Raw genomic sequence first — 63132 nt, 5'->3', positions numbered from 1 at the left:
TTACCTCAGTACGACTTTCAGAAGTACGATATATATATATATATATATATATATATATATATATATATATATACATATATAGTCATCAAGCTGGCAAACGATGAAGACAAAGAAAACAACAATGTTGAGCAGAACAACAACATCCTGGTAGATCACCTGTAGCTGCCACAAGCAGCCAAACAGCATATGAAAGCCCCAAGCTTAACTCACAGCAGTTTACCAACATCAAATGCATGAATTAAACATCATACGCAACTTACAATGCTTTTAGGCTTACTGATAGTGCCTGCAGTTTCAGCACTCCATGCACCGTTTGCATTGCATCTCTTAAATTCTGCACAAAAGTAGGCTATAATGACCTTTTAAACACACACCCACACACGCGCGATTCTAATCCACACTGTAAAGTTAAGATTTAAAGTCACAGTCATTTCAGTGAGAAACAGATACAAAGATCAATAAAATGCACAGAAATAAAAAGCCTCCAAGATTGGTTTTTTTTTTGTTTGTTTTTGTTTTGTTTTTCTTACTTACACATTGCTGATGTAACATTTTCCTTGAAATGTACCCTACAGGCGGATGCGTTTTGGATAAATCCCTTTACTTTTGGACGTCTTCCGCATAAGACAGTTCTAGCAGGCTGAAAAAAATACAAAACACGAGCAAGTCACTTACAGGTAACTTGTCCTTTGGCGTGCAGAAAGCTGCGGTGTGGAGATGATCCGCCCTGTCGCTGCTTGTAAGACGGACTGCACCTGAACCTGCACACACACACAAACACACACACGCAGCAGCTTGTCCGCCCGTAATGCTCTGCCCTGCACAAAGTGCCTTTCAATCATTATTTTCCGATGTTGAGTACATTTACAAACAAGCGCGTTACAGTCCTCTGAACACGTGGTGGTGCGTTTGCGTTCTGCGTTTCTTCAATGCGCGTGCAATGGGCAATTGATGTTGGGACAGAACCGTTTTTGTCCAGAGTCACCTGGGGATGGAACATATGTCTTTTTGCATATTATACTGGGGTGAGGGGGCTTTGGAGAGTCTAAACAAGACAGGAACACATTTTCAAATGTGGATGGAATGGGTTCGTCCACTCATGCCAAAATCACTCACAGCTTTCTGACACTTTTCCCCCCTCTGGATATTCCTAATTCATCAAGGTGTAAATGAACGTAGGTCAACTTAATATTCACCATACACATTAGGACACTAATTCACGTTACCTCCCCTGGATGGTCACCCAATGTCTTGCTTATTGGTTGACCAGAGGGCATCATGTTTTTATCGATCACAGATTTATCCAAGAGGGCACCTTTGCTGTGTATATTGGAATATGAGTGGACCCCCTGAGTCCAGTGTCAAGATGGTTAAAATGCTGCACACAGTGTGATCTTGTTAGCACATTAATTCACACACATTACCAGTTTATATACTGACATGAAAATGTGAGCATCTTGTACCTGGATCTAATTACAAAAGACAAGATCAGCGTGCAGAGACAACTTGGGCCCCATGAACTGTGATTTCAAAGTTGTCAAACTGCTTATTAAAATAGTAATCATGTTGCTAACTACAAGAAGTAAGGATAAGGCAAAGCGAGGACAAAATACAACATCATGACCCCAGGCTGCTAAACAAGTGAGTTCTGCATCAAACAAGAATGGAAACTAATTTCACTTTCACAACTTTAACAATTAAGTGTCTTCAGTTCCCAAACGTATACTGAGTATGTTTAAGAGCAAAGGTGATATAACACAGCAGTAAACATGCACCTGTCCCAACTTCTCCTTGAGGTGTTGCAGGAATCAAAATCATAAAGAGCATGTATTTACAAAAAACATTGAAGTTCATCAGCTTGAAAATTAAATATCTGTTTTTATCATGTTTTACAATGTCCCAACTTTATTTGAATTGGGGTTGTAGACTATATACTGTATAGCTAAAATGTTCCTTTAAATATTAGCTTCATGCGATATTATCAAGATGTTTTGGCAGTAAATAAGGAAGAACTGCTCCCTCAGATGAAACTATCGGTGCATTCTGTGAAGAGAATTTGCTGTGATAATAAAACTAATATGTTTCTTGCTAGCTTTGTTTGTTGTCCTCCTTTGGAAACGATTTCATTGACAGGCTGTCGGGACAATAATGAGACTGTGGAGGGCCTGAGCACAACCTATCTGTGGTTGTTTCTGCGTTTATATCTCCATCTCAGTTTGATTAGATTCTTTCATTCTGCCGTCCGTAACTGTGATGCCAATTCTTAGCGCCTGATCTCAGTTGAACCTTATTTATTATCTTTGAGAATTGGAAAAAAAGAAAGAGCCATGCATTTCACTCTTCATATGAATAACAACGTTTTTTCAGGAATCCAGGGGCATGTTGATGAAGATGTGTCAGACTCGCCCACCATGTTGTGACAAGGTTGTGTCTGATGGGGCTAAAAGTGGGAAAACAGATGCTGGATGGCCTGAGTGCAAAGTGGCAGGTCTGATAAGAGTGGTACTGTGGCTTATCAGCAGCAGAAAAGACATTTTCAGGGAATGGGAAAGCCATTTCCTAAACACCTCTCTAAAATCGTATGTGAATCTGTAACAGAAATACTATGTATTTCATTTTCCTTCACTCCAGAACTATCAAAAGCATCAATGTTCAGGACCACCTGACTCCTGGTAGCACAAATACACAGAATCATACAGTTAAATTGCATGTTTTGCAAGTCAGACATGACATGTAATAAGACTTTTTAACTGAAATGCTCTCAATGACACGAGATAGAGTGAAAGACAGGGCTTTAAATTCTTATTTGAAATCTGTGTCCCCATTTCATGTTATGTTATAAAAAATCCTGATGTAGTTTTAGGACGTTTTATATAGAAAACCTCATACACTAGGGGACTCCAACAGCTTTTGATAAGACTTTAATAAACTTAAGTAGCAGCAAAATCAGATGAAACATAAAATAACAGACTCGAGGAAATTGGGAAAATATTATAGTGAATACCAAGTGAATGAATAAAAATTGTAGTGCAGATCCAGGACAGATAGTCCAGGCAAGATTGAAACTTTCTCCAGATCCTACTCTGAGGCTTAATGATATTTTGATTTGATTCTGGGACCAATTAGGAGACCAGTGCCTGGAGGCATCAGGGGTCTACAGGGTTTATGTGACAGCAGAAGATCAGAGATGTGTTTTGGTCCTGAATTGTTTGATGATTTATAGAGGGCTAAAATAGTGTTTCAAATTCACAAAAACACAAAAACCCAAACAAACAAAAACAAAAAACAGACAAGCTCGGATTATAACATACATAAAAGTAGTGAGACTTAATCCTTTGCTCATGACGCCATTACGCCACTCTATATTTACAAAGCAAAGGGTTGCTTGTTGCTATATATTCGCTCAATGTCACATTATATTCCATCTTATATTCTTTTATATATTTCTCAAGAGCTGACCTTGTTATTTTCATAGGGCAGCTGTCTAATAAGAAATCATGACTTCATCAAGGTTTGGCTTTTGTTTAAAGTTCAACAACTTTAACAAATTTCCATATCTATAGACTCATATGAAAGGTTGAAAGTAATGAGGTGCCTATCACAAAGCATGTATATGTATAATTTCCATGTGACAATTAAATTATTGAAAGTAATCCCTCTCAATCATCACTTATTGTGTGTTGATGTATTTGTCTACAGAGACTGTCCGCTGCCTGAATTTTTTTGTTCTTGTTTTGCTGTGTTCAGGACATTGCTCAGCACAGCACAGAAGTGATGACACTACTTTACAAAAATGTAGCAACCAGGTGCCAAACCAAAATCTGCACGCACCCAAGACGAAGTTAGGAAAGATACAGCACAGTGTCGAAAACAACTGCAGTCGGCTTTCATTTTCACTTCTATTGCATTATTGTTTTCTTTAACTGTTTGTGTTTTGATATTGATGTCAGTGTGCATTTTTGTACATAAGACCTGTGAACTAATCTGCCTCAAATCCATGGCTTTGCATGAAGCCTCAAGAGTCTGTGGAAGCTCAAATCCCTCACAATATTACTGACTAGAAATAAACCTATTGAATTTTACATGTAGAGTAGCTCCTCTAAAGGAACACTCAGTCACACAGGGACACACATTTTCCCTTCATCTGTCAATAAAACTAGAAGCAAAAATACATCGCTCATAGATCACTAAAATTCGATGATGAATTTCTGCAAGGACTAAAAAATATATCTATCTATCTATTTATCTATTAATACCAGTGAGCATTTTACATTTCTGCATACATGAATATGTTACATTTGTACATTCTTATGTAGCAGGAAGGCTCATATTTAACTTTTTTTTTCTTTTTTTTCTTTTTTTAGCAATGCTGTGAAATGGGAAAGCAGTCCATAGCCTAGTTTACCCATCATTAAACCGTGCTCATTTTGATGCAAAAGGGGTATAACAAAATCACTGTTTTTGATGGTACTATCCTGATTGGGAAAGCTGCGAAGTCTCCATTAAAAACAACCGCTTTTCACAAAACCAGGACACCATCCTGGCTGGAAATGAAGTGATGTCTCTGTACACACAGCAATGTCTTTTTTGGCACTATCAACTGTTGAAATGCAGATATGTCTTGTTTGAAAATGCTTTTGTGGTATTATCCTTGCTGGAAATGCTGTGCTGTCTCTGTAGAAAACAACTTCTTATAAGTGGCACTATCCCAGGTAGAAACGCAGGGACGTGTTGCTTAAAAAAACATTTTTCGTGGCATAATCCCAACTAGAAAAGCAGCGATGTCTCTGAAAAAAAACAACTGCTTTTCATAGTACTATTCTTGGTAGAAAAACAGCAATGGGTTGCTAATAATCAGCCATGTTTGGTGCTTAAAAAGCCACTAGAAATACAGTGATCACTCACTAAAACACAACCGGTTATGTTGTGTGTTGGTCTCAAACGGTGGTTGGCAGCTTGGGGGTGTCTCATTTGGGTTTCACACCAACCACCATATAACCACTGTCTCCATCCCTCCAGCTCATATACTTTGCCACTTAAGAAACCTTGGTATGATTCATATGAATACTACAAATATAATTTATTCCTGATTTGCAAGAAAATACAATGCCAACATTTTCTCCTGCAGACTGCTGTGTATTTTTCATCCATTAGACTGGTGAAATTAGAGAGCAGTGTTGACTGATTCATGTTGATTACTATCTTTTTTCATGTCATGTTCACATCAACTTCTCAGACCCAAAATGCACTAACATGGTATTTACAGTTATGGCCTTCTTAAAAGTTCCTCTGGCTGATGTATTGCACTCATAGCAAACGTAATTATCACACCCACTCAACCCCTTTAAGCTGTCACCCTGCAGCAAATCATTTTTGTCTGTTGAGATGAAGTTCTTTAAACCACTCTACCTGCTTGAAATCCTCAGAGAACGTGTAAACCATTGTCAAACAAAGCATTACTTTATTCTTACTGTACAAGTGTCGAGAGCAGTTTTTCTGACACGTGTTCACCCTTGTAGTGCAGACATCATTCAAAGTAATGGAAGTGCCCTTGATTGGCTCTTAAGTGGTTGGGATTATAAAATGGCTAAGAAGTTACAATTTCTTCCTCTTTTCGTCAGTTAAGTGGCTCCTTCGTAACATAATTATTTATTCACAGACCTCCAGCAATCGTCATTTCCTTTATCAAAGCACCTTTAATAAAAAAGTTTGAATCTATTTGGCATTGTGTGCAGTGAGATGACAAAAGAAGTAATATCGAGAATTTTACACCGATTATGGAAAAGGGCTTGAATACAACCTGAAGATATTCATCCAGTGATAATTATGCAGCAAAGTTAAAGGGGTGAGAGTTAGAATGCAAATGAACAAAAATAAAAAAACACAACTTGCTCTTTGTGTTGAATTCTAGCAAAATCTTTCACGATTCCAACTGTGAGCAAAATGGTCCTCTGCATCAGATTTATAAAACAAAGCGGTACACATGGTTTATAAATCTCAATCAAACCGAAAATCTGTGCATGTACACAAACAATATTCCCACTCCCGCAGCCAATAATGGATGTAAACATGCAAAATGAAAAATTGGTCTGTTTATGAATACTACTCTGTTTGCCCCATCAGGATTTTGGTCTGCAGCGAAAATTACAGCAATGAAAAAGTCAATGTGTGGGAAATGGTGTATAAATGATTTTTGTGCATGCGCATTGTTCACACATCTAGCCTCTGAATCCCAGCTCAGACTGGATAGGCCATTTAAGGACAAACGGGTGTGCAAGTGTGTGTGTGTGTGTGTGTGTGTGTGTGTGTGTGTGTGTGTGTGTGTCCTGTTTCATTTGTATGGATGACACAAAGTCAGACCCATCCACAGTCTGTATGATTTACACAATCAATGCAGCCAAGGGAGCTAAACAAAACATGTCACTAGTCTGAGTGCAGAATGCTAAGCCAAACATGAAAAAGCCTTTATTTAATTGTTTTTGACAGGAGTATCTGGCTGTCCCATTTGTTAGGCATGCTGAATATTGATCAGGAAGCCTGCCATAGCCTTTTTTTTTTCAAAACTCACCAAAGGTTTCTTTTAATCTGTACATAAGAGAACTCTGGCATTTCAACAACATTATACTGAGAATCATCTAAAGTTTCATAAACCAAAATCAACCTTTCAACCAGTCCGTCATGGCAGAAGGGACAAGAGAGAAAGAAAATCTAACAGTCCAGCTGTCTCTGGATGAAGCGCCAGCTTCCTGAAGTTTGGGACAATTCCATTTTTGCTCTTTAAGTATCATCCATCACCTATTGTGTGTTGTAGGTGTGATAAAACACCAACCGACTGGGACAATGTGTTTAAAATATTGTAAACAGAAACTGTCCACTCCTGTCATGAAACAGGTAGGTATGTCAAACAAAAAAACAAGCTCTAATGTTGTTAAAAATCTCCCCAAAAAAAATGTCAGGCAACAAACTACAAAAGAATACATAAGAAATAAGAATCAACACTAAACTTAAAACCAACTAGAATGAAACAATGAACACAGGGATGAACTACGGGAATAAATCCAAATCAGAACACAAGACACCGAGCAGGGGATAATCAGAGACACGGACCAAGAAGAAAGGGAAGAACATGGCATATATACACAGAAAACTAATCTAAATAATAAGACACAGCTGGGATAGGTAAGCACCGGCAAAAGGAAGGAAGCATAGGTACTGGCTAACAACAAGGGTGTTTTAAGGAAAACTAGGGTGGAGCAAACAAGACCAATAGCGAGCAGGTGTGCAGGGAAGACCTAATGAGAATGATGTGTGTCAGGTGCAACAGAAAACAGGTGGGAAACAGACAACGGTGGGAAGAAAAGCACAACACTTACACATGAGAAAATAACCTACAAAATAAATCAGCTAACAGACTAAATATGAATGAATACATGAAACAAGTAAACAAGACTTTAATCAGAACCCAAGATCATGACAACCACCTTAATACTCGGTCCTTTTTAGCTATGCTGGTGGTGCTGATGAATTTTGAAAACTTTAGTGAACACTTAACGCCCGAAACACACTGCATGCGTGAGCAGCGTGACGGCAACCTTGCCAAACTACAGCATGTTGCACACTCACAGTGTTCACACTGGCTGGCTGGTTTTGTTGCTGAGACGCTTCTGCGGGGCTCCCTGCTGCTTTGAGTGCTGTATTTCCACATTTATAAGTATGTTCTGCTCATTTATGAAGTCGTGCAAGCTCCTGCATGTCAACAACACGGCCCTGCTACTGCTTTTCAATAAAATAGCTTACGTCAACAACTGATGGGATTCTATTGACAGAAATGTTGTCAGGGGACTTTTGTTTTGAAACAGAAGCAGAACAGATATATTTGTATTTCCTCATCTCTGTGACAGATAAAGACGTTGAAACTGTACTAAAAGGTGGTATAGAGTCAATATAATTATCAAAATACCATTTTCACAATCTATTTTTACTGACAACTGCGCACAGCATGTGAAAAAAATCCACAAACCACAGTTTCTCCAGATGTGCCGCCGCTGACAGGCAGCTGAGAGGCGCCTGACCTGTGCTGCTCACGCAGGCAGTGTGTTTCAGGCATAACTTTTCATGTATAATCAGATAAAGATCCTTCTGAATCTCTCAGTTCTGGTCTGGTGCAACAGGTAGCTTCTTTCTGACCTCAACAGGGTGAAAAAGCAGTTGGTTTGGATCTTTATCGATTCTCCTGGCCTCAGCTGCTTTGAATAAGTAAATCCACTGCATTCTGTTTTGCAAACTTTTTCTTTTTACATCCAGTGCGTACTGCAGCTGCTCTTGCAAAGTACACACTGTTGCATATTAGATGTATGCCTACTGGAAAAGGGCCTAAATGCAGTATTGTGGACTGCTTGCTTTCACTACACGACACACAGACTACAAGCCAAACCAGTGAGGGCAGATGCTGATCCAAAAGTGAGCAGATATTAGTTATTTTTGTTTTTAATTGGTTGCACACCACAGGGCTCTAATGTCCACTTATTTATTAAACCAAGGTGGTGATGGTTCACATGATTTCTTACACCACCTTGGTATTATAAATAAGTAGACACTGGAGCCCTGCAGTGTATGTGTAATCGATTTATGTACTGTATTATTATGTATTTATGTACATTTTATGTAAAGACCCAGAGGTATAAATACTTAATAAAATTCACAATTTAAATATTGATATGTGTATAAATCAGCAGAAGTTGTTCAACAATAATTTAGAAGAAAACAGTAAAACTAGACCTTTAATCTATAAGACAAACTAACAAAAAGTCATTGATGCTTTGGTGGAGGGCACATGGGTTATATTCTTTGTTTTTGAGTTTCAGAGAACATTTGCAGGAAATTTGAGGTAAGTAAGGTAATGTAATCTTTATTTTTCCCAGGGGGCAGTTATTTTTGCAGCCAACAGTCGAAAACAACTAAAATGCAGAAACAGCAGATTACACAGAACTGTTTAAAAGGAAAATAGCAGCAGGAACAAATGAGTTCTTGAACCTGTTTGTCCTACATCGTTTCACCACTTATGGAGGCGATTTTTGTTTTCTGGCTGATGTTCCCATACCAGCAGACAAATGAAAAGGTGAGCACAGGTTTAATAAAACAGGAGTGAACTCTCAGCTGAGAGATCTAAACTAATCTGAAAATTAAAATATGGTTGCATATCAAAAACATTGCCCACTGCGTCCAAGTAATTAGGCAGTGAGCTTTAGTTTTTCTGCCTGTAGTTTTCTAAGCAGTGACTACAGTGGAAACCTAAACAGGTCACAAGTACCACACCGTTGTGATCTGATCAGATCCTCAGGTCAGGCTCTGCTGGCTGTTCCGAAGTCCTGGCTCAAAACTAAAGGCGACTGACCTTTTGCAGTCAGGGCTTTTCAGTTTCTTTAATTCCTTGCCAGAAGATTTAAAGTCGCAAAATCAGTAAAATGTTTTAAATCCTCAGAACTAATCAAGAAACTGGATATACTGCCACACGGCTGTATGCCTCCGCACCCCGAATCAAGTTGCACTTAAAGTTTACATTCATGTCTGTAAAAACATGAATGCTTCACACAGAAGACCTATACAATTAGCACAGTTATGAAGGCTGTTCTTGAGCGTTCTTGAGTTATGGCCAAAAATATGTGGTCATTGTGACCTTGACCTTTGATCTTCCACCGCCAGATTAAAAAAAGTTCATTTTTGAATTCAAGTGAACGTTTTTGCCAAAACACCTTCAAGGCCATCTTCAGATATTGCATTTGCAACAATGAGATGGATGCAAGGTCACGGTGACATTGACCTTTGAAAACCAAACACCAATCAGCTCATTGCTACGTCTATTAGAAGAATTGTGTCAACTCCCTCAAGATGTTCTTGAGATATTGTGTTCACAAGATTGAAACAGACAAGGTCACAGTGACCTTGAACTTTGACCTATGACCACCAAAATTTAATCACTTAATCATGAAGTCCAAGTGGATATTTGTGCCACATTTGAAGAAATTCCCAAATGGCGCTCTTGAGATATTGCATTAAGATATTGCATTCACTAGAATGGGACGTATGGACAATCCGAAGACATAATGTCTCTGGCCACTGCTATCACTAAGAAAAGCTTTTTCTTAATCCCAGCACAGATTTTTACTCGTAACACTATTTGACTGTACATTTTTTAAATAGTATTGTTGGGTATTTTATTCCCTGTTATTTGTTCAGATTTTATTTGCCTTAATCCTGGTTCCGTACCATGCAAAGTGCTACATAAATACATTTTAAAATAATAAGAACAATGATAAAAACTGTAACTTTTCTTTATATTACAACAAACATTTCCTCCTGTGGGTTGGAAAAAAAGATGCTTATTTGTTTTTCTTTGCTTCTGGCCCTGGAGCACATACTAATAAAACTCAGTGAATAACGTCACAAAGGCATTAGTGAATATGATGCATGGCATGCTAAAACTTTCATTTTTTTGTTGCCTTCCTATTCTGCTTAAATCTATTGAATATGATGCAACATTTTGATAGGATGTAATATAACACAAATAGTAAAAGTAAATTCTATTTTGAGTCAAACAAAAAGATTTGTTTAAAAAAATGGAAAAATATGTTCCAATACAACAAGTATAGAAGTGATGGAGGAAAATCATAACTTGTACATCTTGTCAATGTTATTTTGGGCATGAAGTCATGTCAGTATTTCTGGTATACAACTGGTGTTAGGCTGACATAATAAATCAAATAGCAGATGGAGATTACTTAGAAGTTATGTATGAGTATTTCATCATTAATCACATGATGTCAGCACAGCAGGATGACGGATCTTTGCCCTTGTTAAGATGATTGAATTTTATTTTTATACACCATATCATTTATGCAAAAAGGGCAAATGTACAGAAAAAGCAGAGGGAAGCAGCCGAGTATATTTGCATAAAAAAGGTACCATTCTTGTTTGCGTTTGTGTCAAACCTTTATGTCCTTCCCTATGGCAACTGCTTTTTCAATAATAATGTCATAATAAATATGTGAATATCTATCTTACAGTGAAACATTTACAGAGTGATTTTCAGTACCAACATACAGGTAAAGTTTAACTTATTTACAGAGTTTACACCTTCTTTTTTTGTCAATGCGTCAGATATCCACCACACAGCCCGGAGCGTTGGCTCTGATAGCATCAGATATGACCTTTGCTCCTGATTCTCCAATTCCATTCCCCTGCAAACTGTGAAACAAGTGTCAGTTTTTAATGAACACAGTAAATGTCCTCCACAACCACACATACAGAAAAATCTCTCTATACAAAAAAAACCCATATTGCTGAGATGTGACAATATAACTCACTTGATGTATGTCAGATGGTGGTTTCCCTTCAAGGCCGTTGCAATGAATATGGCTCCATCCATACCCAGAGAGTTCTCCTGCAGACTGAGGGTGCACAGTACAATATTTCTTTAATCAAATGTCTAGACATGTAAGTATGAAGCTATAAAGGAAGTCCACTACATATAATCTCCTATGAGCAGCCTTTTGGCTAACTGGATGAAGAGTTTACATTTTTAACTAAAAGTCAAGTTAGTGTAGGAATTGATAATGTCTGTGTACAACTAAGTAGATGGGTAGACTACAGAGGGGGGAGTGGGTGTATCCTCCTATATAATCCAATGGCTTTTTGGCTGATAGGCGGTTATCCTGTTAAGAGCCAGAAAAAGAGGCAGGTACACCCTGTATACCTGTGTATGCTTTGGGAAAGAAGCTAAATAATTTGTTGAACTCATGTTTTCAGCCGTATGATTACAGTCCTTTGGCCAAATACACTATATACAAGAAGCTGAGTCTTAATCAAGAGACATCCATTTGAATTGGGAAACTTAATCTTAAATAACAAAAAAATATGTGACCAAATGAACCATTTCATTAAATGTCAAGTGAATGATACAAATTCAGTGCACTGAGTCAGACTGAATTTCAGAAAAATCAGTTTTTTAAAAATGTGAGCGTCAGTCTCGCTCTGTCTCTCACCATGTAAACTGTTTGTCTATTGTGTAGTCAGGACTTACTTCAAAGACTTGAGGCTTCTATTGCTTTTCAGTGCGTTAGCCAGAGCCTTCGCTCCCTCCATCCCCACAGTGTTCCCACGCAGACTGAAACAGTGGAGACGCACAATCACTTTGTACAAATCACAATAGCTGTTGTACATAAATGAAAAAAAATGACAGTGTGTGTTGTAACATGAGCAGCCTCACCAATAAAAGAGAAATACAGCAGGTTTCAAAGATTGACACAAAGAAATACTGAGGAGGAATTCTATTGATCAATATTTTGCTTTATGCAACTACTCTTTTGTGCTGTTTAAACCTTTGAAATCCGAGCAAATTGGTTGGATTTCTTTCAAAAAGATGGAGAGAAGGTTATGAGCAACTAGGCAGGACATGGCCCAAAAATTAGCCTAAAAGGTACAAGAAAACTATGTGTAAATGAGCACAAAAAAGGAAAAAACAAACAAACAACAAATGACTATTAGAATACATGAAAATAAATTATTATTATTTTTATTATTTTTTTTATAATTTTCTTCTAAAAAAAAAAAAAACAACTAATTTTCAGGTCCTTTTCTTGGCACCTTTTACTAATTTCTTGCTATTTGGGGGAAAATTGCTCAGTGCATTTTGCTCCATGTTTTTGAAAGAAATCAAACCAATTTGTTCAAGTTTCAAAGGGTTATATAGCTCATGACAGGTGTCTAAACAGCACAACAGAACCGATTTTGATCCAGGTTTCAAGGGGTTAAACAGATTCTTTTTAACATGTCTTTTCTGTCCATATTTTCAGTCTGTTCGTGTTTTTGTTAAACTGTTTTTTTTTATGCCTGAAAATACATTTTAATTTCAAATATGCAAGACCTTTTCATAAAGACTGAAAGAAAGCCCTTTGTAAGAAAAAACAAGTCTCGAGCAGAGTCTGAATTTTTGTGATTAAAAATGTAGTACACTTTTTAGAAAATCAAAGTATAATAAGAAAACCACATGTGAATGTCTATTTCGAGAAATCCTAAACATTAAATACATAAGTCGACGGTCTTTGTTAAACTTCTTCAAAAATCATGTAACAACTCTATATGAGCATTAAACAGTTAAACAGCGCTGCCCACAGTGGTCGAGTACACCTAAAGATGACAAAGAAAAGCAAAATCTCTGACACATGACGAATCCATATTGACTCAAAGTATGTATTGTCAAATTGTCTAGTTTGAATTGTGATACTGAGAGGCATAAAATCACAGCACATCAAGTCACTACATGGAAAATCAAACAAAGAACAGAATGCAAAGGATCAAAAACACAACTTCTGGTTTAATTACGCAAATATTCACTGAGAATCAATTGATCCTAACCAGATTAATGCCAGACTAACCAGAAAAGAGCCTTGTTGTAGAGCAACTGAATAATCTCCGTTTGTGACTTGCATTTGTTCACAAAACAAATTTGACGCTGATGAGCAAATGTTGCAGCGTTAACAGAAGGAAAGCCAATACTGCCTCGCTGAAGTGATGTCGGTCTCAAGGAAACACTTGTGGAACTTTGCCACTTCAGACAAGTTTAACTGTGTGTTTGCACTGACAGACCTTTGAAGAGACAAAAATATCACATATACAAAGTAGATAAACACAAGTGATTAGATCGGTAAAGCTGACAAGTAAGAGGACAAAAGTATTTCAGACAGAGGAAAAAGAAGACAAGCAGCTTTAAGATGAGTCACAGTGTCTCTCGCCAACGAGCCCTGCTTAGCCCCATTCAAGCCAAATGACGGCCTGTTATATCTAAGATTCAATAACAGACAAAGGGAAAAACAGAGATACTCCTGACTGAACTCTGCTGTCTGCTTGTTGCAGTATGTGGCTGATTGTCTTATAGAAACAAACGGTTTGAAATAATTAAGAGCTTGCACTCACTCTAAAGTTTGCAGGGTTTGTTTGCCATTAGAGCCTCTGCCATTGCAATGGCGCCACTTGTGCTCGCGGAGACTCCCTGGAGACTAAAGAGACAGCATGCAAAACAGTGAACACATGGAAATATAAGAGAAAGACAACCAGATGTCAAACATGAAGAAAGATTAATGTCAGTCACAACCTTTATGTGAATGAATATATATATATATATATATATATATATATATATATATATATATATATATATATATATATATATATATATATATATATATATATATTATATATATATATATATATATATGTATACATGTATGAGTTTAAAAACTGTCTTTGGTCATTAATTTTAACCCTAAAGGAGCTCAATACGATATTAAGAGCATTAATTCAGCAGCAAACAACTATGCTACTGTATGTAAAATATGGTGAAGTCAAACTACCTCTGTGTGTGTTGTAAATGGAGTGTCTTTGTGATTTCCAAAATTCAATGGAAAAATAAGATGGTCTTTTTGTTGAGGGAACCAGGCAACGCTAACTTTCGCCTGGCAAAACATCATCTATGATGCACTCAATAGAAACGTAGCACCCACCCTCTGGTTCCCCTTGGTTAACACTGTAATCTCCGTCAGCACTGTTGCTGCTGTTAGCCGTGTTCATACTGTCTGTACCGTTAGCTGCTAGCAACTGGCTCAGCAACCTCCATGTTGAGAACCATGTGCAGACAACCTCTAAATCATAGATATGCTCTGAATATCGTATAAAAATCCTTCAACACTTTGAGCCTGAGCAAGTTGGGGCAGTTTCTTTAAAAACAAGTAGAAAAGGCAACCAGCAACATGGTAAGACATGTTGATAAGAAATTAACAGATTTAGAGAATTTAAAGGAAAGAATATTTATAAAAAATACAATAATTACATATTTATTAAAACTATGTTACAAAGTCAATATATTTTAAAGCATTATTTCAAAGTAATTCCCTTGTTTTTTCTTCCTTTTTTACCCACATATTTTCAGGTAATTTTTCTACTTTCTTCTACATTTTTTTCACAAATTGTCATGTAATTTCTTGTACTTTTTTTTTTTTTTTTTTTTTTATTAATTTCTTAGCTAGTTTTGGGGTCCTTTCTTCTTCTCTTGCTCATTGCCTTCTTTCGAAATTTTAGAAAGTAAATTTTGCTCAGGTTTCAAAGGGTTAATACTAAAATACTGATTAGTCATTGTACATAACCATAATGTATGCAGGGACGTGTTGGTCTTCAGAGCTTCGGCAAGGAAAATGACGCCTTCATTCCCAATAGCATTCTCCTGAAGACTGCAGCAAAAGACACAGAGACAACTGTAAACATTACAACCCTGTGACTTTAATTCCACATTACTGTTTACCTGCTGATAGGACCACAGCAGTCGATCAAATGCTGCCACTAATCTACTCCCAGTGATACCAAATACAGGGGAGATAAATTTGATCAATGAAATGACAGTCATTTGGGAAAGAGGTGAATGGCAATGATGAGGCTGTAATGCAAGAGGTCTGAACTATTGGACTTACTCCAAGAGCTGCATTGTGGCGTTGAGAGGAGAGCATGAGCCAGAGCTTTAGTGGCGGAGGACTTGATGAAGTTCCACTGGAGACTGTAGAAGGACAAAGAGAGGCACATTAAAAAAAAAAAAAAAATCAAAAATGCAAATGCAGAGGTGACAAAAACTGCAGTTCCTCGAATGGCCACTTGAGGCTGGCTCTAAAAGCGAGTGAGTACCTATAGACCTCCATGTTACAATTCCAAACTATTACAGCAGAAATAAACATGTTTACAGCCTGGTTGATTCTATTAGGATTTAAAGTCACATATAATTTAGGGTGTGGCTCCTTTGAGTGACAGCCTGTCTGTGAGGTGTTGCTGCCGTCTTTGAGTTAGATTGGCCCCTCGATCCCCCACAGCTCCAACCTCTCTTCCAAATATATGGTCACCTCTGGCTCTAAAAACCCAATATGGAGAAATGCCGAACATGAGGCTTTATAACAGGAGTCCACAAACCAATAGGTGATATTACCGTGGCTACGACCATTATTTTAGATAGTCTATGCCTTAAACCTTCATTAATAAACTGTCTGACCACTTGGGGGCAGCACAACAAGTTATAAACAACAAAACACTGACATATTAACATCCTAAACATTTGGTAACATGTTCGCAACTAAATTCTTCACTATATTCACCATGTAATCGCTAACTTTGGCTTTCTGCTGCTTGGTGCTGGGCGGGAACATAGACTGTTTAAAAGGAATGTGCCAAGCTACAGCAGTGCGTTTGAAATTTTGACCGTCACAATCTTGGGTTATTGGAGCCAGAAATGACCATATTTGGAGACAAAGGAGATGTCTTGAAGACAGCCTGTCGCTCTGGGCAACCACGCCCTTAATTCTATAACTTTTGAGTTATATGAAAATTCAGCCCCTGAACACTCACCAAATGTTGAACTTTAGAGACCCAAACATTGCATAACTGCACTGAAAAGTTTTGAGAGGTTTGAATACAGGCCGATGCTAGTGGGAAATTCTATTCTTGCACCATTATTGTGGTGCTCAGGAACATGTTCAAAGCATGTGAGGCAGGTGATGCAGGTGATTTACTTAATTGCCTCACTTACTGCAGAGAGGTGAGACCTTGATTAGACTTGATTGCACCAGCTATAGCTTGAACCCCTTCATCATGCAACAGGTTGGCTGTGAGACTGAGAAAGACAAAGACAACACACACACACACACACACACACACACACACGCACACAGAAACACATACACATTAGTTATCTATATATTTAAATCAATCAATGCCTTCAAGTTAAGTTGTAATTATTATCAGACTTCTTCAAAGTGGGCGGGGGGGGGGGGTTTCGATGTCTCTGTGGGGTTCAACAGTGCACAATACAATTACCAAGGTGACTCACTCAAGGTCCTGTAGGGAGTTGTTCTCGTGGAGAGCATGTGCCATGTTCTTTGCTCCCTCCACTCCGATGGAGTTCTCCCTCAAACTGACAGAAAGACAAATACAAAAGGGAAAGAACCACTCATCAACATACTGGAATTTGGAGTGAATTCACATCTGGGCCTGTGTGCCTGATGTGGAAACCTCCTATCTCAGTCAGCAAGCAAATAATGTCTTTCCAAATTGTTTAACTACTATTTTAAAGAGTTGGCTTTTATCATAGATCAGTCTAATGAGGTCTTATACGGTTGACTAATGTCAAGAAAACGTGAGATGGCACTTTTCATAAACGGATCAGAGGTGTCTTAGTTAATACTCACTTGAGGGAGACAAGGCCGCGGTTCAGCCTGAGTGCTTTGGTCAAGGCTGTCATCCCCCTGTTGCTGATTGAGTTACTCTGAAGTCTGCCGAGAGAAAGGTTAAACGCAGCTGTATTAAATTGTGAACCAAAGTGTGACAAACTACAGCATTATTAAAACACATTAGCAGTAGCCTTTTGAATAAAAGTTGATGTGAATTATAAGTACAATGCACTCCTGTGCAGAAGGTACTGACTGAAGAGAGAGCAGCGTGTGGTTGACTGTCAAAGCCTCCGCCAGAGGGATTGTCCCTTTGTCCCCAAGCTGGTTGCTACAAAGACTGAAGGCAAGAATAAAAGTAATACAGTAATAAATGAATATCATAAACCTTGACACTCTGTAATACAAAAGGGTATTTTTTGTGCTAACTGAACTTAAGCAGCAAATGAATCTATTATTGAGCCACTGCACACATAAACAAGTGTGAAGTGTTAACCCTTTGAAACCAGTGCAAATTCAAATTTCAAAACATGGGGTTAAGGCAACAAGCAACTTAACTAGGCATGGTCCAGAAATTAGCAAGAAATTAGTAAAATTAGTTTTCTCCTGAAAACAAGAAAAATCACAACAAAAAAAACAAACAAACGACAAAACAAAAAACAAAAGAGAAAAAGACCTAAGACTGCTTTATATATGTGTGTGTGTGTGTGTGTGTGTGTGTTTATGTTATGTATTTTATTATTTTTTTGTAACGTAATTATACATAGAAGATTTATATAATTATAAATATGGTTTTCTGGACCTTTTTCCTGATTTTGCCAATCCTCCTTTCTTTTTTTAAAACTAATTTTTAGATTTTTAAAATTAATTTTACTAATTTCTTGCAAAGGGTCAGATAGCTCGTGAAACATGTCTTGGACAGCACACAAAAATAAGTCATGATGATTCCGGTTTCAAAGGGTTAAGCCACTGGGTTAAATGTAAACCATGTTTTCTTAATTAAATGTATGCTGTTATCAAGATCAGTGCTGTGAATGGAAACATCCTTTTACATCAGCTTTGTGAGGGTGCGGTTCATCTTCAGTGCCTCTGCAATCTTTTTGGCTCCTCCCGCTCCGATGGTATTCTTCCGTAAGCTGAATCATTATAAAAGACAAAATATACTCGAAGTTATAAGCATGAAGCCAGGCATCACACTAGAACAAGCACATCCAAGAAACACAAATGAGAGGCCAACAACACTCACTTCAGAGACACCAGTTTGCGGTTGCAGTGCAGCACTTCTGCAAGAGCCTGAGCACCTTCCTCCTCAATTGTGTTGTTCTGGAAGCTGATCAATGGTGGAAATTGAGCAATTACACCAACTCAAAGTACACTGACTTCTTTTAGGACATAAATAAGTGTATGAACCAAAACAAAGCAACTATACTCACTTGACTGATACCAGGACTTGGTTCATTTTCAGAGCTTCTGCCAGAAACTTTGCACCTTTCGAGCCAATGTTGTTGTTGCGGAGACTAAATTTATGATATACAGAATCATATTAGAAACACAATGTGTTAATGTATAGCGAAATGTGAATACTTTATGGATTGCAGCAATTTAGGGAAACAGAGATTAGCAGAGATTCAGACTTTTATTTTTTAAACTGGAGTACACGAGACAGGATTGATTTGTAAAGAAGTGCTCAATTTGCAGGAGAAGAGCCCAAGTTTCCTCTTATGGATTCAAAAGCTTATGGCAGTTTTCAGTCATAGGTCAAAAGACAAAAAACAAATCTCACTTGAGAGAAGTTAGCGTCCGGTTCACCAAAAGGGCTCGACTCAGGGCTTTTGCACCTTTGTTGCTGATAGCGTTTTCTGCCAAACTGAGAGGGTATAAAAATGAAAAAGGTCACAGTCATTTGGTACAAATACTAATGAAAATCACTGCACTAATCTTACAAGCACATGATAACCATTGAGTGTCTCTTTCACCCTTGAAATCAACAACACAAGCACTAATTAAAAAATATGAGCAATCAGCAAAACAGCAAGTGAGCAGGTTCAAGTTCACTTGCTTTGGTTGAGAACTACTGCGAAGTGTTCTTCGTATGATGCTTGCTGAAAAGTATCTCACCTTATTTTCTGGATATGGCAGTCTTTAGCACTCAGGAGGCTTCCCAGCAGCTCCATGACATCATCTTTGAAGTTATTGTTCTCTAATCTGTGAAACAGATAAGCTATAAGTTTCACATTTAAATCTTACTCCTGTATTTTTGGGTCCTGAAACACCACGCCGACTATTGGCTGTCGGTGAACATCTGTCTCCCTAGTTTTTGTGGTGTGTCGTGAAATGTTGGTACTAATCGGCTATTATTCAGTCAGTTCAGGATTTCCAATTGTTTTCGGACTTGGCGGAGCCCATTATTAATTATAATCACTCCGACTGGCAGTTCAGCTCAGGGCACAAGAAGAGAAACTGAGGTGAGGAAAGCAAACAAAGGTCTAAAGTCATAAGGACGTGGGATCAACTTTTTATATTAGGGTGAGATTATTTTTTTAGTCATTGATCTCTTAACAAAAACGGTTTGTTGCTGTTTGCTCTTTTAAGATCAGGTTGTGTTGTTAATGTGCCAACTAGCTATCTAACATCTTGAATTCGTCCCGTTGGCCTTCCAGTTCCTTTTTTTAGTGACAAATACAAACTACTGCCACCCACTGCTATGGAGAGACGTTTCCTCTCACTCAGACTGTTGGTTGTTGGCTGTCGTCTTTGCAGTGTGTTCAAGTGGAAGGTTCTGGCTGAGAACCAGGCGACATGAGGCGATGCAACAGTCAGCCTGAGGGCAGCAGACGGGGGTTGATATTTTAAAGTGCAAACTCACTCACCTTTGTGGTTTGGCTTTTAATTGAAGTTTACTTGTTTATTTATTGATTATTTCTTCATACATTTTAGTCTGATTTACTGTTTTAATCAATGGTATATTATTTTATTTATTATTAACATTTTCATCTACTATTATTTGCTCTGTTATCCTTTTATTTACCTTTTATCTACTATTTAGAGTATTTTATTTATTTTACTTATTATTAATATTATATTCATGTATTTTTTACCTTTTATCTTTATATTTAGCAATTCCTTAGTTCCTGGTTTTAATGAGCACTATTATTTTAGTGCTTTAATTAATTACAAAGTTTTGCTTTTTTTTTTTTACCCATATGCCTGTGTTCTGGTTTTGTTGTATAAAGCTCTTTGTGTTAGTTTTGAAATGAATGTTGATTTAGTGTTTTGGGCCTTTTAGTTTACTGAGAGATGTTGCTTTGTGGAACTGACCTGAGATAGCCGCAGTACAGCAGCTGTGGGAGCAAGCACTTCACCGTGGAGTAGTTCAGAGAGCCTGTCAGGTTGGTTTGCTCACTGCACTCTGGAGACACGTGCAGCAGGTATCCCAGCACCACACAGTGAGCCCGTGTTAACTTCCCTGCTAGGCTACCGAGCTGTAAATCTTCCTCTACACTCCGCAGCAGCTCTGTGTGTTGCAGCTCCTGCATACAGTAAGCCAGGTTAACTGCACGCAAGGACACCACTGCACCCCCACTGACCAAGAGGCCTTGTAGAAACCCTGCTGCCCACACTTTCTGGTTGCCATCATCTTTCCCGAGAGCCAGAAGCCCAGCGAGAGGTTTTTGCGCCATTGGGCACAGCAGGCCTGTCAGGAAGCGGACAAACACATCCAAGTGACCGTCGTCAGCCTGTTGTGAGTGCTGAAAGGCACTTCTAAAGTGGTTCTGGAAGCCGATCTTGGGCCAAGACATAGTGCTCTCGGAGAATAAGTCAAAGATGGCCCGCTTGGAGGAGATGTGGTAGAAAGTAGCCGCAAGAAACTCCTGTAGGGTCAGATGAGTGAAGCGGTATATTGTGTTTATGGCCGACTCCTCCCGAACAAGAACTCCATTACCAAGACTGCACTGAGTTAACAGGAGATCTATCCCATAGGCCCTGAGGTCCTGCTCGCTGAAGGTGAACTTGTGTTTGAGGAGGCCATAAAACGCCAGTCGTCCAAGGTTTCCCAGCAGTTTACGATTGCTCCCATGGAGCTGCTCCATCTTCACAGGTTCCCTGCCTCTTGGCTCACCTACTTCTGCCTTCATGGAGCAAAAGTGAGCATAAAGCTCAGTGCAAGTCTTTGGGAGGCTCTCTTGTGCTTCACTCTGCATGATGTACATCAGAGTGTCAGCTACTATCCAGCAAATGCACGGTATGTAGCACATCACCATTAAGATCTTATGCGACTCCAAGTGCGCCCATATTTTAGCGGCAAAATCCCTCTCAGAGAAGTGGTGGTTCAGGAAGAGTTGGATGTCCTTTGGGCTGAATCCTGGGATCTCAGTCACCCTGTCAACCAGTCCTCCAGGGATAAGTGACGCCACTCCCGGTCTGGAGGTCACCCACACTGCTACGTCAGGGAGCAGATTTCCTCTGATGATGTTAGTAACCAGATCATCGATGGACACTTCTTTCTTTGGGTCGCTGCAAGGAGCTGCATCTGAGAAATTTAAAGAGCAGCGGAACTCGTCCAAACCATCAAGTATGAGCAGTGTGCGGCAGGAGCTGCTCAGCACCAGACTGGGGTCTGATACATGAGGAAAAGCCATTTTCACCAGCCTCTCAGCAGAGACTTTCTCCAGTGAGTTCAGTTCACCGAAAGTTAAAGGCAAGATGAAGCTCACATCTGTGCAGATGGCACCTTGGCTCCACTGTCTGATGAAGTGTCGGACCCAGGTTGTCTTGCCGATACCTGCCACCCCGACTGTGAGGGAGACCCTCGGAGGCAAACTGACTCGGGTCAGGGGCTCCAAGAGTTTGGTGAGCCCTAGTTGTCTGAGATGATTTCTTTTCCCTCCTCGAGTCGCCCCCACCTGCATTAAGTCATGTTCTTTTTGCTGGAGGTCGGAAAGTCCATCGACCAGGAGCAAGGTTCTTGAGGAGATGTTCAGTTTGGGGCAGCTGACTGAATCTCTGTCTCTGTGCTGCTCATATCGCCGTAACAGCATCTCTTTGTGCTCCTTCACCATGGAACCTGCAGAAAATTAATTTGTCTCTTGTTAATGTTATTTTTTGACAAAAAAAATGGAAAAAATGACCACATTACTCCAGTTCAAAAATCCTGATACTCCCTAGCTGTCACTCAAAGAACAGATTTTAAAATCTATGAATCACTCTGTGGTTCAGCACTCAAATATATCTGACATGCTTGTGACATATGAACCTTCTAGGACCCTCAGGACATCTGGGGTTGGCCTACTGACCGTTCATTTAGTGATTAATTTGGCCTTTATATCTTATCTCTTTGTAGCCTTTATTGTGTTTTTATATTGTATTGCTCCGTAAAAGCACTTTGGCTTGCCATGTTGTATGTAAATGTAAATGTAAATGTGCTACACAGCTATATATAAAGCTGCCTTGCCTTTGTAGTTTGAATAAGTAATAGAATAGCATTTATAGTGTTGTATCCTAAGAGCAGTGCAAAGTGCTTTCCAGTGATTTACATTTACACAACCACATTTATACACTGAATAGCTCTTTAGGAAGCAGTGTGGTCATTGACACGTTCACATGCTCTTAAGAAGAAATCAAACCACGGCCCTCACTCTTCCAAAATGATCTTCACCCTTCAAAATAAAGACCAACACAGACAGCAAATCCCATTGAATTAAAGTCCCTTACCGTGGTTAATGATGAGCTGAGCCACCTGAGAGTCTGAGCTCTCAATGAAGCCCCGGAGAGCATCGGACCCCTGATTGTCTTTGTCAGTGACGATAGTAGTGAGCACGTTAACCTGGTCCTGCAGCCGGCCTGCCTCCTTAATCTTGGTCTCCTCAGCTGAACTCAACACTTCCACCTTTCTCAGGTGGGTTAACATCCCCTCCAGGAAGGAGGTTGTGACGAAGCGTTGCATTTGGCCTTGATGCTTTTGGATCCAGCCGAGATCTGAACCAGAACACAGAGAAGATGAGTGAGATTATCAAGTGATAATTAACAAAGACAACATCTTAAGATACAACAAGCAGGTTTCCCTCTCTTCATTTTTTTTGTTTTTTGTTTTTATTCATTTACCTTTTGTCAGGTACTGAAAACTACACTGATAATTCATCATTAAGGGACAGACATTGGTTATTTTTATTTTAAAAAAAAGAAGAAGTAAAAAGTATTTAAAGTATTATGACATAGCCTAGCTTTGCATATCCATGAACAATCAAAAGGGATTTTCCAGTTCCTGCATTTTGTTTTTATTTCTTAAGTGGAAATAGTTTTTTTGTTTAAACCTCTGAAACCTGGACTGACATCACTTTTCTTTTGCTGCTTTCAGATGCATTTCACAAATATTCAAACCTCTGATCCCTGTGCAAATTGGTGCTATTTCTTTCAAAAACATGGGAAAAAAAAGACAATGAGTGACTAGGAAAGAAATATTTCACAAATTGCAAGAAATTAGTAGGTTTAGAAAATAAATGTTAAGCTAGGAAAAAATGTCTAGGAAAAAATAAAACAAATCTGAAATCTGATAGAAATCAAGCCAGTTTGCTCAGGCTTATCTTATCATAATGAAGTTAATTTAGATTGCACAGAAGAAGGGGGATACAATGACACCATCAGCGCTGCTCTCCCATTAGCCTCAATTTATAGCACCAGGGAAGTGCATCAACAATGGCACAACCCAAACAGAGAGAGGATAGTGCATTTGTTTTCTCCAATAGCCATCAGTTGCTGTCCTCAGGTACCAAACCATATCTGTGTAAGTTCTTTGCGGTCACTTTTCCCAGTTGCAGAAATGAATGGTGTTTTAACAACAGAATGCAGTGTGTCCTGTGTTATTGGTGGTTTCAAGGCTCTGAGGAAAACGTAAAGCAATCTGGCTTCTTTCGTTAAAGCTGCACCTACAATAATACCACTTTGAATCCCTGGCGGTAATCAAGTCTCACAATACCTGTGATACTTAACAGTGTGTTCCTCTTTTTTATTTCTCTTTTCGATTCTTACTCTTTACGACAAATATCATATACATGGTCAGGTTCTTCTGATTAATTTGATGGCTTGTTCCCTAAAACCATCTCTGATGTAAATCATCAACGACACACCCAAACAAAATCATTGTGGTAAATACCCAAATATCTCAACAACTATTGGATGGATTACAAAATCATTTTGTCAAACATTTGTGATCCCCAGACAATGAATCCTTAAGGGCTTTGCAAACTGTACAGCATAGGGCACTCTTTATGCTAATCCTCTATTTGGATAAGGAATATATCCCCTAAAATCTCTTTAATGGGGGAATTTAAATGAAAGAAACCTTCGGAAGAGCAACAGATGAGGATGTCATGTGTACAAATCCCCATGGCTGTTCCTCCAACTCTTCCTCCAACACAACCAGCAAGTTAAAATTTCTATATATTCTTTAAAACATCTCAACATCTACTCAGCGCATTGGCACAGAATGTCACCATGAAGTTTACATTCTTGGTTTTTAGTGAAATATCTCAACAACAGTCAAATGGTCATGAAGGCTGTCGGGTGCCTCTTGGCAAAAATGATACAACTGTTTTCTTTGGATTAAACAACTCAAAGAATATTGGTGTCTGTAATCAATAATTACTGATCCACAATGCTGCCTGTGCTCATATCACCTCAAAGAAAACCCAGAAACTCATCTGTGTTAATATCCATTTATAGAATAATTACGTTATGTAGATAACAATCACATTAGTGAGCACTTTTGCTGTTGCACATAATAAGTTGAATTTGCACTGCCTTATTCCACATTTCAGCGAGGTTTAATTATTTTATTGAGTTAGGTTCTTGTTTCAAAAAGAACCTTAAAGGTTTTGACATTTGCCAGTTTCTAATTCTTGAGAAAGATCAAAGTCATTTCCTGCAATGAAAGGTGGCGTGCGATACCTTGCATTGTGAGCTGGCACTATCTAAATAACTGATAATAACTTGACTTGACTTCCTGAGCAGCATCAGGGTTTCCCGTAGGAAATGGATGTGGTTAGCGGTATTTCATTGTTTATTATTAATCAATTTGTAGGAGTGGACCTCAGAAGGAAACTTTGAGTATGAACATGAACCTAGTTCCTCTAAAAATAAGTTTAAAACTCCCATGTCGACATGAAAAGAATAAATCTGCAAAAGTGTAAATTAAACTTGTCAGACAACATTTAATAATAAAACATATTTCAACCATATTTGTCTTTAAAAAAAGTCAGTCTCTAATTTCATTTGATAATTTAACAATCTGAACTACTCCTGACGTTTTTGCAAGCGCCTTTATTCCACCTCTCTGCAAGTCTTTCCAAAAGTGTTCACCGATTGCCTTCAAATTCCCACCAGGCTCAGTGTCATCAGACTCGCCACAAAATCCTCCTCCTCTTGATGATCGGATAAAGTCGCTTCATTTCAATAAGAACGATAAAATGAAACCAGGGTCTTTCTCTCTCTTATCATGAAATAGGAAACTGATCTTTGGTTGGTTGTCATAGATTTTAGAAGACTTAAAATGTTAACCACAAAGGTTATGAAATTGTCCTTCCAACAGATTAAATTAATCACACCTCCTGCCGCCCTACAGATAAGATTCTAATCGCACCTCTGTGGCTTAATATTCATGATAAGAGGACGGCAGAATGTGAATATGAAGGCATAATATGTGGCTGACATCCACATGATGATAAAAGAACTGTGTCAATCAGAACTGAAGATAGATCTCAGTATAGTAGAAGTGAAGATCATTTTCTTGCCCTGTTGTATATGAAAGTGCAGCCCTCGTCTTTTACTGAATGTTAATTCCCTTTAATGATGCTGTTATTATTGCTGATATATTTCCACTGACTACTGCTGAATGACCTCATCTAACTATTAGGACCAAACATTGCCCTTTTTACCATTATTATCCTCCCATCCTCCCCCTAGAGTTTGGACTACTTGCTGTTAAAGTTGTTTTTTAGTTGAGATTGGTTTTTGCACTAGTATCTGTGTATATTCTTACATGTCACAGCAAAGCAGCTTCTAGCATTAACTACACCAAAGCCAACTGTACATAAGAGTACAAAAGCCCATTTCCCCCAGTGTGATGTAAAAAGATCCTGAAAGTCACAATGATACATTTTCTTGAAATAATGACTTAGTATCTTTATAAAAAAAATACTTTGTATCTTAAAATAATGACTGCGTTTGTCAAAGTATTGATCTAGTATCTAAAAATAATGACTTTGCATTGCAAGAATGATGACCTAGTATTTCAAATAGTATATTATTAAAATACAACAAAATAATGACGTAGTATCTGAAATTCTAATTATTTAAATTGCTTAATATCACAAAACAGGGACTTAGAAAAACAGCATTGCAAAAACAATGACTTAATATTGTAAAATGTTATATGGTAAAAATAAACTTTTTTTTAAAATAATGACCTAACATTCTGAAATAACGAGTTAGTATTGCAAAAACAATGACTGAGCATCTCAAAATAATGGTTTATTAATGCAAAATGACTTAATATGGCAAAAATATCGAGAATAAAATAATATCTTAATATAATTACTTAGTATCACAAAAATCCTAATTTAGTATCTCAAATAATGACTTAGTATGGCAAAAATAATGATACATCTGAAAATAACTACTTAACAATGCTAAATAATGACTTGGTATTGTAAAATAACATTAAGATTTCTCTTAATAATAAACATTTTAAGAATTTGCATAGGCCGGACTTGTCTCGTTTTGATATGCCTTACAGGCTCTTTTTTTTCATTACACTGACTGAAAGGAGCTTTCATACAAAAGACGTGATAACTCTTACCCTCTGTTTCTGCCTGTGAAGAGACAGAGCAGGATGTAGACTGGAGATCCACGTAGCAGTCGTCCTGCCATGTGATGCGCTTGCTCCGGTCGAGGATAGAATCGTAATGTGCCTTCCTCTCCATGATAAACTTGAATAATTTCTGCCCTCAGAAGTTCCTGTGTGTTTACACAATACAAAACAGCATTACTTTAACAATCTGCAATTAACTCAGCATGACTGGCTGTAATGACAGGAGGTGGAGAAAACAACAGGCCTCTGTCCTCCAAACGCTTTCTCCGCAGTCTAATTAATGAAATGTGAACTTATATTGTGTATTAAGTCCTGCAATGCTGATTCTGTATGTCTGCTAAAGAGCAAAAAATGTACATCTTTATCAAAACAAGATGCATAAAGCAATTTGCTCTCCAGCTTTTACTGCGAATGCGATTAAGCTGTCAGCATATGCTCTGAGAATCAATAAACACTTACAGGAAGCAACAGATGGTCTTTACCTTTGCTAAATGCAGCCTTTTCACGTGTGTGACATGAGGTCAGAGAGCCACTTGATAGTGCTTTACTTAAAACTGAGACTAGATATGTTAAGAAAAACAGAAATCTGCCTAAATAAAAGCAGAATTGATGCTATTAATATGGATTTACAACTGCTGGAAACTTTGCAATGTCACCAAACCCCATGAAAAAAAGAAAATAAAGTGAGTTTAACAGGTGTAATAAGAGAGTGAAGGGGGAGATTTTTAGCCTTGATTAAATTACATAAGTGAACTTTTATTTTGCACACACATCATACTTTCACTTTCAAAAAGAAAATAAGCCAAAAATAAAAAAGTAAGAAGCAAACAAACAAACAAAAAAAAGAAAAAAAGAAAATGACCTCAAGAAAGTGCTAAAAATGTTTTTTCCTTTGTCTATATCATTTTAAATATATAATTAAGAGAAATATAAACATAGTTTTCTGGACATTTCTTTTTTATGTCGACAATTTCTAATAATCCACCCAAGCTAATTTTTAGATCATTTCCTTGTCACCTTTTACTGTCTTTCTTTTTTTGTAGTTTGTTGCATCTTCTTATGTGAACTGTGCTACATAAAAAATATATATTATTAGTCAGATGTAATATTGCAAACTGCAGAAAAGAGTTTAATTTTTGTTTGAGGTTTTCACTGAAACATAACGGGAAATGACAATTGTCTTCCTGTGTGGTTTGATGCTGTCTCGTCACTTCTCACAAAGGAAGCTGATTCAAAAACTCAGATGTGCTTAACGCAGCATGCCAGCTTCCGCAATACAGTCTTAATAGCCAAAGCCACTCGATAACATACTGTTACAGTAGAGAAGTGTTAGCAGAGTGACCCTGAGTACCCAGAAACATATACGCATACAAAAATATCTGCCAAAAAAGTCTGCAAAGTTATGCAATAATTATCATCAAGTAAAAACACAAGTAGCAGTGTCATTTACATGATGCAACAACACCAGAAACACACTGCAAAAAGACATATCACTTGCACCTTAAATAAAACATCTTAATTATTAGGTAGCATGCAAGATGCATTTTAACGTGTATCTATCATGATTTTTAGCATTTTCACTTGCCTGGGCACTCAGGGCCATGATGGAAAGTAAATATTTATGGCTGGAGTCAGTTTTACAGAGCTCTTGTAACTGTGAAGGTTAAAAATAGGAAGAACATTGTGCAGTGTGTGAAGTTCAGTCAACTTACCTTGGACTTGAGGGTGTTTGTGGGTGTCAAAGGATGCGAAAAGATGCCCACACAGATGTTTTACGCAGTGGTGCCATAATTCTCATGAAAGCACGTGTAGGCCAAGTGTGAACGAGAAGAATCTCAAAATAGTGAAAGCTAGTTATGGATTAGCGAGCAAATTAAATGAGTCTCAAACACACAGCAGCCGAAGTCATCATAGTCAGTGCTGTCGCTGCATGCTGCAGCTACTTCCTGAATATCTAATCTGCTTTCCTGTGTTGTGGTAAGCAGGTTGAACAGTGAAAAGGAAGAAAAAATGCGTGCTTTGAACTTTGCACGCAAGGCCAGAAAATTTCACCGCACTTCAGTGTGCTCTATTTGGACAGCTACTCAAATGTGCACAACCACCAATGAGGGCTGAGATGAGATGTAATTACTTGTATTGAGGCTGCCAGAGCAAAGAACATAGAGCTCCAGGTTGCAAATGCACAATGTAAGTACTACTGTACTGCAGACATGTGATAAATGAAACATATTTTCAGTAATCTTAAAAATGTAATAATACTGGGTATTGTAGAGAGAAAAGTGTGCAAGTAGTGCAAACTTAGTGTACCAGCTTCATATAAAAAACCCCACATACAGTACAAGGACAGAGGCACTGTATGCATCTATTTCCTGCAAGCAGTGGAAGGTAACTGTGTGTAAAGTATAATTAGATATTCGGGATCTAACTGTAGGAGGAAAATGGAGTATAAAAAAAATGTGAAACTGCACAAATAGCCCATCTGCTTAAGTACTTTATTTCAAACCTGCTACACGTGCATGACATTGAAAGGAAAACAGAGGAAAATAAAGTGGAAGGCAAAATCCTGGAGAGAAAGCTTTTTGAAGTGTGAGCTGGGGATGCAGAAGATGCAAAGTTTTCTTTCCGTAGTTTTGTGTGACGTGCTCAGTGTGTAAGAATATACACAGACTTACATTGTCCAGTAAAAAGATTTGTAACGTTCTGGTTTCTCTTGCAGTTTTGTTAGATATAAACATTGATGTACCTGATCTACTTCTTTTCCACGTCTTATGATTGTTGTCATTGTTCTATATACAGTATATATAAATACAGTATATATAGGGATGAACATGATTCTCATGTTAAACGTGCTTGGAGGTGAAGTGTTTGGGGTTGCAATCTTGAGGTGCAATTGCCTTCTGCTATCTATTTAAAACTTTCTGTCCCATTTTACACTAAACCTTAAAAAATAGCATTTCACAATGAAAGACATTCTATGAAAATTACAGCATAATTTCAAAGGGAGGAAATTTATTTACTCACTAAGGTCCTGATCAGACAGAGTGCCACATGAGACAGTGCCCCTCGCTTTTTGCAACATGCAAAATGCAAGCTACACCCATAGGCTGTTTAAATAATGGATGCATCTACCGGGATGTCACTCATTGTTTTGTTTTTTTTTCAAGAGTTAAAAGTGACCATGTTTGAATGAGGGGTTGAAGCTGTGGAGGAGCAAGAGGTGGATCTGATTTTTAGACTGAGGCGATGCCTTGGTGACAGCCTGTCACTCAAGCTGTCAAGCTTTAAAATATGCATAACTTAAAATAAAAAGACTGCCTATTTGGTTGAGGCCACCCCCGTTTTCACGGAGCGCTTTTTGCACCTTGTTGCATCTTTTTTAATTGTTGCTAGGCAACCAAAAAATCATCTGTCCTGACTACAATTTTGAGTGAAGCAAGCACCGAAAAAAACTCAGAAAAAATGGGTGGACAGAGGTCTATTGGGATATAGACACAAAGAAACTGAAATCTGTTTGCATACATGAGACCCTCAGAAAGAGCAGAAATCACAGCTGGTCCGGGAGGTTCACCTCGATGAAAGTCAGTTGGAGGCTTATTTTAGGATGAGTCTGAGGCCATCTGAAAATCTACAGTAGAGTAGAGTAACACTGTATGCTACCACTTGCTGTCATCGCCATCACAAAAGACTCGCCCCTCAATTCATCTGACTAAACAATAGGAAAAAATCCCACTGACTTTGGGCTCTTTTTCTGGTCTGAGTTGAGAGTTTTTGAACTCAAGATGTTCAGGGTGCTTCTGCAAAGACATGAGGCGCATAGAGGAAAAAACCCCCAAAACAAAACAAAAACAACATGTGCTCAGCTGCGAGCAAAATGCTTCACTCTCATTGATGCAAACCACTACAAAAAGTCACCCAAAGCTGCTAAAGTGCACTCTGTCTGATAGGCTCTTAAAAGCAAAAAAAAGGCCTTAATATACATGATTTTACTGGTTTTCATTAATTTTTATAAAGTTAGCTGAACTTCAAAATGCAGATGAAGGCTGCAGTGTACCTTGACAGAGGTGTATTATTACATGTCAATGCTGAGAAATTAGATCTGAGGAAGATGGTAGTGAGGAGGAAAACCTCATCTCAAAGGCAATTAAAGCAAACAAACAAATTCTGTGCACCACAGCAGATGAGTAAGGCAAAAGTACAAGGCAAGCGGCACATCAACTATATTAAAAATGGAGCATATCCAGTCTTATACATTTATTTCATGGCACTTCACATTGGCAATTTTATGATGACTTCCAAATTATGCTTTGCAGATGTTTGAATCTCAATAAAAACAAGTGAATCAAGCTAATATAAAGGTCCAGTGTGCAGGATTTAGGGGGATATATTGACAAAAAACAAAATAAAATGTAATAAGTATGTCTTCTTTAACTATATAGGAAGCAGGTCCCCCTCAAAGTCCTCCATGTTCAGCCCAGAACTAACAAACCTAACACCAACTCTAGATGGGGCCAACTGTGATTTTGTGTTGGTCACCGAATTTAGCAGCCCATCTGCAACAAGCCAAACAGCTTTGGAGAAACACTTATTTTAAACATTAAATTGCTTTATTCATGTTTTTACTGGTTGAGATCAACAGGTTCATTTGTTCTGGAGAGGAAGATACCTCTGCGGATAATTCGGCTTGTTGTATGAACCTCCTAAGCAAGGAACAATGAAGGAATCCTAACTGGAAGTTCACACTACGCACATGGGAGTTTGTGCTGGTTGCAGTTTGCAAACCTTGCCGCTAGATGTTACTGAATCCTACACACTATTCCTTTAACCAATCAAAATATTATTTCACTTTTTGCTCTTAACCCATCAACAGTAGTTTCTTTCTTTCTACAATAAGTTATTACTTCAGATTGGGGATACCTGCCACCTCCCTCAAAGAATAACTAACAAAATATCCATAGTATTTACACTTATAGCTGCAGCAGAGATGGCTGTGCTTTCCCTCTAATAAAGGCGATAACAGCTGATCAAATTACACTTAAATAAAAAGGCACAGTAGAGGTTTCTGAGCCACTAAAAAAACATAACTGAAAGAAAACATACTTCCGATTTTCTTCTGCAGTCTCTTATTTCTAAGAACAAGTACTCTTCATTCAAGGAATTACTCTCACATCCCTTCTAATCTCTGATTGAGAAAATGTAAACAGTTTGCTTGAAGTAAGCATACAAAAGTGGTTACAAACACTCATCACAAGTTAGCTCAAGACATTCACATTTAAAAGACAATCAAGCCCTTTGAGACACTATAGTTTTACAGCATTTAGCAGGAAAACAGAGCAGGAAGTCAACCGTTTGGAAGACTAAATGTGAGCCTAATGAATATTATCTTGGTTACAAGTCTGCTGTTAAAACAGAGAACGTGATGGGGGTCATGATATTGATAGAGCTTCCTGCGTAGCATGGTTGTTTACTTTTTTTTTTTAAATTTAAAAGGCTTTTTCCACAGTAACATAAACAAGTCAACAAAAATGACCATTTAGGACTCAAGTATTAAAAACAAAATCCTCCCTTTTCCTTAAAAAGTAGTAACCAGCACAGGCAAAAGTTGTGCACTGACCTTTAGTAAAATATGTTATTATCTTGTGTTTAAAATTTCATGGGCTGCCTGATTTAAGTGTCACTGGTGCCATAAAATATCACGTCACTGGATGCAACCACGCTGTTAAAAGTAAACTTTGAGTCATTTCATCAGTGATCTTCAAAAGACACACAGAAAGACACTTGTGGTGGCATTCATTTCAACAACTGCGCAATCGGATACGTACAGGTCAAATAAACCTCTCATTACCTCCCTGCCGCTCCCTCTCTCTCTGCTGAAGTCCTCCCACGCGCATGCGCACTTCAAGATACCTGGATTATAGATCTGACAGTCCCTCTGCGTGTTCACTCAGCTCCATGGTGTAGTAGTCCAGAGGGCGCCTAAGAATAGAGACCACAACACACACATTAATCAAGTCTTGAAGTGTGTGTCAAGTCTCGAGTGTTTTAAGAGCAACTAAGTGTAAATATGCTGACATTTCAAGTCAATCAAAATTCTCCAGGAGAAATGTATGGCTTGTATCCACTCTGAACTAGTACAATTACTTAAGTCTTATTGAGCGCGCGAGCGCGAGCGCGCACGCACACACACACACACACACACACACACACACACACCCACACACACACACACACACACACAGGTGAACAAAATAGTAGAAATCAGCATTAAGGGGTGAGTTTTCAGACCATGAAAAAATAGAAGCAGGACATTTGTATCTCAACCATAGACTTGGTCCCTTTGACAGCTGTACGTTAGTGTAAAATGTAATAAGATAAGAAAGAAGGTCTTGCTCTTTCATTCTGAGCTACAGCCTGACACCAAAACCTGACATTTACGGCTGATATTTCACACTTTTGGAAAGTTTGCTATCACTTTATCCATAAAAATATGGATTAAAAGAAAAAGCAAATGTTTCACTGGATTTTTTAAAGTTAAACTGATAGTGATGCAACAGTTTTTCCCTTAAAAAAAAATCAACGTTCGCCATGCAGGCAGTTGCTTAACTCTGCATACAACCTGGAAACAGGGAAACAGGCAGCCTGGAACAAATGCACAGTGAACAATTCTGATACCTGTCTGCCTGCCTCTAAAGCTCCATAATTAACAGGTTTTCAATGGAAACTATACCAATTTTCAAGACAGTCAAAAAAATATAAGTTAAAATGAACAACTCCATCCTAAATCCCAAAACTAGAGTGCTAAAACTCAAATTTGTGATGTCACAGGGAATAAAGTCTGGAGCTGTGCCATAGACCCTGGGGAATGTCCTGAGTATATGGGCACTTTTCTGTTTCAAAACTGAAAACACCCCAACAGAAGACAGCTCATTCAGGTATAAAAAATAAAACAAACATTCTGTGGGTTCACAACATCAGTCTGCCATTCAATGTTTATGGAGGAGCTCCAGACTTAATTTCATCACAAGTTTAGGACTTTCTTCTCTGGTTTTTGCTTAAAGTAAGAGGAGCTCATGTTTGAAAAGATAGACTGAACTTTCCTAGGCTATGGAAATAACATATTTGAATTCTTCTTCTTAGGTGTTGTTCCCCTTTAAGGTGCAATAGGTGCTAAAAATGATTCACTGAGAAAGGCAAAACAGACACTGTTTTAATAGATGACTGAGGAAATTCTTAGTATTCCCACAAATGCTGAGAAATGTATACTCCTCCACTATGGTGGAGAACATCACAGCTTGGTGTGAAAACAGCACCAAAAAGGGCCACAAGGCCCTGCAACGAGTGGTTTGTTTGGCTGAACATGCTGCAGGCGCTGCTCCATCCCTATCCTATCCCTCTATAAACTAACTAGAGCCAGCCGACAGTCTGTAGTTTCATATTTACCATTTCGACATGAGAGAGGTATCAATCTTCTCAACTTACTCTCAGAGGTCAAACAAATGTAATAAATGCATACTGCATTTACTGTTATATTTATATGTATATAATGTATATTCTAATGTTATTATGCCACTTTTTCACACTCTATGGTTGTAGTCCATGTTCTTGCAAGCTGCTATTTTTTTTAGAACTTTTCTCCACTAAGAATGTATCCATGTGCAACCCTAAAAGAAAAAGGCACAACTTGAGAGTGACTTCTTTTTTAATTAAATGTACTCAGTGGTGTAATGGCCATTTGACATTCAGGGACAAATACTGGTGGACAAGCCTGTAATTGCGAGTGTGTTTCTGGGACTGGGCTCACCGGCCAATCACAGTTAAACTAGTGCTTACCTCATATGCTCCGACCTAGTCTACTTTGTTGCTGCTGCTGTGACTGTAGAATGACTCATTTACCTATCAGAATTTCATTGATGTGGTCCGATAACACTTTGAAGGTCTAGACAAGCTGCACAAGTTACTTAAAATCAGGTCAGGCCATTTTTTTAGGCTGACTGATCAAAAAGCAATAAATACACAACCAAAACAAAGAGTAACTAACCCCCCAAACCACATTTTCCAAATGTAAAGCAGCATATATCTGTATTTGTTAGTGTTGTTGATTGATTCAGGTCCAACTCTTTGACAATTGAGTGTTAAGTACTGCAATTCTACATATTGAGCATAAATATGCATAGTGACTGCCCTCTAAAGGTTGAAGCCTGAGTGATCCTGTTTGCTGTCTCTCTGATGGAAGATGATTAACATTTACAAATCTTGTTTGTCCAGTTGAAAGCACTTAAAATAACACAGCAGCCTACTGGAGTAAAACACATTAGTTAATGCTATATGTAGGCAATGTCTTATTTTCTTTTAAGACATAATCCCTGTATTAAAGGGCATTGATAAGACAATAGAAAAACTAACAGAACGACGCAAAATTTGATTAACATTTGCATAACTTTTTGCCTAATTAGTTAGCCACAGTAGTAGCGGTTAGTCTACCTAACTGTTGTATATACTGCACATATGTATTTAACCCTCGCTGATCCTCAGCAATATGCTATTCACAACACTCAATCAATGTGTAATGACAGCAGCATTGACAAGTTGAAACATTAACAAAAAGTTAATCTTGCTTTATGATTTTTAAGCAAACTAACTATAAAATACAGAAATGAAATGCTGCTATTATGCTGTAAATAGATTGTTAGGAATATCTAAGATGCACATCCAAAAGACCAGAGAGAAAAAAGGAGGATGAAATAATAACATGAGAACTCACCTCCTCCTGTAGAAATATGTAAACAGTGCAGCTCCTAGTCCCAGCAGCAGGAGCACTGCTACTATCAGCCCTATCTGTAACCCCAGGGCAGACGCTAGGAGAGTCAAATAAAAAATAAAACTGTAACATTTTCTGAAAAAGTAACATGGCAATTCAAACCTCCTTATCAACTTTTTTCAAACAATACATTTTGTTTCATTCAGTTTTTGCCTATGAAATGCTAAATAACCCACAGAGCAACAGTGAGTACAATAGAAATTCAGCTTTTCTCATTTTAAAGCTTGAAAAATGTGTACCTGCAGAATGGCTTCCTCATCACAGTTTTACTTTGTAGTGTTAGCTCTACTATCTTCCTACCCGTCCCTTGTGTTTGTGCACACCAGCCTTTTGAGACCTAACTAAGCACGTATTTCTTTTTAATGAAATATGTTTTAACATCACAGGATAAGTGGCGCCTGCCAGGTCTATTACTGAAAACTATGTTTGTTATTTAAAGTCACAGGTGCACTTCTTGATCAGCTACTTTTTAAGCAATACAACAAAGGAACAACTACTGTATCTGTTCCCGTTACAGTCAAACAAACTGTTTTAATGACCTAGTCTTTCAGTAACTGACCCTTTCATACACTGCTGGTGTCACTGTCGTCAGTCAGTGTACGTAAATTAACAGTAGATAATTGCCTGGAGTGGTTACATTGCAGCCTGATTCTTAGCTGCCGGCTGCAGCCCTCCTGCTCAATACTGGATCAGTTTCAAAAAATGCATGGTTCCACTTGTCACATGCGAAAAACATAGGAAGATATGAACCAATTTGAAAAATGCAGAATTACTGTGCGTTCATTTGGTGTCGTGATTACCCTGCTCACGACATAAGTCCATTTGCACCCCCCCTCATGTTGTATTTACGACCTTGTAAGTGAAAATTTTCTTAAAGCTCTGAGGTCACGACTTGTATTGTGTTTGCTGATGTTTTCAGAAATGGTGCAGGCCACAACATGTCTAAGCAAAATGTTGGTATTCAGCCTCATCTTTTTTCACTAAATTCTGCCTTTGCATTACATGACACGTTTGCTAGCTTGTTAAATTGTTAGCCTCAGTGGCATCTAGACTCCGACAGTAGCGTCCACGTTGCTGTTGACTAGCAGCAATGCTCTCACGACTCAACCACTTGAACACCAAGCATGTTGTGTGCACAGCATCCCATGTGGTAACTACGAGCTCACAAGTTCCATTTGAACACAACATAAGCATAAATCTCCTGTTCGTGTACGCTTTGCTTTGCTTGGAAGCTGGTGTCGGTGCTAACCTGTGCTTGTGTAACGGTCTGTGGTTGGAGCAGAGCAGACGTCTCCCTGAGCAGGTGAAGGATCCATGTGAGATGTCTGAATGATGAGGGCCTTCTGATGATCTGACAGCGCTTGGATGCTCCCCCACACTCGCAGCCACCCAGACCCACAGGAAAAGTTGGCTCCTTGTGCAGAGACAAACAAATGTTTTATTTCATTTAATTTCCTCTTTTTTAAACAATGTTTAATTATTATCTGAAGCACATGTTGTCCCTGTGACCATTAAAGATCCATCTTGAATCAGGGAACTGGAGTGCTGACACTCGAGTTCTGGGATTTCAGTTAGATGAGGTTAGGTTTGTTCAAGGTCACAATACTTTTCTTTCTCTTTTTCTTCTAAATATATCTCATTGTATGGTTCATCAATTAACATGTAACAACAAAAGTCTCTGTACAAAGTATAATGTAAAATTCTATGCAGATTTACATATACTGTAACACTTCAATTAATAGCCTGGGCTATTATTTGCTTAAATTTGCGTTTAATCCTTTTACACAAAAAAAATTGCTCAACAAAGATGGAGATACAGTCAAATTATTTATTTAACCTCTTGAGACCTGGACAAATTGGCGCTATTTTATTCAAAAACAATTAAGAAAAATGGACCTGGAATTTAGCAAGAAATCTGTCAAAAAAAATCAGTGAAATAATTTTAAATACATAATTATAAACAGAGTTCTCTTGACATTTCTCTTTAGCTTTTAAAAAAATAAACTTCTACATCTACTGATATGTTTTTTGTGTCTTTCTTGTTTACTATGCTGGTAATATTGTCTTCTTTGATGCTCACGGTGCCAGAAAATTAACTGAATGACTGAATTGTAGAGAATCTTACCAGGGTAACATTGTGTGTAGTATTTCCATATAAACTGTATTTTTATGAGTGATCTAAGCAGCTAACTAACGTTATCTACAGCAGGTAGCCAGCAACCCAGTTTTAGACATCCAAAGAACTTCTATAAAAATGAACTGTGTGGTAACCAGACCGAGCCTCAAATTAAGATCGGCATTTATTTGTCAAAATGTGCTGCCACACCTGGCTAGTAAAAGGGACTGAGTGTCTAATCGGGCCTAGGCTTTTATTTGAAGTTTTACTGTGTCTTTGTATAACTCATTTTGTTATTCTGACACACATATGTTTAGGTTTCTCAAAAATCCCAAAATAAACAATATATATACATTTTAAAAATCCCAAATGTTTCACTTCAGGACTTGCTCTAGCTTGGTAGATACATGAATACTTAAAAACAGGAAAAGGAGATGGGAGTCTAAATCTGAAGAGTGTAATTCATGCTCTTTAACATTTCTCCTTGCAGAGCTAAAACCACACATAACCTGTAAACACACACACTGGGCATTTCAATACCTGTCTTTGAAGTGAACTGCTCTGCTGCCGATGAAAGCGGCTATCTGCTTCTCATTGCTCATGTCATTGAAGTCAATGTCAGTGCCTCTCCACATTCTGTTAGAGCAGTGCCTCTTAAGTGCTGCTTATTTCTTTGAGCTACTATATCATTATATTGGTGAAGCACTGCACCCTGAGAGCTTAAAATTGGACAGAAGCATCTTCCTGCAGTATAAAAACAGCTCTTATCCCTGCTTAAAAACTCTATGGTACCAGCACCATTAACCGCTGTGTTGTGCTTTTGTCAAGTTTTCGCCGAGTCACTTAGTGCAAACGTGCCTGTAATCTTGTCTTTTTCACTGAAAAAGCTGTAATGACTGTTTCAATTGATGCCTTACCTTGCAGATACAAGGCAGAGATGCCACAGTGACATCTCTGCTCCAGGTATTGAGCCACCTCAGCGACCCTCCTCCCCTGGATTAGACCACTGCAATCTGAAGTTAAAAGAGAAGAGGATGGTGGCTCTAATGAAGGTATATTTATTGTGTTATGACTGTAAGACAGAAAAATACTGTAGTATTTTGACAATTAAGATTTTTTTGATGGACGTATGACCAAAAAGTTCAGTTGTGTACATTCAGGTTTTATCTTCATTGTTGAAATTTTTTCCCCCAAAGACACATTTTTGATATTTTTGCTTTTATTAGACAGCTGCAAATCAATCTACAGACATGACATTGGTACAAAAAGAGAGAGTCATGACTGAACAAGGGAAGCTGAAGCCACGTGGTACGCATCTAAAAAACAAGGCAACATGATTAATCTAATTGCTGTGTTTTTTAATTTGTCTTTGCAACATTTGTATGCACTCATAGTAGTACTAAAATCACTTTATGTAAAAACTAGAATTACTATCTCGTAGGTGTATGCCTCCGCAAACCTGTCAGGTTGCACTTATATCAATGTCTATGAAACATGGATGCTTCACACAGGTCGGCACAATCAGCACAATTTCAAGGTAAACACATTTGATTGAAGTGTTACCAATTCAGCATCCGAGAAAATTTCTCCAATTCTGTTACTGATATAACGTTGAATAATCGCCACAAAAGTGTTTTTACAGAACATTATGATGTCACTCTGAAGATAATTTAATAATTTCATCCTACTAGACATTTAAGTGAAAGTTTGTCATGAATAGCACATATATTATTGAGTTATGACCAAAAACATAATTTGTGAGGTCATGGTGACCTTGACCTTTGACCACCAAATTCTAATTAGTTCATCCAAGTGGACAATTGTGCCAAAGTTGAGGAAATTCCCTGAGACCTTCTTATGATATCACATTTACAAGAATGAGACTGATTCAAGGTTACAGTGACCTTGACCTTTGACCACCAAATTCTAATCAGTTTATCCTTGATTCAAAGTAGACGTTTGTGCCAACTGCGAAGAAAATCCCTCAGGGCTTTCTTGAGATATTGTGTTCAAGAGAATGGCACAGACGAGGTCACAGTAACCTTGACCTTTGACCACCAAAATCTAATCAGTTCTTTGTTAAGTCTTTACGCACATTTGTGCCAAATTTGAGTGAATTACCTCGCAACGTTCTTAAATTTGTCAAGAGAATAGTAAAGACAGACAACAGAAAACATAAAGCCTCCGGCCACTGCTATCAGCGGCACTGAGGCATAAAAATAAATCTAAAACTTGCCTTGATGAGCTTTACAATCTGTGTGTCACAACACCCTCTATCTCTACATTCACGTTCACATTTTAGTTTTGTTTAATTGTGCACCTTACCTCCCGTCTGCTCCTGCCAGTCACTGGAGAGGGGTCCAAGGCAGAGGTCAATGTGACTTGAGAAGGCGGAGCTTGGACATAGGTTGGCACTGTGAGGTGTGGGCGAGGAGCTTGTCCAGGAGGAGGGGCTCCTCACCTCGCAACACGAGCAACGGCTGAGCGAAACAGGGCCATCTTCCACTGACCTGTGCATGCAATACATAAGTCAAAACTGCATGTCTGACTAAGATAACATAACAGGCATAGGTTAACATGCATAGCAGGTAGTTTAAGGCTAAAATGTCTGTGTTACATGTGCATCGTTATGTGCACTTTGAAAGTTCCTCTCTCGACACTGACTCCTACAAACTCATCTCTATTCATCAAAGTAGATATTTAAAAGTCTTACATTTTAAAAAATTGATTAACGCCTTACAATAGCTTAAAGGTAACTCTACACTTTGCCTCATTTACCATGCACTGATCTGTGATCATGCAAATTATTCACACCACTCAGCACCTCGCCTGTAACTCTGCTTATCAAACACACAAATCTCTGTTTGTTAACAGTAATAGATAACATAAGAAGACACCATCAATCAATTCACGTGTTTCTGATTTTCATTGGAGCGGCATGTTAAACCTTTGCTCCGCCAATCAGCCTGACGCAGTGGAGGCTCATAAACACCATAAGTGCCTGACCAACCAGAACTTTGGCGTGGCTTGATATGTTCAGACCACCATCGTGCCTCAGATCGTATTCTAGAGCTGCTGTCTTGCAAATTTGTGCATCTGTTTCCTTTAGATTTAAATTTTACTACACGCATAAAGAGATGACCAAAATAGCTTATTTTCATTTAAGAAATATTGCTAAGGTACAGTTGTTCCTGTCCTATCAAAATGCTGAAAAACGTACCCATACTTTTTTCTTTAAACTGATTGGATTATTGCAATGCTCTTTTAATTGGCCTTCCGAAACAGGCAATTAAGACACTTCATGTTATCCAGAATTGTGCAGCAGGACAGAGAGGCAGAGAGAGCATACTACCCGGTTTCAGCTACACTCCACTGGCTCCCATTACCTTTTAGAATAGATTCTATGGTTCTTTTACTTATTTTTAAAGCTCTTAATGTCTCTGAGGGCTATCACTTTACCGTGAATAAAATGTTTCTCAGTTAATGTCAGAATCTTGTCAGATATAATCCTAGAATATCAAGTGGTTCATAGGCAGACTGTTTTGTCTTTTCATCTTAATCTGGCCTTGTTAGCAGTGTAGCAGTCGTTTCCATGGTTATCTTGTCTGGTTAAAAGAGAACATGCTGTGATTAAATTTTTTTTTAAAACTGCGCAAGAGCCAAGGTCCTTTGATGAGGACCTTTGTGTCGGTGTCCTCGATCCAATTAAGATAATTAGATGAAAGTCTGTACATGATATGCTGTTGGGGTTATTCTGTATTTACCTGGTAGCTGGTATCACTTGCCTCCCTCTGGTGGTGGACAGAGATGAGAGCAGCTGCTGGTTTTCACTGAACACAAGTACATCTCTGAGACTGGAATTAGTCAGAGCCGTGCCAGCTCTACAGACACTGAACAGGTCATAGCACAGGACTACTGCTCCTCGTACCGGCACTGTGGAGCCCTCCGGGAAAGTCTGATCTATGCAGGACAGAGAGGAGGTGAGGGAGTACAGTGAGAGATGGTGGGAATAGGTAGAAAACAAGAAAAAGAAAATGATAGAGAGTTAAGGAGAGACTGTTATTAAGAATGAGATATTATTTATTTTGTTTCACTTCCAAAAATTGTCAGGTTCAGTTTCAGGTTCCTTTATTTGTCCATGGAGGTAGATTTAAAACTACACCACTTACTGATGAAAGACTAAACACAATAAACCATGACAAAAAGTGCTTGGATGCTTTGCTATCAATAAAAGATTGGGATATTTCTAAGATTCATTTAAGTCATTATGATACCATTTAAGGCCTTCTTTTTAGATGAAAGAATTCAATGCCTTTTAAGATTTTTTAAGGGGCTGGAGGAACCCTGGATGTCAATCACTTAAAAATAAGGTGTCCTGCCTAACCTGCTCCAGTGACATTTCCAATGATGTAAAATCCGTCCTGGTCAATGGATCCGGTCAAAGGAAGAGCAATGATGGTTCCACTGCGTTCCTGGTCAAACACAGAGAGCACCAGGCCCCGAAGGTCTGTCATGGGAGGGCCGTGCAGCTCCACAAAGCCCCTCTGCTGGCTGTGATTGGTCCAGTGGCCACTTGCCACCTCACTGATGACCACACCCTCAGGGGCTGGAGGGGGGCGAGGGCAGCTGTTCTCCCTCAGAGGCGTAGGTGGAGCCACCTGTATTGATGAATTTTAGACAATAATGATTTAATTGTCTTTAAAAACTGATGTGATGTATTCATTGAGGATCCATGCGCAATAATTCAAACATCAGTGCAGTAACACAAAACACATTTTGTCAGCTTCTGCTCAAAAACTAGGCTTATATTTAAAGTAATAGTTCAGCATTTTAGGGAAATGCACAACAATTTCGTGGAGTTTCCGGTTGCTTTGGGAAGTTACTGCATTCAGCTAAAAAAACAGTCCGACCTTTAACCCCCTCAAAACCATAATGTGTCATTTTTACACTTTTACTTTCACAAAAGTAGTGAGAAGTGTGTAAAGGCCAAAACACACGCTCCCAAACGCCACATGTAAGAACTTATATTATTCTCAATGTACAACCCCACACAGGCCGCTTAAATGCATTTATCCCCATACTGGCTCCCTGCATATACTGTATATTCTGGCTCCCGTAGCAGCTCTTCATCTTCTATGCTCCTGTGATAGCTGATTCTTGAAGTCGCTGTCTCTCATGTGTGTCAAAGAATTTATAAGGAAAGACTAGTTGCTGGAGTCGAGAAATATCTGTAGCTCTATCAGCATTCACAATGGCTGCATTTTAGCAGCTCCCAAAAAGTAGCTGACTAGTTGATTGATTGCGGGAGATATCATATTTTGTTCGACAATAATGAATGCTCATCAAAAAGGTCTAAAATACAACTGGTATTGGGTTAACTAATGCAGGAGAGATACACCTGGTAAAAGTCCTCTTATCTGACGCCCCAGCAAGCTATATACAACCCCGATCCTGTCATTAGAAGAACGCACGAGGTTGAGAAAGATTGCCTGGTGAGCCACTGCGCTGGAGATATGATCCTCCGGTAAGTTTAATTGTGGGCTTCAACACTTGATTTAAATCTAATGCTGGGGTGGAGGAAGACAGATCTTTTAGTAGAACTAGCAATAACAGTTTTTCCCACAGAAATAGAGCTTATGTGTGTCACTAGCTGACAATGCAGGTGGAGCCAACTTTTGTGTGTGTTAGTTTGTGTTTTTCTTTCTTTTGAGATCTGTGTATTTTGTAGGTCCTAAACAGAGCACAAACTTTACATGACTTCTTTTTTACCCTCTACAGCAGTCTGTGGAGTTTTATGTTTTGTAGAGGAGCATTAAGGAATAAATTAATTGATTATCACATTCATGACTTCCTTTTGATCAGTTTGTGGTAAACTCAATCGGAGCTGATCAGATTAGAGGCGAGTAAAACCAAACCTCCCTCTGCTGCTATGATATGGGATAGACCAGGTCATACCAATAAAGCAACTTTGAATTGCACTGCACTGAACTGAATTGAATTGAGAGATACAGTAACAAAACTACAAAATCTACATTATATATGTGGCGGCAGATGCTGATGTTGTCACGCTGTGCCAAAAATAAATGGATAGGTGGGGAAACCCTGAATAACTGTCTGTGCCGTCCCTTGCACCAATAGCACAATGCTTTCCATTGGTGCTAGAAGGAGCACTGCTTAATCTCAGCCTGCTCGGTGAAAGTGTCGGTCTTTGTACTCACTGAAAAGGCAGACAGGTCATGGGGGTAAAGACCTCTACAGCGGCTGAGGGCCTCATCACCAGGCAGAACCTCTGGATCTTCCAGCAGAGGCAGCTGTCCCGGGGTGAGAGCTTTACTCAGCTCCTGTGCCTCCTTATCTGATCCTCTCTGCCGGTAAACGACTGCATCCAGCAAACCTTTGGTGGGGATCCCCCTCTGTGCGGCTGATGGTGGCCCAAAAGGGCTGCGATAGAGCGCCACAGCGTCTGGTCCATTCTGGATGGTATTGGGGGGCAGGCGGAGTGATGGAGCTGGCACCAGCCTGTCACTACCCAGCAGGAAGTAGCCCTTAGAAGTGGTGAAGTGTCCACTCAGGCTGATTTCCCTGTACGGTTTGTTGTTGTGTGCACTGAACAGTAGTATCCAGATGCCCTGCAGGGAGACCCGGCGTCCTGATGGGTGCCACAGCTCAATGTACTCGCCATCCTCAGCCGCGCCAGGTGTATCTGTGTTCAGCTCATTGATTAAGAAGTCACTGTTCCCCCAGGGTGGGAGGTGAGGTGGTGAATCTGTACCTCCTGGAATCACTAAAGCACATAGGAAGGAGCTATTAAAAGTAATGTTTGACTTCATTTTTTTCATACTCCTAAATTTTCCAAAAACATATAACATGCTAATGAAAGAGCTGTAAAGATGCTAGGTAGTTTTTTTTTTCACCTTTGGTAGTTCAAATGAAGTACTGGAGCAGAGTGGTTATCAACATTGAAAAAAGCACATCCCCACATTCAACCCCGTGCAAAAATCATGTTTATTATGCAAGCTTTCGTTCAGAGACCTTCTTTACGGCATGAAGAAGGTCTCAGCAGCCTAGAACGGTTGAACTAAACAATGGCTCCATAAAGCCATTTGCGTTTTTGTATCAGCCACTGAAGTAAGACGCCCAACTGCAATGAGCAGTTGCCAGAGTTACACTACTTGTTTGATATGTTTGTTGATAATTCGGCTTCCAGTTAAAACATCCTGAATATTATCAGAGAAAAAAGGTGACTTCACCTTGGCATGTGATGGACTAGCCCTCCGCAGCGACATGCCAAAGTGCGTCAGAACTGCATCGATTTTTAAGCTGAAGCTGCTTTATTCGGTTTTTGATCAGTTTAAATCACTGAGTCTGTTTGTTTTGAAAAGGAAGAGACCTCTCCTAATAATTCGACTCACAGTAAAAACCCTCCTGAACATCTGGATAAGAAAAAGGTGAGCACACACTAACTCATAAGAGAAAAGGCTTTTCACTTATTTGTAACTTAAAACTGCTTTATTTTATCTTAATAACTGTTTTAATCGCTTGGTTTGTTTGTTTTGAAGAGCAAGAGACCTCTGTGGATGATTTGGCTCCTGATAAAAACCTCCTGAAAAATGAACACTGAAAGAATTCTAGCCAGGAGAAGCTTTAGATGGTTGCAATCTAAAATTCACCGCTCGATGCCACCAACTCCTACTAAATTTTACACACTTTACCTTTAATATAAATACACAAGCTGATTATTTGTGTTGCATGCAGTTGAAATGGACCCGGTTTACATGAAGCTTTTATAGTGATGAAACATAAAAGCCGACACATTCAGTAGTAACAGAAAGCAATGACATCGATTCAACTGAAAGCTTCTGTATACGACTTTCAGAGCATTAGTACAGCAGTAAACAACTATTAGCTCTGTAAAAATATAGTGGAGTAATGATGCCCTAAGATGAGATGAGAATCTGAGCCTCTCTGTTGTTTGTTGTGGTCAGCCGGTCTGGCTGAGCTTGCATGTTAGTGCATGTCCTACTGGTAACCTTACTGCTGCCACTTTGCACTGCACACATACAGCAGTTACAGTTGATATCAGTAAGGCAATATCGTAAGAAGCGTAGCATTGCTAACATCATTAGCTCTGTTAACACTGTTGTCCTTGTAAGTGCTGTTTATGGAGTTACCACCATTAGCTGCTACCTCCATGAATGTGAAGGATCTCATACACTCTGAATTTCACATAGAGCCCTTTTAAGTGACCTAGGCTTTGCAAATACAGCTAAAAAGATGAAAAGAAAAGTTCATCATGTTACCAAAAACATTAATTTGGTTTCTTGCCAAGAGTTTGATGCGAGGAGTGTTACCACTTTCATATCAGTTACATGGTGCTACAGTCAGCAGACATGAAAGTGGTAGGATCTTTTCATTAACTCTAAGAAGGAAAAGAGTGAAAATCTTATCAAACTATAAGATGGAACAATACAACAGAAAAAAAGACAAGCTGGATGAGACATGACACTCGTGATTTTACTACCAAATGTTTAGTCTCACCCAAAAATGTACATCAGATTACCTTGTAATGATTGTACCAGAAAAAAAGGGTTTTACAAAGTCAGACATTTGCCTGTATCTGTCTTCTCAATATGTGTGAATGTGCAACAGATTACACAAACAAAGAGGCCATAATCTTTTATTCCTCTTATTGGTGTTTTTTTCTTGGAGCAACACCCTCACCAACTCTCACTTCTTTAATTTGCAACATTTGTTCCAGTGATGTAGCTTTGCTCCTAAGTTGGTGAATGATCAAATCTATAACTTCCTGATGTCAGAACATTTTCTGCGTTTAAGGATGTGAGTTATGTATCTCTTTCTGAGAATAAGGCATACTCTGTGGCCCCGAGATGAATAAAAAATCTAATTCTAAGTATCTATTTTGCATGCCTCTACAGTGCATAAAGTTCCTAATGACACGTGCCCAGCATTCAGCATTAACAGCAGCCTCTCCATGTAGATGACTTCTCACAGCTGGCTATGCATTATCTCATTTTCACTCGCTATTTAATAATTACTATGAATTAGTGATTGTCTTCCTATGCATATTCAACTCATGGCCATGCATTATATTTTGTTTCTAAATATTATAAACAGGGTTTCTTTACTGACTGAAACACATTTCTTCAACAGACACTTTTTCATTCTGGTCTACTTTAGGTTTCAAAGCACAATCTGTAGAACTAATGCCAAGTTAATAACTTCTTTGAATGAATGGCACACTGGGTGCTAATGTCAATCACTGCTGGTTTTCATTTGGGGGAAGGAGGGGGGTAAACAGAGTTAAAGCAATAGTGGGTATTTTTAACAAACCGATATGTTTTGATATTTACAAATTATAAAAGAAGAGATAACATATCAGAGTCGCACACATATAAAGTGACATTTATTTAATATTTATCTACTATAAACTCAAGAATCACAAAGCACATTCAAACACTCACCAATACTGTGCGGGCAGATCTTTGGCCAGGGGCACTGGTTGGGCTGTGCCGGAGTTTGCGGGGCCTCCCAGAAGACACCGGGATCTCTACCCCAGTCTGCAACACCACAGCGACTCAGATAGAAGCCACCCTCTCTCAAACTGACAAAACAATGAAATTATTTAGTAGAAAGTCTTGCAAGGCGACCCTTATTTTGAAGAGTTCTAATTTTACAATTGATTAGTGTTGGATGACAAATTCATTTTTTGCAGTAAATAAGCAAAAGCACATTGTAATGCTGTTAAATAATGAAGCCTTGTATTATAAATACTAATGCAATGCTACATTTCTTTATAGTCATGAAAGTCAGTCAATAAGTTGGTTCAATGCTTTCGTTCAGATTGAAAAAATCTCAATAACTATTGGATGAATTGTCATGACAATCATGGTAGCTTGTGGATGAATCTCCGTGACTTTAGTGATCTCCTGACTTGTGATCTAGCGCCGCTAGCAGGTTGACATTTTTGGTTTCAGTAAATGTCTTCACAACTATTACATGGATAATCATGCAATTTGGTACACTCATTAATGTCATCCTGAGGACGCATTGTGATAACTAGTGATTCTCTGACTTTTCATCCAGCACATTCAGGTCAAATTTTTTGTTTGTTAATGGAGACTATGAGGAAAAATGTTACTCTGTGACTTTTTTTTTCCATGACTGGAGGTGGTGAGCTAGAAACATATCTGGGATACTAAAATTATGACGGGTAAATGTGTGTTTTGTTTTCATTTATGAGATGAGACAGGGCTAAAATGTTAATGGTGGGCTGTTTTCCATTAATTATGTGTTTAATCTGTCTTTCAAAATATAATCACTGGTTGAACTGGTTTAGGGATGTTTCTAGATAACCAGAATGCCAGCAATACAGGTGATGATGTCCCAGCAATGCAAAAAGGGTTTGGTTGGGAAAAAAAAAAACCATGTAGATCTATGGATTTATTTTTTTATACTTGGGCAGAAAGGAAGACACATTGCAATGAAGTAACCAGAGACAGAAAGACGCCCTGCGGCTACAAATTAGGAGGGAAGAATATGATCAACTTGAACTAAGGTAAGGAATCTGGATATTATACAAGTATTAAGAAAGTGAAATGTTGCTTCAATATTTAATACAGGCTGTCGCCATGATTCCAATTTCTGATACCTGTATTAGCCTAATTGAATTGGTTTAAAGAATAAAACATTTTGACTGATAGTAATGACAAGAGGTTGACTTAAATGTCATGACTTTTTATTGAAAACCAGCTAAAAACTGGACTAAAGTAAAACAGAAGATAAAAATGACTAAAATGTGATCAAAACTAATGAGTCTTCTTCTTAAGGCTGAGATTAAATCTAAAATAGCTGCAAAATTTAACACTGAAGTGATGTTATGCAGATCTCTATTTAAGTGTTTGAGTCAGTGTGAGTGAAAGCCTGCGTGTGACTATTGCGCCACAGTGATGACACACATAAAACGAGAAAAAAAATGCTTCAGCAAAGAGGAACAGTGGTCACAAGCTGACCTTCACCCGAGTGATACATGCTTTATCAGAAAGTGTTTCGTAACACTTATAACTATGGCCTCAAAAATAACCCCTGAAAGTAACACACACAACTTACAGTCAGACCAAAAATACATCATGAGTTCACCAAACTACTGCAGCACCGATTCTCTCCACTTCTTGTGTTTACTGCAGTTTAATTGTGGTGGCTTAACTTCTGAAATGAATGGGGAACTATTTAAGTGTCTTACCTGTTGCTGAGTTGGTAGGGCTCTCTGCCAGGGATAAGAGTCTCTGTTAGGTTGGCACTAGGTTTATTTCCTGGTCCAGCAAACACAAATGCATCTAGAGGCTGAATCTGGCTAAGCGGACTGCCCACAGGGAAGTCTGAGGCTCTGCCACTATAGATAGCTACTGCCCCTGACTCATCTCCTGAGAAGATGAGGAAGAAAAGGAAAAAGAGAAGGAGAAGAAGAAGTCATAACAGGAACAATGAATTTACAACAAAACGAAAGTGAGTGAATGCATAAAAAAGTACTTGAAGGGATGGTTTCAATTTTTTGAAGTGTGGTTGTATGGGGCACTTAACCATATTTATTGTCACAGATGTCGGTCGGCACATCCCCGCTTTGGAGAAACAGGCTGAAGATCAACATAGAAGCTATGCGATTTACTGCTGTGGATGGGGGTCAACAACATAACATATTTCAGCCACCTCAAAAAAGTCTCACCTAAACTGATCAATATAAGTTTAAGTGTATTTATTGGGTATCTTTAGTGGGAGTACTTTCAGCGCTTTACCCTTCCATCAGACAGCCTGTTCTGACAAGGAGGCTGTTAACAGCTTCAATTCCCAATCTATGCTCTTGTCAAAGCCACCAGACTCCAATGACAAAAACAGTAATTTTGGCTCGTGAACACAGGAGCTGCTCCTCTCAATGGAGTCTGGTGTCTTTGAAGAGAGCGATATAAAAGCTTCATTTTCTGGGTCGAAATCACTGTCTGATATTAAGGCAAAGCAGTAAAAATACTCTAAATAGAGTACACTAATACTGACATTGATTATTTTAGGTAGGACATTTTTAGGTAGCTAAAATAAGTTTTGCTGCTGACCTCCATCCACAGTAGTGGATTGCTTAGTTTTCATGTTGGGCTCCAGCCTGCTTCTCCAAACTGGCGGCATGCCAACTGACATCTGCTGTATGTCACATACTGACTGTGGATAAGTGACTCATACACCCCACTTAAAAATATCTGAACTATCCCTTTAAAATGCATTTACGCTCACGCAGCCATGTCGAACCTGATAAATTAAAAGGATTGATAAAAATCTTTCGATCAGCAAAAAAGTTATCCAGCCAATTAAAGCAAAATCACAACAACTCCCAGCACACTGACCTTTCATGTAGCTCTTCTCTATGGTCACCGTGATCCAACCGTTCCTGGAGGTGTCAGCATTGACATCCACGCTCACGCTGACCCTGTCCGTTCTCCCATCCAACACAACCAGCACCAGAGGCCCTGCAGCTGGAGCCTCTGTGAACTCCACAAACCCGTCCACTTGCCCTCCTCCCAGCTTCAGCTCGGTGATGATAGGATTGTTTGCTGGGGCGGCAGGAGGGGTGCAGTTATTCCTCTGACCTGGGGATGGCGAGGACACCTGAAATCCCCAGCGATCTTCAGACAGCAAGCACCTCTCAATTGACTCGTCCCCCTCCAGGGCTGTTTCATCCTCGACGAAGGCCACTTCTCCTGGCGTCAGAGTCTCAGCGAGGAACTCTGCGCCCCCCGTACGGCGAGTCATGTAAACAACAGCGTCCACTAGCCCGTGGGCTGTGACATTCATCTTCTCACTGTAGCGAGCAGCAGATGTATGATAGAGGACAATGGCATCTGGGCCATTCTGGACTGTGTTGGGTGGCAGGAGGATGGCCGGTTTGGGCAGCATGTCCACCGAGCCCACCAGGAAGAACCCCCTGTCATCTGTGCTGTGGTCTTTGAGGTCCAGCACCTTATAGGCTATATTTCCATTTCCATTATAGAACACAAGGGTGTAGCCATCCAGAGAGGCTCGCTGTCCGCTGGTGTGATACAACTCCACAAACTCTGTGGTGTCCAGTCTGGGGTTGTCGGCGTTGATCTCGCTGATGATGAGGCAGGGGTCACCAATGACAACCACCACCAGGCAGAGACAGGCCACGCAGGCCAAACTGACCACCATGTTTACAACTTCTGGATTCTGGCTTCTGCAAAAAGAAGTACTCAATTACTCAATACAATAAAAGAGTGCAGATGTTGTGGTTTAATAATCTCAAGCAATACTGGAATTCTATTTAACAGTTTTTCTTGATTGCTAAGACCCGATATATGACAATGGAATCTAGTTGATCCTCATTATCACCCCCTTAGCACAGCAGAAGTCTTCTCTTACAAATGTGTTCACACTTTATCATTGGTTTTGCACATTTTTCACACCTTTTTCAAAACGGTTAATAATGAACTCTACTGCATTTATTGTATTACACAAAGGGAAAACATCTGTTCACAGTTCATATAAATTACTTGCATAATTATGAATCTCTAAAGTATCTGCGTGAAACTCCTTTGCCCAGTTCTTTAATCAGTGATCAGTCCTCATCAATAGAAGATGCAACTCTGTGTTGGTTTTAGCAAGCACCAATCAAAGAGGAAGTTACGCACAGAAAAACCTGTACAAAAAAATTAAATGAGCAAAGAAAACTTTCTTCTTCTCTATTTTTTTTGAAAGATGTATGTTTATTCACAGTATTGCAACGGGACATCTCAAAGTGTAAAAAGTGCAGGTGCAGAGTGCAGCAGTTATATTTACTCCTTCTACAGCTTTGTACAAATGTTACTGGTACAATTTACTGCAATGCATCACAGGTTCATATTGATCACTGTATATTGTATTTTGCTGTCCACTGAGTAAAGATTGATGAAAGAATATACTCATTAAATTGCAAGTTTTACTGATTGATGGAAATACTTGGTTTTGTTGCATGTTTTTCATGTTTTATGAGTATTTGAGCATTTTGCAAACAATCGTTTTGTGTGTGAACAATTTTAAAAAGGAGCCTCTGAGAGGAGGAATGTGTTCAAGCAAATGAGAAGAACTATAATAAACTCAAGCAATACTGGGCTGAAGCACAATGTGAACCACAGAAAGGGACTGCCTACTGTATCAGCAGCGTGTTCTCAGTAGTGTAATCAAATCTTATGTTTACTACTTGCAGACCAGACTCCCTTGAGAAAAACCTCATAATATCATGAATGAGTCTTCTATGTGTCTATTTATTGTTCATGGTGACACTGGGAATGCACGTCTTCTGCATGACTCATGTAACGTTGCGAAACACACTAGCAAGCAGATGGAAACTTTGCATGAAACGGTGAAATGCTTTTAGCTGCGAATAAATAGGATTAAGCAACCAACCCTGGCGGATCATGTTAAATAAACTGGAGCTGTATCATTTTTTCAGGAGCAATTTAAACAAGATGCAGCAGTTTCACCCCAAAATCACCCAAATCGTCACAACTCTAAGGTTAGCTATAAAATTTGTCTTAAAGAAGCTACATTAGTTTGCACGACAGTCACTCTGAAGAAAAACCATGCCGGGAAAAAACCAGACGTCTTAAAATGAAGTAAAAGTCCATGGAGGTCAGTTCTGCCCTGAAATTATCTCCCATCTCACGACAGTTATTCCAGTCACGGTTAGGCTGCTATGCATGCATCTTTCCGTCGAAAAAAAAGGCTGTCAATCTGCTTTCTATCAGTGCCACACAAGGTCCTTCAAGGCGTCGTGACTTACCGTGTTTTCTTGGTCCTTTTCGGCCAGGTGTCGCTAGCTGCACCGTCGAAACCTCCCCGGCTAAATGTAAAAACCGGTCGTAAATAATGTTGGTAAAGTTTGTTTTCTGTCCTCCGCCGCTCCCTTCATTCACAAAGCAGCACTTTCTCTCTCCCTCCGGACTGTGGGCGGTCAGACTGACTGAGGGGGATGATGCCTGCCAGGGGAAGCTCGCTTTTTTTCTACGTCTCAGTACACCATTCAGACATCCACAGCTGAAGATAAAACACCAGTTAACCCAGCGAAACGCGTTAAAACGCGGGTTAAGTGTCAGCCCCAGTCGGTATTGCCACCATACAGAAAATATCCACTCTGTGCAGCTGTGTTAATGTCTGTTTTTAGAGCAAAATAATGCAGTGGCCTTAATTCATCCCAAGGCGCCTTGTAAAAGACCTGAAGGGGGGCCCCTGACCCTACTTTGTGAATTAGGGGAGAGCGGGTTCAGTGGTGACACTTGATGACAGTGGAAGTCCTGCCCCATATCAGGTTACCAAGCTAGCAGGGAACAGTTCCCACAACACTGGCTAACTTTACCTACAAGTTGCAAAAATGTTTTAAAGAATACATTTTAATCTAATGTTCAAAGAACGTTTTAAGGACGTTTATCTTTTCAAATAATGTTTCTGTAAGGTTAAATGCTGACTAAGACGTAACATTTTAACTGCAACGGTCTGAGGATATTTTGGTGATGTGTAGAAGAGACAGATCATAGAATGTTCTTTTATAAAATGTTCCCACAATGTTACATGAGAACAAAGACAAAACATTTTCAAAGCAACATTCAGAACATGATATTTAGGACTGAGATTGAACACATTCTTTTTAAAAAATGAAAACGTAAAAATGTGATATATTAAAAAAAAATACAAATTTCTAAGTTTTTAGAGAATGTTACACTAACTTTAAGAGGAAAATTCTGGGAACTAAAAGAAAACTTGCTGCTGAAAACATTACTAAAACATTGCATTGGTTACATTGTACCGTTCTAAGAACATTTTTGGACCCAAATTTCATTATCCGAGTATAGCTTCTGTACCAATTTTGGGGTTTTGAGTGATAAAACAACAACAACAACAACAGCAACAACAATTCTTGGATCTGACTTTCTCAAAAGCTGTATTAATACAGAAGATTGTGTAGGCTTTATATTCTAAGCTGATCAGGTAGCTCATTTTTCTTTAGTTATGGAAGCCCATTTTTGTCAGTGTGATTAAAAAAAAGTGTAAGTTATTACAATGAGAAACTTTCTCAAAATAATGACCCAATATCTCAAATTAATGGGAAACTTCTTTTTAAAAAAAATACAGAGTAAGTATCTCAATAATGAGTATCTCAAATGAGTTATCTCAATGAAAAATAACAGTCAGCAATTTGAGAACATTTCTTAGTATTTTGAGCTATTACCTCATTAATCTGAGACTAAATATTCTTATTTTATGTACTTTATTAATTCCCGAGGGGATATTCTTTTTTTTTTACTCTGTTGTCATATACAGACGTGGACAAATTTGTTGGTACCCTTACAGCTCATTGAAACAATGTTTCATTCCTCCTGAAAACTGATCGAGTTAAAAGCAATTATCTCATGTACACCTGTGTTCCTTTGGTATGTCATAGAGTAAAGTATATATGTAAATGTCTATTTTCATTAAATATGGAATTAACAATAATGGGTGCCAATTACTTTTGTCAGTGTTAAGTTATTTCAGAGAGTGGGTTCTTCTAATTTCATGGAAGGGTACCAACAAATTTGTCCACATCGTTATACACGGGCCTGAAATAGGCCTAAACACACATGCATAAGATATATACAGTACATGCATCAAATGGAGAGGTGTCAGTGTGAGGGAGCTGTCCATGGACAGGCGCCCTGAGCAGTTGGGGGTTTGGTGCCTTGCCCAAAGACACTTCAGCAGTGCCACTAATCTGCTCTCCATACTTGGTCCAAATGGGGACTTGAACCACAACCTTTTGGTTCCCAAGCCAAATCCCTTTGGGCTGTGCTACTGCCGGCTCCAGTATTTTAGTTTTTTTAGATTCTAACTCATCATTTTGAGATACTAAGTTGGTTTTTTGAGATACTAAGTCACTATTTTGAGAAGTTTGCCATCATTTTAAAATACTAATTCAGTTTTTTTGCCAAAGTTTGTCATTATTTTGAGACAGTCACTCATTTTTTAAAGAAGGTTTCAGGATCTTTTCTTCCTCAAATTAACAGAAATGGACTTCCATGGTAGAGGTAACAAAAGAAAAAAGGAGCAACTTTATTTGTGTAACACTTAGAAGAACAGTTTTACAGAGCACACGTGAATATTTCCATCAGAAGAAACAGGAAATAGATAATAATTAATAAAGTTTAAGACAAGTAGACTGCACTTGTACACAAACAGAATAAATTTTAAAAAAGTCCTTAATAAGCTGGTGGCTGAAAACATCAACAAAAGTTTCTGCTAATACAAGTTCACAATGCATCCTAAGCTATTGTATGTATGTATACAGACAGACTGTTTACTTTAATGTGGTATAAAGTTGTATTGACCAACACTGTAAGTTTATATAAGAATATACATACAAGGATAACAAAATAAAAGTAATATTAAAATAAGTATACTAGTTTTAAAAGTATTTTAATTTTTTTTCTTTAGGGTGTGTCCAACTCTGGCTTAGCAGTTAAATATCAGTTGAGTTAGTTCACGTCTTTTCAGTTGCTCAGGGCTACTGACACATTTTCCTGGAACAGGGTTAATATCTTGAGCACCTTGATTTATGCCTCCCCTGAGAATTAAAAGAATGTGAAACAAATGTTTCATTATTTTGCTACACTACAAATCTAATGTATTGCAAGGTTACTGAGAGTTTTTCAGCCTCATTTCTCCAGGGGTGGAAGAAATCTTTTGCTTAAGTATAAGTACCATTATCACAATGTATTCGATTAGAAGTAAAAGTAATTTATTTAAAAACACAAGATGTTTTATCAATAAAATAGGTTAAAAGTACAGAAGTATTATAATCAAACTGCACTTCAGATATGAAAAGTAAATGTACTTTTTATGCAAATTATATATTATGATATTTTACATAATTAGACTATTAATCCTGACGACTCAGTGCACAGGTAGTCATCATTGGAGATGGTTTTATCTACCTTAATCAGTGAAGTTTAGATGGCCAGGCCCTTCCAAAGAGGCTGATCTAATCAATCTTGGGTAATTTGATTTCTTTGGAGTCAAAATGTTATTCAAATTAAACAATCTGAAAAGTTTAGAGAGGGAAAGTCCAATAAACAACTCATTAAGATAATACATGAAGCCAAACTAGACCAGCCACTAGTTAAACTTTAAAAAGTAACCAGTAACTAAAGCTGTCAAATAGGTGCAGTGGAATGAAGAAGTTCAATATATCCATCCAAAAAATGTTGTGGAATAGAAGCATAAAGCAGCATAAAACAGAAACACGCTAGTAAAGTACAAGTAGCTTAAAATTGTACTAAAGTGCAGTAATTGGCTAGCAAAACTGACCACAACGAATTTTAGTTGAAGTTTCATGGACATTGCGTTACTGTACAGCTGGGTTAATGGGCTCAAAGTTTCATTTCTGCTCTCTGTGGAACTAGTAACAAAATATTATGAGTCTGTGGTCAGGGAGTTTACAATATGCTGAAAGCACAAAAAGTCAGATTTTCCATTTAAACCATTTATAGTCAGCAAGTATATAAAGGTTTTTGAGGAACATTCATTTGTTCATGTAGTTTCATTGGTGTCCTAATGGCAGATTTTTTTTTTTTTTTAAAAAAGGGATGTACAAACCCCTATTCCAATGAAGTTGGGACATTGTGTAAAACATAAATAAAACCAGAATACAGTGATTTGCAAATCCATTTCAACCTATATTCAATTGAATACACTACAGAGACAAGATATTTAATGTTCAAACTAATACACTTTATTGTTTTTTTTTTGCAAATATTTCTTTTGAATTTGAACATTTTGAATTTGATGCCTGCAACACGTTTCAATATGCTGGGACAGGGGCAACAAAAATCCGGAAAAGTTGAGGAATCTTCAAAAAACACCTGTGTGGAACATTCCACAGGCGAACAGGTTAATTGGAAACAGGTGAGTGTCATGATTGGGAATAAAAGGAGCATCCCCAAAAGGCCAAGTTGTTCACAAGCAAGGATTGGGGGAGGTTCATCACTTTGTGAACAACTGTGTGAAAACATAGTCCAACCGTTTAAGAACATTTCTCAATGTACAATTGCAAGGAATTTAGGGAATCCATTGTCTACAGTCCATAATATCATCAAAAGATTAAAAGAATCTGTTGAAATCTCTGCACATAAGCAGCTAGGCTAAAAACCAACATGCCCGTGACCAAGGATGATGTCGGTTTTAAAAACCAACATCATCCTTCAAAGGATATTACCACGTGGGCTCAGGAACAATTCGGTAAACTGTTGTCAGTTAACACAGTTTGTCACAACATCTACAAGTTCAAGTTAAAACTCCACCATGCAAAGCCAACACCATATATCAACAACACCCAGGATGCTGTGTGGAAAAGTGTGCTGTGGTCTGAAGAGTTCACATTTTAAATTGTCTTTGGAAATCATGGACGTTGCGTCATCCGGGCCAAAGAGGAAAAGGACCATTCAGACTGTTATCAGTGCAAAGTTCAAAAGCTGGCATCTGTGATGGTATGGGGATGTGTTAGTGCCCATAGCATGGGTAACTTGCACATCTGTGAAGACACCATTAATGCTGAAAGGTACATATAGGTTTTGGAGCAACATATGCTGCCATCCAAGCAACATCTTTTTCAGGGACGTCCCTGCTTATTTCAGCAAGACAATGCAAAGCCACATTCTGCACGTGTTACAACAGCGTGGCTTCGTAGTAAAAGAGTGTGGGTATTAGACTGGCCTGCCTGCAGTCCAGACCTGTCTCCCACTGAAAATGTGTGGTGCATTATGAAGCGCAAAATACGACAAAGAAGACCCCGGACTGTTGAGCAATTGAAGTTGTACATTAAGCAAGAATGGGAAAGAATTCCACCTACAAAGCATTAACAATTAGTGTCCTCAGTTCCCAAACACTTATTGAGTGTTGTTAAAAAGAAAGATGGTGTAACACAGTGGTAAACATGCCCCTGTCCCAACTTTTTTGGAACATGTTGCAGGCATCAAATTCAAAATGAGTGAATATTTGCAAAAAAAAATAAAAATAAAAATAAAGTTTATCAGTTTGAACATTAAATATCTTGTCTTTGTAGTGTATTCAATTGAATATAGGTTGAAAAGGATTCACAAATCATTGTATTCTGTTTTTATTTATGTTTTACACAATGTCCCAACTTCATTGGAATTGGGGTTTGTACAATAGCTTGATTATTATGGCTATACATTTTATCCACAGATGTGGATTTATTAATGCATGGGCACTTTTACCCGTCTTCATGAATAAATTAAAATTTCAAGAAAGCACTGAAATGTATAAAAACTGGACGAGCCTTTCATGTTTACAAAAATATCCGTATATTATTTTCTGAATAGTCCTCTGACTCTTTTTGTTGTTTTATTATATTGCTAAGTTTTATGCTCAGACTGTTATTTGTACTGCATGTACATCAACTTGATGTAATGGCCAGAATTTGTTTCTGAACAATGATTAGTTTAAAAGAAAAAACAACAAAAATTTCCATGAGTATTTACTAACATAAAGGTGACTTTAAACTGAGTTAATTTATAAAAAAAAACCCCAAAACTGTACACCTTATTTATTTATAATTAATTTGTAGGATTCACAATGTGAAATAATTGGTGTGAATAGTATGTTTATATTAAACTACTTATCAAGAAAAAAATATTGTAGGGATGCAACTGGGAGATAAAGAGATACAATATCAATATTATAATATTAAATTTAACAAAGTCTTGGGTTTGGGTTTGCTTGAATGTTGTGTTTTTTTTTCTCTTGCTCTTAAAATCTGTGCTAGAGTTAAGGATATGTTTGACCTATTTGAATGAAAAGAAACAGGAAAGGTCTTTGTCTGTTTCTCAAAGTTCGTGGTGTCTAAATGTCTTCTGGAAAAGATATCTCCAGAATGTGGTCAAATTACTGAAAAAACATCAGGATAAAAATAGTTAGTTTCGTCAATGTCAGCACTGATCTTAGGGTAAAGATTATGATGTTCAGTGGCGGATATTTCATTCAGATATCTCAGTTAGAATCAGTATACAGATATATTATATAATCAAACCACCTACAGTAACATAGTTCCTCTGTTGCAGAGAAATGGTGACAAAAAAGAGGTGACGTGAGTTGCCACATAAAAGGAACTAAAAATACTGCCCTTTGACCTTCTTTTGAATGAACAAGCTTTCTTGTCTGTCAGAAGTTATTTACGGCACATACTTCTAATATCAAAGACCAAATCGCATATGTGTTCAGTTTGACACCTTGCCTGCTGTTTTTAAACAATTTTTCAATGTTTTGATGATCATGTCAAAGAATAAGATCGGTCTGTGAATGACATATTTGACCTCTGACCTTTTGTGCCCAGACAAGGATGCTAAGGTTTGTTTATTTTAGGAAACAGAAAAATTAATCTTAATACATGTTTATTGTACTCTGTGTTTGTCAATATTTTTTAAAAAAAGTAATAATCAAAAGTTATTACATTACATACAGTTATATTTCTAATCCTTTATATTACCATGTAGGTGGATGTCTCAGCAGCATAAACTCACAAAACCAGCCCATAATTTCACACTGAGGCCCTCATACTGATCTTACCATGAGATTAGCTGCTCTAACGTACATAATATTTAGGAAGTGAGAACAGAGGAGAGAAATTAGATGTTTGTAGCGTTTGAAAAAGGCACAACATAAACTTACACAATACTCTTGCTAAAAGGAAGTGTACACAGTGGAAGTTGTAGTGTATTAAAAATTAGACGTGTCAGGTTTTGTATGCTTTCCATTCTTCATGGAATGGAGATTTTGGGTTTATTATGTTGCCGATTCATTAACAGCTTCACTCTGATCTTAATCTACTTTGTTCTCTCAAGCCTCTGTAATGCAACCTCTTTTGAAATGCTATTGTTGATGACTCCAATGCCTCGTAGCATCACAAGATGGCGCTATAAGCTCGGTGATGTGTCTTACCTGATATATTGTAGGCTTGAGAACAAAATTAAACTGTCAGCTAAGAGGAAATGAGCAGAAATGCCTCTAATAAGTGACGGTCTTTGAGGGGGGGACTGTTATAGGTTATTCTTCTTGTGCAGGTCTTTGTCTGAATGCTCTGGTGTTTGTGCGGTCCTATTTGACACGACTGGTTGTATTTTGACACACAGAAAAGGTCAGTTGAAATGTTAATGATGTACAGATTTTGGTTATGGTTTGTACATGAAGCTGGCACTGCATTGTGAGCGGGCACTTGAAGATTTCAATCGAATTTCTGTCAAAATGCTGCTCGCTTTTCAAGAGTCGACAACCTCATTGACAAGGTACATCTACTTCATCTGGCCGGCTTGTTTTGATGACTCACTACTTAGATGGCTTTGCATCTGATTCATCGCTTGTGGCGGAAAGAGACTCTTCCCTGCAGATAATGTGGAAGATGCCATACTCTGTGTAACAGAGGAGATCAACCTAATTACTGTGAAGCTTTAATACAGGCTCATCTGTCCTCAAGAATCATTAGCAAGTCAATTGGAGTTTCATTTAACACTGATAGGTAACTGAGTTAAACTGAATCAGTCTCAGCTGGCACACTATTAATCAACAGTGACAAACCTGTACTGTGCCAGTTCAGTGTAATACATCAAAGGAAATGAATTTCAGCTCTAAAAAAATACATGGTTGAATTACACACGAAGGTAGCAGGTCATGACCATTTTTCTCTACTTTAACAAATCCTAGATTAACAGTTTTCTTTGGTTTCATGTATCATTTATAAGAAAAAAAAAGACAAAGCCACTCAAAGCAATCTGCATGCCAGCGGTGCAAAATACGACAGGATGCACCTTTTATCTCAGACGAATGTGCTGTCATGTCACTTCTTTGAGCATGACAGCGATTGGATGTGAGTGTTGAGTCATTCTGTTGGAAGTGCAGACAGCCGGCATCATCCCTGACTCAATCATCAGATGAATTTCAGCAGCAGCACTAGCAGGCTTGGGAGGATATTTAGACCCACAGGGAGTACGGGAATAACTTCTAGACATATCAAATACTGGAGCAGGTGCGGTCAAATGAAGCCACAGAGCATCCTGCTTCACACTAGACTACCTGTAGTCTAAAATATACATGTTACACTGTAGGATTGTAATATTAGAATATTGGCACTCACTCTGGGGCATTAAGCTCTGCTTGGATGCAGATTCACTAACCGCAGGGAAATTTGTATCCACTTAAGATACACAATACTTCAGTGGCTTTTATTTGAAAAGTAACATATTTACTTTAAGGCTTCCTCTGGGCCAAGTTTCTGAACCTTTGTTCTTTTTTATTGTCAAGCCAGTTACTAAATAGGTAATATTAAGGAGAGGCAATGTTTCTAATTGACAGCAGAAAGCCCAAGGCCAGCTACAGATGTTTCCTCATTCCAGCTCTCAGCACACATTAGTTTGAAGGCTTCAAGAACTAAAAGATAAGGTTAGCACTTATTTCTACTTTTTTTGCTTCAACAAATCAAATTAAAAGAACAAAACCAGCATGTTTTAGTCACTCTGTTATATTCTCCCCACACTGTCACTGGCACTCAGCCACAAGCCTATTTATTACTACTAAGGACACACATCTTAATAAAACAAATAGGCAAAGAGTTTCATTTTAAAAAAAACAAAGAAGGCAAGTCTCAAAAAAGGCAAGAAAAGAAAAATGACCATCCATCTTTAAAGAATTAAAGAAGTTTGGAAGGGATGTTAAAATTTGGCTTTAAAATAAATACAAAACCATTAAAGTTGTATGCCCATCCCTTAAGCCAATAAAATCCCTCCCCCTTGCTAAAATAATTATTTGACATGCCTCTCCTTTTTTGCATCACCACTTCCCCTCTCATAAATAACAAGCAGTCCCTAATAATGAGAAAAAGCCTCGGATCTCTACTTAGGGTAAATAAGGTGCCAGAGTGTATAAAAAACGCATCAAAGTAGGACCTCTGGTCTGGGAAAAGTCTGGGCTCAGTCCCCCTATGTCCTCAAATCCCAGAAATGCCCCTGCTGTGCACGCTGTATGCTGTTGACATTTGTCCATTGCCCAGCACTATGTCATGTTTCACTGCTTGGAGTGGTTGTAGGTAGGTAGGTTATAGGTTGGAGGATGCAATCTGGTACCATTTGATAGAGAGAGCTCCTAGCAGTAATAAGTTGAATGTGTGAATTTTTTCTTCTTCTTTGATACATGCCTATTTGTGCACTTTTGTATATTTTATATTTTGTATATATTGATATTTTATATATTTTTTTCTGTACACACGGCTGCTGTGACAAGTTAATTTCCCACAAGTGGGATAAATAAATGTTTCAAAGTCTAAGTCTAAGTGTGGTATTATCGTCAATCACATATTTACCTCAGCTATACCTACTATTCAATTTGATATTTTGACCCTCAAATAAGCAAGTCCTATCACACTCAGTGGCAACACCAGAACATGTTTTTGCTATATAAAGGTGAGGCTAAACCATACACTGATGGGGCTAAAATCAATGTCGAAATTTCAATATGAATGCATGAAAAGTAATACCGCCCTCCCAAAAACCAGAAACAGCCAAATACACGAGTTAAAATGATTACTGTAGGACAATTGTGCTGACTGCATTTTCACACACAAATACAAACACACGCAAAATGGTAGCCAGAGAGAGAGAGAGACTGATAAAGAAATTTAAATATATTTAAACTCACTCGCTCTGGCAGGTGGCTGCTCCCTGTCCTGCTCCTCCTCAGGTGTGGCTGAAAAGTTATCCAACATGGCCGGCACGTTTATTTTCCGTGGGCGTTTAAAAATGAAACGGTCCGTTTTGACTTTTCAATTCCCCAAGGTGTATCTGGTTAGCTCGGTTTAGCTGCTAGCTAGTTTTGGCGGTAAGGTGTTTCAGGGGATCATGGGTAAAGTCGCGGCCGCCCGCAAATGACGTCAGCGACGCAATGTGTCCCAGCTTTCTCACTGATCTGGAGTCAGTGGTAACTTTACGTT

General features: G+C 38.4%; 2 protein-coding genes across 2 annotated transcripts; both read right to left on the bottom strand.

Moving 5' to 3' along the window:
• Positions 1–10315: 10315 nt before the first annotated feature.
• nlrc3 (NLR family, CARD domain containing 3) lies at positions 10316–29502 on the bottom strand. Its single transcript, XM_042508622.1, is given in 21 exon segments — positions 10316–11244; positions 11364–11447; positions 12080–12163; positions 13972–13990; positions 13993–14054; positions 15198–15281; positions 15519–15543; positions 15546–15601; positions 16619–16702; positions 16919–17002; positions 17277–17360; positions 17512–17595; positions 18308–18391; positions 18502–18585; positions 18689–18772; positions 19039–19122; positions 19374–19460; positions 20574–22320; positions 22968–23231; positions 27109–27266; positions 28833–29502. Coding segments are annotated over 20 exon segments (3399 nt in total). The 5' UTR covers positions 27233–27266; positions 28833–29502; the 3' UTR covers positions 10316–11153.
• Positions 29503–29591: 89 nt separating this feature from the next.
• Positions 29592–53312, bottom strand: si:ch211-183d21.1. Its single transcript, XM_042508623.1, has 12 exons — positions 52891–53312; positions 50459–51306; positions 49312–49492; positions 47534–47673; positions 44270–44835; positions 42436–42709; positions 41816–42011; positions 40377–40561; positions 38969–39064; positions 37185–37349; positions 35879–35972; positions 29592–33093 (listed from the first exon to the last, which is right to left on the bottom strand). Exons 2-12 carry the CDS (start codon positions 51279–51281, stop codon positions 33030–33032), a joined length of 2784 nt encoding a protein of 927 aa, XP_042364557.1. The 5' UTR covers positions 51282–51306; positions 52891–53312; the 3' UTR covers positions 29592–33029.
• Between the last annotated feature and the right edge of the window lie 9820 nt (positions 53313–63132).

This window comes from Plectropomus leopardus, chromosome 19 (genome assembly GCF_008729295.1).
Source record: "Plectropomus leopardus isolate mb chromosome 19, YSFRI_Pleo_2.0, whole genome shotgun sequence".
In the NCBI taxonomy this organism is placed as follows: Eukaryota; Metazoa; Chordata; class Actinopteri; order Perciformes; family Serranidae; genus Plectropomus; species Plectropomus leopardus.
The sequence above is the reverse complement of the archived record's forward strand: the minus strand, read 5'-3'. Positions and strand labels throughout refer to the sequence as shown.

Bases quoted from the DNA above. Each gene is read 5' to 3' on its own strand.
- si:ch211-183d21.1 (XM_042508623.1), bottom strand. From the start codon at position 51,281: ATGGTGGTCAGTTTGGCCTGCGTGGCCTGTCTCTGCCTGGTGGTGGTT. The intron at 44,836-47,533 runs GTGAGTGTTTGA...TATGTGCTTTAG, and splicing joins GATCTGCCCGCACAGTATTG to TGATTCCAGGAGGTACAGAT. The intron at 33,094-35,878 runs GTGAGTTCTCAT...CTCTATTCTTAG, and splicing joins ACATATTTCTACAGGAGGAG to GCGCCCTCTGGACTACTACA.